Here is a 60,948-nt window from a genome sequence, read left to right as displayed (position 1 = left end):
TCAAATGGCTACCTAGACTATTTGCATTGCCCACCCCCCTCCCTCTCTCCACACCACTGTTACTCTCTGTTGTCACGTATGCAGAACTTTAATAACTCCACCTACATGTACATAGTACCTCAACTAACCGGCACCCCCCCTGTATATATTGTTATTTTACTGCTGCTCTTTAATTACTTGTTACTTTTATCTCTAATTCTTTTTCATATTTTTTTGAAAGTGTACTGTTGGTTAGGGGCTCGTAAGTAAGCATTTCACCTGTTGTACTCGGTGCATGTGACTAATACGATTAGATTGTGTTGATGAGGATGTAGACATTGATACACTAAAATGTAAAAATCTGCAGTAAGATTTTTATTTCATTTTTCGCAACGTTCAAATGAAGTAACATGATAATGTACTGTAGCCCTACAAGTGGTATTGTTGATTTGTTGTATCTGAAAGACGAAGGCCATTCAGTCTTAACTTTGACGATCAGAGTCCTGGGGATCTGTACTGGTGATCTCTACTGGTGACCTGTCCTGGGGATCTCTACTGGTGACCTGTCCTATGGATCTCTACTGGTGACCTGTCCTGGGGATCTCTACTGGTGACCTGTCCTGGGGATCTCTAATGGTGACCTGTCCTGGGGATCTCTACTGAGGACCTGTCCTGGGGATCTCTACTGGTGACCTGTCCTGGGGATCTCTACTGGGGATCTGTCCTGGGGATCTCTCCTGGGGATCTCTACTGGTGACCTGTCCTGGGGATCTGTCTTGGTGACCTGTCCTGGGGATCTGTCCTGGGGATCTCTACTGGTGACCTGTCCTGGGAATCTCTACTGGTGACCTGTCCTGGGGATCTCTACTGGTGACCTGTCCTGGGGATCTCTACTGGGGATCTCTACTGGGGATCTCTACTGGTGACCTGTCCTGGGGATCTCTACTGGGGATCTCTACTGGTGACCTGTCCTGGGGATCTCTACTGGTGACCTGTCCTGGGGATCTCTACTTGGGATCTGTCCTGGGGATCTCTACTGGTGACCTGTCCTGGGGATCTCTACTGGGGATCTCTACTGGGGACCTGTCCTGGTGACCTGTCCTGGGGATCTGTCCTGGTGACCTGTCCTGGGGATCTGTCCGGGGGATTTCTACTGGTGACCTGTCCTGGGGATCTGTCCTGGGGATCTCTACTGGTGACCTGTCCTGGGGATCTCTACTGGTGACCTGTCCTATGGATCTCTACTGGTGACTTGTCCTGGGGATCTCTACTGGTGACCTGTCCTGGGGATCTCTACTGGGGATCTGTCCTGGGGATCTCTACTGGGGATCTCTACTGGTGACCTGTCCTGGGGATCTCTACTGGTGACCTGTCCTGGGGATCTCTACTGGGGATCTGTCCTGGGGACCTGTCCTGGGGATCTGTCCTGGGGATCTGTCCTGGTGACCTGTCCTGGGGATCTGTCCTGGGGATCTCTACTGGTGACCTGTCCTGGGGATCTCTACTGGTGACCTGTCCTGGGGATCTCTACTGGGGATCTGTCCTGGGGATCTCTACTGGGGATCTCTACTGGTGACCTGTCCTGGGGATCTCTACTGGTGACCTGTCCTGGGGATCTCTACTGGTGACCTGTCCTGGGGATCTCTACTGGGGACCTGTCCTGGGGATCTCTACTGGTGACCTGTCCTGGGGATCTCTACTGGTGACCTGTCCTGGGGATCTCTACTGGGGACCTGTCCTGGGGATCTCTACTGGAGATCTGTCCTGGCGACCTGTCCTGGGGATCTGTCCTGGTGACCTGTCCTGGGGATCTGTCCTGGGGATCTCTACTGGGGACCTGTCCTGGGGATCTCTACTGGGGACCTGTCCTGGGGATCTCTACTGGTGACCTGTCCTGGGGATCTCTACTGGTGACCTGTCCTGGGGATCTTTACTGGGGATCTGTCCTGGCGACCTGTCCTGGGGATCTGTCCTGGTGACATGTCCTGGGGATCTGTCCTGGGGATCTCTACTGGTGACCTGTCCTGGGGATCTCTACTTGCGACCTGTCCTGGGGATCTCTACTGGTGACCTGTCCTGGGGACCTGTCATGGGGATCTGTCCTGGGGATCTCTACTGGGCATCTGTTGATCCTTCTTCTTCAGACTGGTGTCTGATCACCTGTAATATGTAGAAGGATCAACTCAACTGAATGCAGTGCTTTACCTTCAGCACAGATTTATATCCCATGTTCAATATGCAGTCTCATTCTTACCTTCCCCTTCTTTGCTTGTGACACTAGGTGTGTCTGACGTGGATGTGGCCCGCTCAACATGCTCTTGATGGCTCTCTGGGCTTCCTGGCTCAACATGCTCTTGATGGCTCTCTGGACTTCCTGGCTCAACATGCTCTTGATGGCTCTCTGGACTTCCTGGCTCAACATGCTCTGTCATTTCTGCAGTTGTACAACCTGATTTGTCTGAAGCCATGAGATCTGCAAAACTGTCCTGCTGTTTTCCTGAAAGAAAACATTGGACAGCTTTACTGTTGAAAAGGCTGTTTCTTGTTTATCAGTCTTGACTTGGTTTATCGAGCCAGATAGACCTGTTGGGGATTCAACTATACACTGGCACCTAACTGCTCTCCACTAGCGACCCTGTTTTTCATGGTCCGTCTAGTCGGATATACTGAACAAATATAAACACAACATGCAACAATTTCAAAGATTTAGTTGAGTTACAGTTCATAAGGAAATCAGTCAATTGAAATAAATAAATTAGGCCATAATCTATGGATTTCACATGACTGGGCATTGGCGCTGCCATTGGTGGGCCTGGGAGGGCATAGGCCCAGCCAATCAGAAGGAGCTATATTACAGACAGAAATGCTCCTCTGGCAAAGGAGAAATGCTCACTAACAGTAATGTCAACAAATTTGTGCACAGAATTTGAGAGAAATACGTTTTCTGTGCATATGGAACATTTCTGGGATGTTTTATTTCAGCTCATGAAACACGGAACCTTGCATTTCTATTTTTTGTTCAGTGTCGTAACTGAAGTGTGATTGGTTACCTCGCGTTGTGGGATCCAGTTCCCCATTGCTGGTCAGGTCTCTGTCTGAGGTGATGATATCACCAAACAGGAAGTGTATCTTCTCCTGAGCATGCTCCTGATTGGAGGAGCCGTGAAGGGAGTTGTGGAGGATGTCTAAGGCGAAGCGGGCCCTCAGGGACCCCGGGGCCGTAACCTGGGCCAGGCCAGGGTCTGTGGGGCCCATCATGGACCGCCACTCCTCCACAGCATTTTCCTTGGTCAGCACCAGCAGCATACAGGGGCCGCTACAGAGACAGGGTTTCAGATGTACTCTTCTACCCTGAACATTAACTGTCTCTTATTCCCTGAACATTATTAACTGTCTCTTATTCCCTGAGCATTATTAACTGTCTCTTCTACCCTGAACATTAACTGTCTCTTATTCCCTGAGCATTATCAACTGTCTCTTCCACCCTGAGCATTATTAACTGTCTCTTCCACCCTGAACATTATTAACTGTCTCTTATTCCCTGAACATTATTAACTGTCTCTTATTCCCTGAGCATTATTAACTGTCTCTTCTACCCTGAGCATTATTAACTGTCTCTTCTACCCTGAACATTAACTGTCTCTTATTCCCTGAGCATTATCAACTGTCTCTTCCACCCTGAGCATTATTAACTGTCTCTTCTACCCTGAGCATTATTAACTGTCTCTTCTACCCTGAGCATTATTAACTGTCTCTTCTACCCTGAGCATTATTAACTGTCTCTTCTACCCTGAGCATTATTAACTGTCTCTTCTACCCTGAGCATTATTAACTGTCTCTTCTACCCTGAGCATTATTAACTGTCTTTTCTACCCTGAACATTATTAACTGTCTCTTCCACCCTGAACATTATTAACTGTCTCTTGTTCCCTGAACATTATTAACTGTCTCCACTACCCTGAGCATGATTAACTGTCTCGTCTACCCTGAGCATTATTAACTGTCTCTTCTACCCTGAGCATTATTAACTCTCCTCTACCCTGAGCATTATTAACTGTCTTTTCTACCCTGAACATTATTAACTGTCTCTTCTACCCTGAGCATTATTAACTGTCTCTTCTACCCTGAGCATTATTAACTGTCTCTTCTACCCTGAGCATTATTAACTGTCTTTTCTACCCTGAACATTATTAACTGTCTCTTCTACCCTGAGCATTATTAACTGTCTCTTCTTCCCTGAGCATTATTAACTGTCTCTTCTACCCTGAGCATTATTAACTGTCTTTTCTACCCTGAACATTATTAACTGTCTCTTGTTCCCTGAACATTATTAACTGTCTCTTCTATCCTGAGCATTATTAACTGTCTCTTCTATCCTGAGCATTATTAACTGTCTCTTCTATCCTGAGCATCATTAACTGTCTCTTCTACCCTGAGCATTATTAACTGTCTCTTCTACCCTGAGCATTATTAACTCTCCTCTACCCTGAGCATTATTAACTCTCCCCTACCCTGAGCATTATTAACTGTCTCTTATTCCCTGAGCATTATCAACTGTCTCTTCTACCCTGAACATTATTAACTGTCTCTTATTCCCTGAGCATTATTAACTGTCTCTTATTCTCTGAGCATTATTAATTCTCTTCTACCCTGAACATTATTAACTGTCTTCTACCCTGACCATTATTAACTGTCTCTTATTCCCTGAGCATTATTAACTGTCTTCTACCCTGAACATTATTAACTGTCTCTTCTACCCTGAACATTATTAACTGTCTCTTCTACCCTGAACATTATTAACTGTCTCTTATTCCCTGAGCATTATTAACTGTCTCTTATTCCCTGAGCATTATTAACTGTCTCTTCTACCCTGAACATTATTAACTGTCTCTTCTACCCTGAACATTATTAACTGTCTCTTATTCCCTGAGCATTATTAACTGTCTCTTATTCTCTGAGCATTATTAATTATCTTCCACCCTGAACATTATTAACTGTCTCTTATTCCCTGAGCATTATTAACTGTCTATTCTTCCCTGAGCATTATTAACTGTCTCTTCTACTCTGAGCATTATTAACTCTCCTCTACCCTGAGCATTATTAACTGTCTTTTCTACCCTGAGCATTATTAACTGTCTCCTCTACCCTGAGCATTATTAACTCTCCTCTACCCTGAGCATTATTAACTCTCCTCTACCCTGAGCATTATTAACTGTCTATTCTTCCCTGAGCATTATTTACTGTCTCCTCTACCCTGAGCATTATTAACTGTCTCTTCTACCCTGAGCATGAACTTTTCTATGTGACAATTACAATAGAAGCACATGTTCAGATGATGCTGCATGAGACTGACAGCACACCTTCAACACTAACCCAGAGCTGAACACTAACCCAGAGCTGACCTTCAACACTAACCCAGAGCTGACTTCCAACACTAACCCAGACCTGTCCTCCAACACTAACCCAGAGCTGTCCTCCAACCCAGAGCTGTCCTCCAACACTAACCCAGAGCTGTCCTCCAACACTAACCCAGAGCTGTCCTCCAACACTAACCCAGAGCTGTCCTCCAACACTTACCCAGAGCTGACCTCCAACACTAACCCAGAGCTGAACTCCAACCCAGAGCTGTCCTCCAACACTAACCCAGAGCTGTCCTCCAACACTAACCCAGAGCTGTCCTCCAACACTAACCCAGAGCTGTCCTCCAACACTTACCCAGAGCTGACCTCCAACACTAACCCAGAGCTGTCCTCCAACCCAGAGCTGTCCTCCAACACTAACCCAGAGCTGACCTCCAACACTAACCCAGAGCTGACCTCCAACACTAACCCAGAGCTGACCTCCAACACTAACCCAGAGCTGACCAACACTAACCCAGAGCTGACCTCCAACACTAACCCAGAGCTGACCTCCAACACTAACCCAGAGCTGACCTCCAACACTAACCCAGAGCTGTCCTCCAACACTAACCCAGAGCTGACCTTCAACACTAACCCAGAGCTGACCTTCAACACTAACCAAGAGCTGATCTCCAACACTAACCCAGGGCTGAACTACAACACTAACCCAGAGCTGATCTCCAACACTAACCCAGAGCTGATCTCCAACACTAACCCAGAGCTGAACTACAACACTAACCCAGAACTGACCTTCAACACTAACCCAGAGCTAACCTCCAACACTAACCAAGAGCTGAACTCCAACACTAACCCAGAGCTGACCTCCAACACTAACCCAGAGCTGTCCTCCAACACTAACCCAGAGCTGACCTCCAACACTAACCCAGAGCTGATCTCCAACACTAACCCAGAGCTGACCTTCAACACTAACCCAGAGCTGACCTTCAACACTAACCAAGAGCTGATCTCCAACACTAACCCAGGGCTGAACTACAACACTAACCCTGAGCTGATCTCCAACACTAACCCATAGCTGATCTCCAACACTAACCCAGAGCTGAACTACAACACTAACCCAGAACTGACCTTCAACACTAACCCAGAGCTAACCTCCAACACTAACCAAGAGCTGAACTCTAACACTAACCCAGAGCTGACCTCCAACACTAACCCAGAGCTGTCCTCCAACACTAACCCAGAGCTAACCTCCAACACTAACCCAGAGCTGTCCTCCAACCCAGAGCTGTCCTCCAACACTAACCCAGAGCTGACCTCCAACACTAACCCAGAGCTGACCTCCCACACTAACCCTGAGCTGTCCTCCAACACTAACCCAGAGCTGTCCTCCAACACTTACCCAGAGCTGACCTTCAACACTAACCCAGAGCTGATCTCCAACACTAACCCAGAGCTGAACTACAACACTAACCCAGAACTGACCTTCAACACTAACCCAGAGCTAACCTCCAACACTAACCAAGAGCTGAACTCCAACACTAACCCAGAGCTGACCTCCAACACTAACCCAGAGCTGACCTCCAACACTAACCCAGAGCTGTCCTCCAACACTAACCCAGAGCTAACCTCCAACACTAACCCAGAGCTGTCCTCCAACCCAGAGCTGTCCTCCAACACTAACCCAGAGCTGACCTCCAACACTAACCCAGAGCTGACCTCCAACACTAACCCTGAGCTGTCCTCCAACACTAACCCAGAGCTGTCCTCCAACACTTACCCAGAGCTGACCTTCAACACTAACCCAGAGCTGATCTCCAACACTAACCCAGAGCTGACCTCCAACACTAACCCAGAGCTGACCTTCAACACTAACCCAGAGCTGACCTCCAACACTAACCCAGAACTGACTTTCAACACTAACCCAGAGCTGACCTCTAACCCAGAGCTGACCTCCAACACTAACCCAGAGCTAACCTCCAACACTAACCCAGAGCTGACCTCCAACACTAACCCAGAGCTAACCTCCAACACTAACCCTGAGCTGTCCTCCAACACTAACCCAGAGCTAACTTCCAACACTAACCCAGAGCTGACCTCTAACCCAGAGCTAACCTCCAACACTAACCCAGAGCTGTCCTCCAACACTAACCCAGAGCTGTTCTCCAACACTAACCCAGAGCTGTTCTCCAACACTAACCCAGAGCTGTCCTCCAACACTAACCCAGAGCTGTCCTCCAACCCAGAGCTGTCCTCTAACACTAACCCAGAGCTGACCTCTAACCCATAGCTGACCTCCAACACTAAATTATCAATGGATATCAAATTTATCAACCCAGGGAGGTCTGGATTTGGAGTCACACTCAGAATTAAAGTGGAAAACCACACTACAGGCTGATCCAACTTTGATGTAATGTCCTTAAAACAAGTCAAAAAGAGGCTCAGTAGTGTGTGGCCTCCACGTGCCTGTATGACCTCCCTACAACGCCTGGGCATGCTCCTGAGGGATCTTCTCCCAGACCTGGACTAAAGCATCCGCCAACTCCTGGACAGTCTGTGGTGCAACGTGGCGTTGGTGGATGGAGCGAGACATGATGTCCCAGATGTGCTCAATTGGATTCAGGTCTGGGGAACGGGCGGGCCAGTCCATAGCATCAATGCCTCCTCTTGCAGGAACTGCTGACACACTCCAGCCACATAAGGTTGTCTTGCATTAGGAGGAACCCAGGGCCAACCGCACTAGCATATGGTCCCACAAGCGGTCTGAGGATCTCCTCTCGGTACATAATGGCAGTCAGGCTACCTCTGGCGAGCACATGGAGGGCTGTGCGGCCACCCAAAGAAATGCTACCCCATGACTGACCCACCGCCAAACCGGTCATGCTGGAGGATGTTGCAGGCAGCAGAATGTTCTCCACGGCGTCTCCAGACTCTGTCACGTCTGTCACATGTGCTCAGTGTGAACCTGCTTTCATCTGTGAAGAGCACAGGGCGCCAGTGGCGAATTTGCCAATCTTCGTGATCTCTGGCAAATGTTGGGCTGTAAGCACAACCCCCACCTGTGGACGTCGGGCCCTCATACCACCCTCATGGAGTCTGTTTCTGACCGTTTGAGCAGACACATGCACATTTGTGCCCTGCTGGAGGTCATTTTGCAGGGCTCTGGCAGTGCTCCTCCTGCTCATCCTTGCACAAAGACGGAGGTAGCGGTCCTGCTGCTGGGTTGTTGCCCTCCTACAGCCTCCTCCACGTCTCCTGATGTACTGGCCTGTCTCCTGGTAGCGCCTCCATGCTCTGGACACTACGCTGACAGACACATCAAACCTTCTTGCCACAGCTCGCATTGATGTGCCATCCTGGATGTGCTGCACTACCTGAGCCACTTGTGTGGGTTGTAGACTCCGTCTCATGCTACCACTAGAGTGAAAGCACCGCCAGCATTCAAAAGTGACCAAAACATCAGCCAGGAAGCATAGGAACTGAGAAGTGGTCTGTGATCACCCCCTGCAGAACCACTCCTTTATTGGGGGTGTCTTGCTAATTGCCTATAATTTCCACCTGTTGTCTATTCCATTTGCACAACAGCATGTGACATTTATTGTCAATCAGTGTTGCTTCCTAAGTGGACAGTTTGATTTCACAGAAGTGTGATTGACTTGGAGTTACATTGTGTTGTTTAAGTGTTCCTTTTTTTTTGAGCAGTGTATATAGGATTCTGTAGCACAGTACTAACCTGCACATGAAGTCAACCAGCTGGCTGAAGAACGGTTTGTCTCTGTGTTCCCTGTAGAACTCCTCAGCCGTGTCTCTAGACAACACTGTCTCCTTCATCCGAGATATAGAGAAACCTCCAGCACGGATCTCCCCCAGGATCTCCTCTGAAAGGGGGAGGAAGGGGAGGAAAGGAGGTTGAGTAGAGAGTGCATGTGGTCACTTTATACGCTGCTGTACAACTGACTAAGGACTGGTTTGGATAACTGGTACATGGTTAATAAACTTAGTGTATTGACTGATTTAGTGAATGTACCTCTATGTTCGTCCATGGAGTCAGGCTTAATGATGGCCAGAGTCTGCTGTTTAGGGAAGAAGAAGTCAATCTCCTCCTCTGCCTCCTCCCTGCTGGCACTGCCATGGAGCTGGTTCAGCTGGTTCTGGGGCTCACTGTCCTCCTCACTGGCCACCATGAACTGGGCCCTGAGGCTGAGGGGACAGTCACAGAGCACAGTGAGAGGCACGACAAAGGAGAGGACAGTCACAGAGCACAATGAGAGAGGCACTACAAAGGAGAGAGGACAGTCACAGAGCACAGTGAGAGAGGCACGACAAAGGAGAGGACAGTCACAGAGCACAATGAGAGAGGCACTACAAAGGAGAGAGGACAGTCACAGAGCACAGTGAGAGAGGCACGACAAAGGAGAGGGGGCAGTCACAGAGCACAGTGAGAGAGGCACGACAAAGGAGAGGGGACAGTCACAGAGCACAGTGAGAGAGGCACTACAAAGGAGAGAGGACAGTCACAGATCACAATGGGAGAGGCACTACAAAGGAGAGGGGACAGTCACAGAGCACAATGAGAGAGGCACGACAAAGGAGAGGGGACAGTCACAGAGCACAGTGAGAGAGGCACTACAAAGGAGAGGGGACAGTCACAGAGCACAGTGAGAGAGGCACTACAAAGGAGAGGGGACAGTCACAGAGCACAGTGATAGGCACTACAAAGGAGAGGGGACAGTCACAGAGGTTTTCAATACAGTATCAAACTTAGGGGAACACGATTATTTCGTGTTGTGGATATGTGGTGGTATTGAACATGTTGTGGTATTGAACATGTTGTGGTATTGAACATGTGGAGATGTGGGGGTATTGAACATGTTGTGGATATGTGGAGGTATTGAACATGTTGTGTTGTGGATATGTGGAGGTAATGAACATGTTGTGTTGTGGATATGTGGGGGTATTGAACATGTTGTGGATATGTGGTAGTATTGAACATGTTGTGGATATGTGGTGGTATTGAACATGTTGTGGATATGTGGAGGTATTGAACATGTTGTGGATATGTGGAGGTATTGAACATGTTGTAGATATGTGGAGGTATTGAACATGTTGTGGTATTGAGCATGTTGTGGATATGTGGAGGTATTGAACATGTTGTGGATATGTGGGGGTATTGAACATATTGTGGTTTTGAACATGTTGTGGATATGTGGTGGTATTGAACATGTTGTGGATATGTGGAGGTATTGAACATGTTGTAGATATGTGGTGGTATTGAACATGTTGTGGATATGTGGAGGTATTGAACATGTTGTGGATATGTGGAGGTATTGAACATGTTGTGGATATGTGGAGGTATTGAACATGTTGTGGTATTGAACATGTTGTGGATATGATGGAGTTATTGAACATGTTGTGGATATGTGGTGGTATTGAACATGTTGTGGATATGTGGTGGTATTGAACATGTTGTGGATATGTGGTAGTATTGAACATGTTGTGTTGTGGATATGTGGTGGTATTGAACATGTTGTAGATATGTTGTGGTATTGAACATGTTGTGGATATGATGGAGTTATTGAACATGTTGTGGATATGTGGTGGTATTGAACATGTTGTGGATATGTGGTGGTATTGAACATGTTGTGGATATGTGGTGGTATTGAACATGTTGTGTTGTGGATATGTGGAGGTAATGAACATGTTGTGTTGTGGATATGTGGGGGTATTGAACATGTTGTGGATATGTGGTAGTATTGAACATGTTGTGGATATGTGGTGGTATTGAACATGTTGTGTATATGTGGGGGTGTAGGGATGTTATATGAGGGGACAGTCACAGAGCACAGTGATAGGCACTACAAAGGAGAGGGGACAGTCACAGAGGTTTTCAATACAGTATCAAACTTAGGGGAACACGATTATTTCGTGTTGTGGATATGTGGTGGTATTGAACATGTTGTGGTATTGAACATGTTGTGGTATTGAACATGTGGAGATGTGGGGGTATTGAACATGTTGTGGATATGTGGAGGTATTGAACATGTTGTGTTGTGGATATGTGGAGGTAATGAACATGTTGTGTTGTGGATATGTGGGGGTATTGAACATGTTGTGGATATGTGGTAGTATTGAACATGTTGTGGATATGTGGTGGTATTGAACATGTTGTGGATATGTGGAGGTATTGAACATGTTGTGGATATGTGGAGGTATTGAACATGTTGTAGATATGTGGAGGTATTGAACATGTTGTGGTATTGAGCATGTTGTGGATATGTGGAGGTATTGAACATGTTGTGGATATGTGGGGGTATTGAACATATTGTGGTTTTGAACATGTTGTGGATATGTGGAGGTATTGAACATGTTGTGGATATGTGGAGGTATTGAACATGTTGTGGATATGTGGAGGTATTGAACATGTTGTGGTATTGAACATGTTGTGGATATGATGGAGTTATTGAACATGTTGTGGATATGTGGTGGTATTGAACATGTTGTGGATATGTGGTGGTATTGAACATGTTGTGGATATGTGGTGGTATTGAACATGTTGTGGTATTGAACATGTTGTGGATATGATGGAGGTATTGAACATGTTGTGGATATGTGGTGGTATTGAACATGTTGTGGTATTGAACATGTTGTGGATATGTGGAGGTATTGAACATGTTGTGGATATGTGGTGTTATTGAACATGTTGTGGATATGTGGAGGTATTGAACATGTTGTGTTGTGGATATGTGGTGGTATTGAACATGTTGTGGATATGTGGTAGTATTGAACATGTGGATATGTGGAGGTATTGCACATGTTGTGGATATGTGGAGGTATTGAACATGTTGTGGATATGTGGTGGTATTGAACATGTTGTGGTATTGAACATGTTGTGGATATGTGGTGGTATTGAACATGTTGTGGATATGTGGGGGTATTGAACATGTTGTGATGTGGATATGTCGAGGTATTGAACATGTTGTGTTGTGGATATGTGGAGGTATTGAACATGTTGTGTTGTGGATATGTGGTGGTATTGAACATGTTGTGGATATTGAACATGTTGTGTTGTGGATATGTGGAGGTATTGATCATGTTGTGGATATGTGGTGGTATTGAACATGTTGTGGATATGTGGTGGTATTGAACATGTTGTGGATATGTGGAGGTATTGAACATGTTGTGGATATGTGGAGGTATTGAACATGTTGTGGATATGTGGTGGTATTGAACATGTTGTGGATATGTGGAGGTATTGAACATGTCGTGTTGTGGATATGTGGTGGTATTGAACATGTTGTGGATATGTGGTAGTATTGAACATGTTGTGGATATGTGGAGGTATTGAACATGTTGTGGATATGTGGTGGTATTGAACATGTTGTGGATATGTGGTGGTATTGAACATGTGGTATTGAACATGTTGTGGATATGATGGAGGTATTGAATATGTTGTGGATATGTGGTGGTATTGAACATGTTGTGGATATGTGGTGGTATTGAACATGTTGTGGTATTGAACATGTTGTGGATATGTGGAGGTATTGAACATGTTGTGGATATGTGGAGGTATTGAAGTATTGAACATGTTGTGTTGTGGATATGTGGTGGTATTGAACATGTTGTGGATATGTGGAGGTATTGAACATGTTGTGGATATGTGGAGGTATTGAACATGTTGTGGATATGTGGAGGTATTGAACATGTTGTGGATATGTGGAGGTATTGAACATGTTGTGGAGGTATTGAACATGTTGTGTTGTGGATATGTGGTGGTATTGGACATGTTGTGGATACGTGGTGGTATTGAACATGTTGTGGATATGTGGTGGTATTGAACATGTGGAGGTATTGAACATGTTGTGTTGTGGATATGTGGAGGTATTGAACATGTTGTGGATATGTGGAGGTATTGAACATGTTGTGGATATGTGGAGGTATTGAACATGTTGTGGATATGTGGAGGTATTGAACATGTTGTGGATATGTGGAGGTATTGAACATGTTGTGTTGTGGATATGTGGTGGTATTGGACATGTTGTGGATACGTGGTGGTATTGAACATGTTGTGGATATGTGGAGGTATTGAACATGTTGTGGATATGTGGAGGTATTGAACATGTTGTGGATATGTGGAGGTATTGAACATGTTGTGGATATGTGGAGGTATTGAACATGTTGTGTTGTGGATATGTGGAGGTATTGAACATGTTGTGGATATGTGGTGGTATTGAACATGTTGTGTTGTGAATATGTGGTGATATTGAACATGTTGTGGATATGTTGTGGTATTGAACATGTTGTGGATATGTGGTGGTATTGAACATGTTTCGATGTGGATATGTGGTGGTATTGAATATGTTGTGGATATGTGGGGGTATTGAACATGTTGTGTTGTGGATATGTGCTGGTATTGAACATGTTGTGGATATGTGGTGGTATTGAACATGTTGTGGATATGTGGTGGTATTGAACATGTTGTGGATATGTGGGGGTATTGAACATGTTGTGTATATGTGGGGGTGTAGGGATGTTATATGATGTACCATTTTATCTTTAGCTCATTCAGTACAAACAGTTCACTGTTTTATAGCTAATGGGGATCCCTAATAAACCCTAGGAAGAGAAGCTAATGGGGATCCCTAATAAACCCCAGGAAGAGTAGCTAATGGGGATGCGCCTGGCACATACATATACAGTGGGGCAAAAAAGTATTTAGTCAGCCACCAATTGTGCAAGTTCTCCCACTTAAAAAGATGAGAGGCCTGTAATATTCATCATAGGTACACTTCAACTATGACAGACAAAATGAGAAAGAAAAATCCAGAAAATCGCATTGTAGGATTTTTAATGAATTTATTTGGAAATTATGGTGGAAAATAAGTAGTTGGTCAACAACAAAAGTTTATCTCAATACTTTGTTATATACCCTTTCTTGGCAATGACAGAGGTCAAATGTTTTCTGTAAGTAAACCTGTAAGGTTTTCACACACTGTTGCTGGTATTTTGGCCCATTCCTCCATGCAGATCTCCTCTAGAGCAGTGATGTTTTGGGGCTGTTGCTGGGCAATACGGACTTTCAACTCCCTCCAAAGATTTTCTATGGGGTTGAGATCTGGAGACTGGCTAGGCCACTCCAGGACCTTGAAATGCTTCTTACGAAGCCACTCCTTCGTTGCCTGGGCAGTGTGTTTGGGATCATTGTCATGCTGAAAGACCCAGCCACGTTTCATCTTCAATGCCCTTGCTGATGGAAGGAGGTTTTCACTCAATCTCACGATACATGGCCCCATTCATTCTTTCCTTTACACGGATCAGTCGTCCTGGTCCCTTTGCAGAAAAACAGCCCCAAAGCATGATGTTTCCACCCCCATGCGCCACAGTAGGTATGGTGTTCTTTGGATGCAACTCAGCATTCTTTGTCCTCCAAACACGACGAGTTGAGTTTTTACCAAAAAGTTAGATTTTGGTTTCATCTGACCATATGACATTCTCCCAATCTTCTTCTGGGTCATCCAAATTCTCTCTAGCAAACTTCAGACGGGCCTGGACATATACTGGCTTAAGCAGTGGGACACGTCTGGCACTGAAGGATTTGAGTCCCTGGCGGCGTAGTGTGTTACTGATGGTAGGCTTCGTTACTTTAGTCCCAGCTCTCTGCATGTCATTCACTAGGTCCCCCCGTGTGGTTCTGGGATTTTTTCTCACCGTTCTTATGATCATTTTGACCCCACGGGGTGAGATCTTGCGTGGGGGCCCCAGATCGAGGGAGATTATCAGTGGTCTTGTATGTCTTCCATTTCCTAATAATTGCTCCCACAGTTGATTTCTTCAAACCAAGCTGCTTACCTATTGCAGATTCAGTCTTCCCAGCCTGATGCAGGTCTACAATTTTGTTTCTGGTGTCCTTTGACAGCTCTTTGGTCTTGGCCATAGAGGAGTTTGGAGTGTGACTGTTTGAGGTTGTGGACAGGTGTCTTTTATACTGATAACAAGTTCAAACAGGTGCCATTAATACAGGTAACGAGTGGAGGACAGAGGAGCCTCTTAAAGAAAAAGTTACAGGTCTGTAAGAGCCAGAAATCTTGCTTGCTAGGTGACCAAATACTTATTTTCCAACATAATTTGCAAATAAATTCATAAAAAATCCTACAATGAGATTTTCTGGATTTTTTTCCTCATTTTGTCTGTCATATTTGAAGTGTACCTATGATAAATTACAGGCCTCTCTCATATTTTTAAGTGGGAGAACTTGCACAATTGGTGGCTGACTAAATACTTTTTTGCCCCACTGTATACTTTCAAAGGCAAATAAATGTTGTCTTGCCCATTCACCCTCTGAATGGCACACATACACAATCAATGTCTTAAACATGCTTGGTTCAAGTCACCAGCGACAAAGAATGTTCTTAATGGTTTGTCTACTCAGTGTATATACACATTACTTTTGAGCAGAGTCCTATGGGACCTGGTAATAAACAGTCCTACTGGACCTGGTAATAAACAGTCCTACTGGACCTGGTAATAAACAGTCCTACTGGACCTGGTAATAAACAATCCTACTGGACCCGGTCCTGGTAATAAACAGTCCTACTGGACCTGGTAATAAACAGTCCTACTGGACCTGGTAATAAACAGTCCTACTGGACCTGGTAATAAACAGTCCTACTGGTCCTGGTAATAAACAGTCCTACTGGACCTGGTAATAAACAGTCCTACTGGACCTGGTAATAAACAGTCCTACTGGACCTGGTCCTGGTAATAAACAGTCCTACGGGACCTGGTAATAAACAGTCCTACTGGTCCTGGTAATAAACAGTCCTACTGGACCTGGTAATAAACAGTCCTACTGGACCTGGTAATAAACAGTCCTACTGGACCTGGTAATAAACAATCCTACTGGACCTGGTCCTGGTAATAAACAGTCCTACTGGACCTGGTAATAAACAGTCCTACTGGACCTGGACCTGGTAATAAACAGTCCTACTGGACCTGGTAATAAACAGTCCTACTGGACCTGGTAATAAACAGTCCTACTGGTCCTGGTAATAAACAGTCCTACTGGTCCTGGTAATAAACAGTCCTACTGGACCTGGTAATAAACAGTCCTACTGGACCTGGTAATAAACAGTCCTACTGGACCTGGTAATAAACAATCCTACTGGACCTGGTCCTGGTAATAAACAATCCTACTGGACCTGGTCCTGGTAATAAACAGTCCTACTGGACCTGGTAATAAACAATCCTACTGGACCTGGACCTGGTAATAAAAAGTCCTACTGGACCTGGTAATAAACAATCCTACTGGACCTGGTCCTGGTAATAAACAATCCTACTGGACCTGGACCTGGTAATAAACAGTTCTACTGGACCTGGTAATAAACAGTCCTACTGGACCTGGTAATAAACAGTCCTACTGGACCTGGTAATAAACAGTCCTACTGGACCTGGTAATAAACAGTCCTACTGGACCTGGTAATAAACAGTCCTACTGGACCTGGTAATAAACAGTCCTACTGGACCTGGTAATAAACAGTCCTATGGTACCTGGTAAGAAACAGTCCTACTGGACCTGGTAATAAACAGTCCTACTGGACCTGGTAATAAACAAAGTCCTACTGGACCTGGTAATAAACAGTCCTACTGGACCTGGTAATAAACAGTCCTATGGTACCTGGTAATAAACAGTCCTACTGGACCTGGTAATAAACAGCCCTACTGGACCTGGTAATAAACAGTCCTATGGGACCTGGTAATAAACAATCCTACTGGAACTGGTAATAAACAGTCCTATGGGACCTGGTAATAAACAGTCCTACTGGACCTGGTAATAAACAGTCCTACTGGACCTGGTAATAAACAGTCCTATGGTACCTGGTAATTAACAGTCCTACTGGACCTGGTAATAAACAGTCCTACTGGACCTGGTAATAAACAGTCCTATGGGACCTGGTAATAAACAGTCCTACTGGACCTGGTAATAAACAGTCCTATGGGACCTGGTAATAAGTCTCTTTATGAGAGCAAGTCGTACCAGGTAATAAACAGCCCTACTGGACCTGGTAATAAACAGTCCTATGGGACCTGGTAATAAACAATCCTACTGGAACTGGTAATAAACAGTCCTATGGGACCTGGTAATAAACAGTCCTACTGGACCTGGTAATAAACAGTCCTACTGGACCTGGTAATAAACAGTCCTATGGTACCTGGTAATTAACAGTCCTACTGGACCTGGTAATAAACAGTCCTACTGGACCTGGTAATAAACAGTCCTATGGGACCTGGTAATAAGTCTCTTTATGAGAGCAAGTCGTACCAGTCGGGCTGCTCCTTCCTGGCCTTGTTGACATCTTTAGGGCCAAGAAGGTTCCTCCAGTGGTCCACAGCTCCCGTCCTGGCCAGGGCCAGAGCCAACACAGGACCGCTGTAACAGAAATACAGTCAACAGAGCCAACACAGGACCGCTGTAACAGAAATACAGTCAACAGAGCCAACACAGGACCGCTGTAACAGAAATACAGTCAACAGAGCCAACACAGAGCCAACACAGAGCCACTGTAACAGAAATACAGTCAACAGAGCCAACACAGGACCACTGTAACAGAAATACAGTCAACAGAGCCAACACAGGACCGCTGTAACAGACATACAGTCAACAGAGCCAACACAGGACCGCTGTAACAGAAATACAGTCAACAGAGCCAACACAGGACCGCTGTAACAGAAATACAGTCAACAGAGCCAACACAGGACTGCTGTAACAGAAATATAGTCAACAGAGCCAACACAGGACCGCTGTAACAGAAATACAGTCAACAGAGCCAACACAGGACCGCTGTAACAGAAACAGTCAACAGAGCCAACACAGGACCGCTGTAACAGAAATACAGTCAACAGAGCCAACACAGGACCGCTGTAACATAAATACAGTCAACAGAGCCAACACAGGACCGCTGTAACAGAAATACAGTCAACAGAGCCAACACAGGACCGCTGTAACATAAATACAGTCAACAGAGCCAACACAGGACCGCTGTAACAGAAATACAGTCAACAGAGCCAACACAGGACCGCTGTAACAGAAATACAGTCAACAGAGCCAACACAGAGCCAACACAGGACCACTGTAACAGAAATACAGTCAACAGAGCCAACACAGGACCACTGTAACAGAAATACAGTCAACAGAGCCAACACAGGACCGCTGTAACAGACATACAGTCAACAGAGCCAACACAGGACCGCTGTAACAGAAATACAGTCAACAGAGCCAACACAGGACCGCTGTAACAGAAATACAGTTAACAGAGCCAACACAGGACCGCTGTAACAGAAATACAGTCAACAGAGCCAACACAGAGCCAACACAGGACCACTGTAACAGAAATACAGTCAACAGAGCCAACACAGGACCACTGTAACAGAAATACAGTCAACAGAGCCAACACAGGACCGCTGTAACAGACATACAGTCAACAGAGCCAACACAGGACCGCTGTAACAGAAATACAGTCAACAGAGCCAACACAGGACCGCTGTAACAGAAATACAGTCAACAGAGCCAACACAGGACTGCTGTAACAGAAATATAGTCAACAGAGCCAACACAGGACCGCTGTAACAGAAATACAGTCAACAGAACCAACACAGGACCGCTGTAACAGAAACAGTCAACAGAGCCAACACAGGACCGCTGTAACAGAAATACAGTCAACAGAGCCAACACAGGACCGCTGTAACATAAATACAGTCAACAGAGCCAACACAGGACCGCTGTAACAGAAATACAGTCAACAGAGCCAACACAGGACCGCTGTAACAGAAATACAGTCAACAGAGCCAACACAGGACCGCTGTAACAGAAATACAGTCAACAGAGCCAACACAGGACCGCTGTAACAGAAATACAGTCAACAGAGCCAACACAGGACCGCTGTAACATAAATACAGTCAACAGAGCCAACACAGGACCGCTGTAACAGAAATACAGTCAATAGGAATAACATAATCGAGACGAGTTAGACTAGGGGGGAATATTAGACTAAGGGGGAATATTAGACTAGGGGGAATAATAGACTAGGGGGGAATAATAGACCAGGGGGAATAATAGACTAGAGAATAATAGACTAGGGGGAATACTAGACTAGAGAATAATAGACTAGGGGGGAATAATAGACTAGGGAGAATAAAAGACTAGAGAATATTAGACTAGGGGGAATACTATACTAGGGGGAATACTAGACTAGGGGGAATAATATACCAGGGGGGAATAATATACCAGGGGGGAATAATAGACTAGGGGGGGATATTAGACTAGGGGGAATAATATACCAGGGGGGAATAATATACCAGGGGGAAATAATAGACTAGGGGGAATAATAGACTAGGGGGAATAATAGACTAGGGGGGAATACTAGACTAGGGGGAATAATAGACTAGGGGGAATAATAGACTAGGGGGAATACTAGACTAGGGGGAATAATAGACTAGAGAATAATAGACTAGGGGGGAATAATAGACTAGAGAATATTAGACTAGGGGGGAATAATAGACTAGAGAATACTAGACTAGGGGGAATACTAGACTAGAAAATACTAGACTAGGGGCAATACTAGACTAGAGAATACTAGACTAGGGGGAATACTAGACTAGAGAATACTAGACTAGGGGGAATACTAGACTAGAGAATAATAGACTAGGGGGGAATAATAGACTAGATAATATTAGACTAGGGGGAATAATAGACTAGGGGGAATACTAGACTAGAGAATAATAGACTAGGGGGGAATACTAGACTAGATAACATTAGACTAGGGGGAATAATAGACTAGGGGGGAATACTAGACTAGATAATATTAGACTAGGGGGAATAATAGACTAGGGGGGAATAATAGACTAGATAATATTAGACTAGGGGGAATACTAGACTAGATAATATTAGACTAGGGGGAATAATAGACTAGGGGGAATGATAGACTAGGGGGGAATACTAGACTAGATAATATTAGACTAGGGGGAATAATAGACTAGGGGGGAATACTAGACTAAATAATATTAGACTAGGGGGGAATACTAGACTAGATAATATTAGACTAGGGGGGAATACTAGACTAGATAATATTAGACTAGGGGGGAATACTAGACTAGATAATATTAGACTAGGGGGAATAATAGACTAGGGGGAATAATAGACTAGGGGGGAATAATAGACTAGGGGGGAATAATAGACTAGATCATAATAGACTAGGGGGGAATACTAGACTAGATAATATTAGACTAGGGGGAATAATAGACTAGGGGGAATAATAGACTAGGGGGAATAATAGACTAGGGGGAATGATAGACTAGGGGGGAATACTAGACTAGATAATATTAGACTAGGGGGAATAATAGACTAGGGGGGAATAATAGACTAGGGGGAATAATAGACTAGGGGGGAATAATAGACTAGGGGGAATAATAGACTAGGGGGGAATACTAGACTAGATAATATTAGACTAGGGGGAATAATAGACTAGGGGGGAATAATAGACTAGATCATAATAGACTAGGGGGAATAATAGACTAGGGGGAATAATAGACTAGGGGGGAATAATAGACTAGGGGGAATAATAGACTAGGGGGAATAATAGACTAGGGGGAATAATAGACTAGGGGGAATGATAGACTAGAGAATATTAGACTAGGGGGAATAATAGACTAGGGGGAATAATAGACTAGGGGGAATAATAGACTAGGGGGAATGATAGACTAGGGGGGAATACTAGACTAGATAATATTAGACTAGGGGGAATAATAGACTAGGGGGGAATACTAGACTAGATAATATTAGACTAGGGGGAATAATAGACTAGGGGGGAATAATAGACTAGATCATAATAGACTAGGGGGAATAATAGACTAGGGGGAATAATAGACATGGGGGAATAATAGACTAGGGGGGAATACTAGACTAGAGAATAATAGACTAGGGGGAATAATAGACTAGGGGGAATACTATACTAGGGGGGAATAATAGACTAGAGAATATTAGACTAGGGGGAATACTATACTAGGGGGAATAATAGACTAGGGGGAATAATAGACTAGGGGGGAATAATAGACTAGGGGGGAATAATAGACTAGATAATATTAGACTAGGGGGAATAATAGACTAGATAATATTAGACTAGGGGGAATACTATACTAGGGGGGAATACTATACTAGGGGGGAATACTATACTAGGGGGAATAATAGACTAGATAATATTAGACTAGGGGGAATAATAGACTAGATAATATTAGACTAGGGGGAATAATAGACTAGGGGGGAATACTAGACTAGATCATAATAGACTAGGGGGAATACTATACTAGGGGGGAATACTATACTAGGGGGAATAATAGACTAGGGGGGAATAATAGACTAGATAATATTAGACTAGGGGGAATACTATACTAGGGGGGAATACTATACTAGGGGGAATAATAGACTAGGGGGGAATAATAGACTAGATCATAATAGACTAGGGGGAATAATAGACTAGGGGGAATGATAGACTAGGGGGGAATACTAGACTAGGGGGGAATAATAGACTAGGGGGGAATAATAGACTAGGGGGGAATAATAGACTAGGGGGAATAATAGACTAGATAATATTAGACTAGGGGGAATAATAGACTAGGGGGGAATAATAGACTAGATCATAATAGACTAGGGGGGAATAATAGACTAGGGGGGAATAATAGACTAGGGGGGAATAATAGACTAGATCATAATAGACTAGGGGGAAATACTATACTAGGGGGAATAATAGACTAGGGGGAATAATAGACTAGATCATAATAGACTAGGGGGAAATACTATACTAGGGGGAATAATAGACTAGGGGGAATAATAGACTAGATAATATTAGACTAGGGGGAATAATAGACTAGGGGGGAATAATAGACTAGATCATAATAGACTAGGGGGAAATACTATACTAGGGGGAATAATAGACTAGGGGGAAATACTATACTAGGGGGAATACTAGACTAGGGGGAATAATAGACTAGGGGGAAATACTATACTAGGGGGAATAATAGACTAGGGGGAATAATAGACTAGATAATACTATACTAGGGGGAATAATAGACTAGGGGGAAATACTATACTAGGGGGAATAATAGACTAGGGGGAATAATAGACTAGGGGGAAATACTATACTAGGGGGAATAATAGACTAGGGGGAATAATAGACTAGATCATAATAGACTAGGGGGAAATACTATACTAGGGGGAATAATAGACTAGGGGGAAATACTATACTAGGGGGAATAATAGACTAGGGGGAATAATAGACTAGATCATAATAGACTAGGGGGAAATACTATACTAGGGGGAATAATAGACTAGGGGGAAATACTATACTAGGGGGAATAATAGACTAGGGGGAAATACTATACTAGGGGGAATAATAGACTAGGGGGAATAATAGACTAGATAATACTATACTAGGGGGAATAATAGACTAGATAACATTAGACTAGGGGGGAATAATAGACTAGGGGGAATAATAGACTAGGGGGAATAATAGACTAGGGGGAATAATAGACTAGGGGGAATAATAGACTAGGGGGAATAATAGACTAGATAATATTAGACTAGGGGGAATAATAGGGATGAGATCTTATAAAGACCACTGATTTTGTGTGAGTGCCAAATTGTTTTTTGATTTGTCTTCTTGCTTTGATATTGTAGTTCTCTTGTGCTTCATTTGTCAGATGGTTACCTGGTCATGTTGTGCAGTAGGGCAGGGAAGTAGTCCTGGTCAACATGTCGTTTGTAGAACCGTCTGGCCTGTTCCTCTGTTAATATCACCTCTCTCTGGAGAGACACAGTGAAGCCAGCCTCATGGATACGAGACCAGATCTCATCTGGAACAGAAACCCATACTGAACCATCCTCATGGAGACCAGATCAGATCTCATCTGGAACAGAAACCCATACTGAACCAGCCTCATGGACACGAGACCAGATCTCATCTGGAACAGAAACCCATACTGAACCAGCCTCATGGAGACCAGACCAGATCTAGAATAGAAAACCATACTGCACCAGCCTCATGGAGACCAGACCAGATCTAGAATAGAAAACCATACTGAACCAGCCTCAAGGAGACCAGACCAGATCTCATCTGGAACAGAAACCCATACTGAACCAGCCTCAAGGAGACCAGACCAGATCTCATCTAGAACAGAAACCCATACTGAACCAGCCTCAAGGAGACCAGACCAGATCTAGAATAGAAAACCATACTGAACCAGCCTCAAGGAGACCAGACCAGATCTCATCTGGAACAGAAACCCATACTGAACCAGCCTCAAGGAGACCAGACCAGATCTCATCTGGAACAGAAACCCATACTGAACCAGCCTCAAGGAGACCAGACCAGATCTCATCTAGAACAGAAACCCATACTGAACCAGCCTCAAGGAGACCAGACCAGATCTAGAATAGAAACCCATACTGAACCAGCCTCAAGGAGACCAGACCAGATCTAGAATAGAAAACCATACTGCACCAGCCTCATGGAGACCAGACCAGATCTAGAATAGAAAACCCATACTGAACCAGCCTCATGGAGACCAGACCAGATCTAGAATAGAAAACCATACTGAACCAGCCTCATGGAGACCAGACCAGATCTAGAATAGAAAACCATACTGAACCAGCCTCATGGAGACCAGACCAGATCTAGAATAGAAAACCATACGGAACCAGCCTCAGAACAGAATACTTTAGAAAAGGTCATCAAAATGATGCTTGACTAATGACTATTTCTGATATTTCTTTCAGTTGTCAGAAAAACATTTTGAGGGATCGCTAATAAATGACTAAACGGTGTGAGGATGAAACCGTGAAAATCTCAGAACGCAAATGACTTCTTCACTGCATACAGCCCTGTGATGCTGTTAAGCTGATTTTAGAAACAGACGTGTGTTGTGTACAGTAATTGGCACGCGCCCACCTTTGCTCTCCCTGGAGAGGTTGGGTCGGATGAGAGCCAGTGTCCTCTCCACTTGCCCTTCCTCCTCGTGCTGCTCTGCCCGGGAAGAAGTCCTGAAGCTGGGGAAGAAGAAGGCCAGCTCCCTCCTAGCCTGATGGCTGTCGTCACTACCGTGGAGCGAGTTGAACAGGGTTTCACTGCCATACTGGGCACGTAGGCTAGGGGAGGGAGGAGGGAGGAGGAGAGGAGGGGAAGGAGTGAGAGGAGACAGAGGAGGTGAGAGGAAGGTATGGAGGAAGGGAGAGAAGAGAGAGATGGAGAGGATGGGAAGGGAGAGGTTTAAAGAGGGGAGAGAAAAGGGAGGAGGAGAGAAGAGGGAGGAGGAGAGGGTAGAGGAAGGGAAGGGAAGGAAAATAGGAGGACAGATGGTTACTCTGCTGGTGACCAGTGAGGATAGTTAGGAGAGGAACGTTGCCTTGGGTGTGTCTGTTCTGTTGGAGCAACAATCTGTGTAGATACATGCTATCTTCATTCAGTCAAGTGAATGTCCACACAGCCCTCAAACTAAGCATGTATGTGTTGTACACAGATACATACCACTATTAGAAATTAAAAACCCTCAAATGTTTGTACTGAAAATATGTTACTTTAATATTATGATCATTGAGTATTGTGCCCGTGTCCTGTTCCTGTATAAATACTGTGTTTCTGGATTAGGACTGTGTTTCTGGATTAGGGCCGTGTTTCTGGATTAGGACCGTGTTTCTGGATTAGGGCCGTGTTTCTGGATTAGGACCGTGTTTCTGGATTAGGACCGTGTTTCTGGATTAGGACCGTGTTTCTGGATTAGGGCCGTGTTTCTGGATTAGAACCGTGTTTCTGGATTAGGACCGTGTTTCTGGATTAGGGCCGTGTTTCTGGATTAGGACCGTGTTTCTGGATTAGGGCCGTGTTTCTGGATTAGGGCCGTGTTTCTGGATTAGGACCGTGTTTCTGGATTAGGACCGTGTTTCTGGATTAGGGCCGTGTTTCTGGATTAGGGCCGTGTTTCTGGATTAGGGCCGTGTTTCTGGATTAGGGCCGTGTTTCTGGGATTAGGGCCGTGTTTCTGGATTAGGGCCGTGTTTCTGGATTAGGGCCATGTTTCTGGATTAGGGCCGTGTTTCTGGATTAGGACCGTGTTTCTGGATTAGGGCCGTGTTTCTGGATTAGGACCGTGTTTCTGGATTAGGACCGTGTTTCTGGATTAGGGCCGTGTTTCTGGATTAGGGCCGTGTTTCTGGATTAGGGCCGTGTTTCTGGATTAGGACCGTGTTTCTGGATTAGGACCGTGTTTCTGGATTAGGAGTCTGTTTCTGGATTAGGAGTCTGTTTCTGGATTAGGAGTCATATTTTTAACTGTACCTCTCAGGTTTATCCCTCCTGGCTTCCTCTGTGTCTGCTGGACCAATGAACTCCCTCCATGCTGGCACCACATTACCTGACCCGTCCCTCTGAGAGACCACCAGGATGTGAGAGGGGCCACTGGACATGAACTGGATCAGGTCTTCAAAACAGGCCTAGGAACACACAGGTAAGAGTGATGGGCATTCCCAGTATTTTCAGTGAGACAGATCTTTTAGCTCCTTTCACCTAAAAGAGACGTTTGGCTCCCAAAAGACTCTCTGTTCAATTCTGGTAGAAATCTACTGACCTCTCCTACTTAGTTCTGGTAGAAATCTACTGACCTCTCCTACTTAGTTCTGGTAGAAATCTACTGACCTCTCCTACTTTGTTCTGGTAGAAATCTCGTGCTTCAGAGTCGCTCAGCATTCTCTCCTCGTGGGCTAGGATCTCAAACCCGGCATCCTGAATCTTCATGATAATCTCACTAGTTTTGCCATGAGCCACAGCGTTTGGTTTGATGATGGCCACCGTGTATGATTTACTGTCTGGAACGACAGACAGAGAGTCACTGTAAAACACTGGTTAAAGTTGACGGAAAATTAACAAATGACACATGTAAGGTGAATGAGTAGCTACAGTACCAAGCGTATCTTCATCACTTTGATCCTCCTCCTCGTCTTCATCTATCAAACCTTCATCTTTCACCTGAACAACACAGAATAGCAAAGAGTGTATCCTACAGGTCAGTCCTTTTTAAACTCTCAAGCAATCAGCATGTATGAATATTTGAGTGTACCTTGCTGTTTGTAAGTGCATGTGTGTGTTTGTGTGTGTATGTTTGTGTGTGTGTGTGTGTGTCGGTTTTGACTCACCACTCTGCGTTCCCCTCCCTCCTCCAGGACAGTCTTCTCTCTGGCCAGTTCCTCCAACACCATCCTCTGGAGGACAGGAGCGTTAGCCCCCCGCAGCACTGAGACCATCTCCCCCCCCTGAGCCAGATACAGAGGTTTGGGTCACCATCCTCTAGAGGATAGGAGCATAAGCCAGCCCCCCCCCCCCCCCCCCCCCCCGAGACATTTCAAGCCGTGGTTGAGTTTATAGCTGAACAGGTCTTGATATGATAAAAATGAATGAATGGTGAAAGTAACACAGAGATGCATCCACCGACACACAGAACATCTACAGACCTGCACAATTCCAGATCAACACTTTTGGGGAAAGAAAGAAAGAAAGAAAGAAAGAAAGAAAGAAAGAAAGAAAGAAAGAAAGAAAGAAAGAAAGAAAGAAAGAAAGAAAGAAAGAGAAGAGAGAGAGAGAGAGAGAGAGAGAGAGAGAGAGAGAGAGAGAGAGAGAGAGAGAGAGAGAGAGAGAGAGAGAGAGAGAGAGAGAGAGAGAGAGAGAGAGAGAGAGAGATAGATAGATAGATAGATAGATAGATAGATAGATAGATAGATAGATAGATCAGGACTTACCCCATAGAACAGGAAGGTGGGCTCACACTTCCCCCTGTACCTTTCTAGAGCATCGATACTGTCAGCTTTTGCCTGCAAGAAAAACCAGTTCAATTTAAACAAAAGCCTTTTTTTTTATATAATGTTTTCAGAAATGTAATTCTAGATTGAAGGATATTTGTCTGTTGTATTTACTGTGGCAAAATGTAACAAGTCATCTCCCAGTTCATTTTTGATCTTCCTCAGTAAGCTGACAACAGCTCGGCATGGACCACACCACTGCTGGTACACATCTACAACTGAAGGGGACAGAGACACAGGACAGGAAGTAAACGCTATGTCGGCACATCCTGCAGTAAGCAGCATGAACACATGGGGGCAGCAGCATGCAGTGGATGTGAATGATTCATTCCTCTATGAATAAACCGAGTAAGACGTACGTTTTCAATGCAATAATGAAACAAGTCACAACATACAGCCAGAGTGAATCGGCTACACGTAAGTAAGAAAACGTAATATGCAACAAAACACATAATTCTTGCAACAAAACACATCATTCTTACCTGTTAAACCTTTAGTTGCAAGCATCTCATCCCATTGCTCTTGGTTTGCGACAGACGCCTGGAGAAAGTAGTACCAGAACAGCAGTGTTAGCAAACGTCACAGTCTGATCGCACTGCCTTTCACACCCAACTTGGATCTCTGATATAAAAAGGTATGTTTGACCGACTGACCTGCAAGCTGACTTCTTTCTTTTTGCCAGCCATCTTATTAATGTACCATCTGAGAACACGATTCTTTTTAAAACAAAAAATCTCCAAACGTCATTTGCAAGCAAAAACACAAAAAAAGTATTTGGAAGTTGAGTTGAGAGGGGTAACTTCCCAGACTATTGAACGAGTTAACTCTACCAGCTCTAGTGCCACAGCTTGTTTGCCTTCTCGTTGCTGAGCAACGCTCTTCTTCAAGGCATCTATGGACTCGCCACCGAGCGGCGCCACAACCTGCTATCAGAGGATTTTGGTTTGAGTTACAAGATTTAATTTTATAAGAAACAACTATTAATGTTCATTTGAACGACTGATATTGTGTTTTATTTTGAACCAAATGATTTGGACCCTGATTTAACTTTCATTGTTCATTTGTTTATCTTTCATGGAAGATTCTTTGTCCATAAAATGAAGTGGGCGCAGAACAAACCCATCTTCACATTATTTAATATAATTGAAATATTATTTTGAAATGATCAGTAAATGTAAAAACTAAAAAGAAATACACACCATAAAAGTATTTAACAAATAGAAAATGAATCTTGATATGTAAAACCCCTGTCTGTTAGGTTTATGTACTCTTGTTTGTAGATTTCTGTTTTTTTGTATTTGTTGTGTTCATAATAAAAATAAAATAAAAATAAAATACAAAATCAATACAACAATCTATTTTTAAAAACCCTGCTATTATCTCTGTGTGTCTCTGCAGCCAATACAATTTAGCTAGTTTTCACAGTTCATGGTGGACAATTTCAGTGGAAACTGGTCAGGGAGAGGTTTGGGTTCTATTCGTAATTATATTTTTTGACTGCTAAACCTTGTGCAGTCATTTCCCATACATCTACTGTTATACTAGTCTCTGTTCTGTCAACGTGGGTTGTGCTGCTCAGCACTGACAACTGTGTTGACCTGGATTAGGGCCGTGTTTCTGGATTAGGACCGTGTTTCTGGATTAGGACCGTGTTTCTGGATTAGGACCGTGTTTCTGGATTAGGACCGTGTTTCTGGATTAGGGCTGTGTTTCTGGATTAGGACCGTGTTTCTGGATTAGGACCGTGTTTCTGGATTAGGACCGTGTTTCTGGATTAGGGCTGTGTTTCTGGATTAGGGCCGTGTTTCTGGATTAGGACCGTGTTTCTGGATTAGGACCGTGTTTCTGGATTAGGGCCGTGTTTCTGGATTAGGGCCGTGTTTCTGGATTAGGGCCGTGTTTCTGGGATTAGGGCCGTGTTTCTGGATTAGGGCCGTGTTTCTGGATTAGGGCCGTGTTTCTGGATTAGGGCCGTGTTTCTGGATTAGGGCCGTGTTTCTGGATTAGGACCGTGTTTCTGGATTAGGGCCGTGTTTCTGGATTAGGACCGTGTTTCTGGATTAGGACCGTGTTTCTGGATTAGGACCGTGTTTCTGGATTAGGGCCGTGTTTCTGGATTAGGGCCGTGTTTCTGGATTAGGACCGTGTTTCTGAATTAGGACCGTGTTTCTGGATTAGGAGTCTGTTTCTGGATTAGGAGTCTGTTTCTGGATTAGGAGTCTGTTTCTGGATTAGGAGTCATATTTTTAACTGTACCTCTCAGGTTTATCCCTCCTGGCTTCCTCTGTGTCTGCTGGACCAATGAACTCCCTCCATGCTGGCACCACATTACCTGACCCCTCCCTCTGAGAGACCACCAGGATGTGAGAGGGGCCACTGGACATGAACTGGATCAGGTCTTCAAAACAGGCCTAGGAACACACAGGTAAGAGTGATGGGCATTCCCAGTATTTTCAGTGAGACAGATCTTTTAGCTCCTTTCACCTAAAAGAGACGTTTGGCTCCCAAAAGACTCTCTGTTCAATTCTGGTAGAAATCTACTGACCTCTCCTACTTAGTTCTGGTAGAAATCTACTGACCTCTCCTACTTTGTTCTGGTAGAAATCTCGTGCTTCAGAGTCGCTCAGCGTTCTCTCCTCGTGGGCTAGGATCTCAAACCCGGCATCCTGAATCTTCATGATAATCTCACTAGTTTTGCCATGAGCCACAGCGTTTGGTTTGATTATGGCCACCGTGTATGATTTACTGTCTGGAACGACAGACAGAGAGTCACTGTAAAACACTGGTTAAAGTTGACGGAAAATTAACACATGACACATGTAAGGTGAATGAGTAGCTACCAAGCGTATCTTCATCACTTTGATCCTCCTCCTCGTCTTCATCTATCAAACCTTCATCTTTCACCTGAACAACACCGAATAGCAAAGAGTGTATCCTACAGGTCAGTCCTTTTTAAACTCTCAAGCAATCAGCATGTATGAATATTTGAGTGTACCTTGCAATTTGTAAGTGCATGTGTGTGTTTGTGTGTGTATGTTTGTGTGTGTGTGTGTGTGTGTGTCGGTTTTGACTCACCACTCTGCGTTCCCCTCCCTCCTCCAGGACAGTCTTCTCTCTGGCCAGTTCCTCCAACACCATCCTCTGGAGGACAGGAGCGTTAGCCCCCCGCAGCACTGAGACCATCTCCCCCCCTGAGCCAGATACAGAGGTTTGGGTCACCATCCTCTAGAGGATAGGAGCGTAAGCCAGCCCCCCCCTCCCCCCCAGATACATTTCAAGCTGTGGTTGAGTTTATCTTAATCTGCTTCAGACAGAACACTACTTGTATATTTGTATAGACTGTAGCTGAACAGGTCTTGATAAAAATGAATGAATGGTGAAAGTAACACAGAGATGCATCCACCGACACACAGAACATCTACAGACCTGCACAATTCCAGATCAACACTTTTGGGGAAAGAAGTAGAGAGAGAAATAGATAAATAAATAAAGAGAGAGAGAGAGTGAGAGAGAGAGACAGAGAGAGAGAGAGAGAGAGAGAGAGAGAGAGAGACAGAGAGAGAGAGAGAGAGAGAGAGAGAGAGAGAGAGAGAGAGACAGAGAGAGAGAGAGAGAGAGAGAGAGAGAGAGAGAGAGACAGAGACAGAGAGAGAGAGAGAGAGACAGAGAGAGAGAGAGACAGAGAGAGAGAGAGAGAGAGAGAGAGACAGAGAGAGAGAGAGAGAGAGAGAGAGATCAGGACTTACCCCATAGAACAGGAAGGTGGGCTCACACTTCCCCCTGTACCTTTCTAGAGCATCGATACTGTCAGCTTTTGCCTGCAAGAAAAACCAGTTCAATTTAAACAAAAGCCTTTTTTTTTTATATAATGTTTTCAGAAATGTAATTCTAGATTGAAGGATATTTGTCTGTTGTATTTACTGTGGCAAAATGTAACAAGTCATCTCCCAGTTCATTTTTGATCTTCCTCAGTAAGCTGACAACAGCTCGGCATGGACCACACCACTGCTGGTACACATCTACAACTGAAGGGGACAGAGACACAGGACAGGAAGTAAACGCTATGTCGGCACATCCTGCAGTAAGCAGCATGAACACATGGGGGCAGCAGCATGCAGTGGATGTGAATGATTCATTCCTCTATGAATAAACCGAGTAAGACGTACGTTTTCAATGCAATAATGAAACAAGTCACAACATACAGCCAGAGTGAATCGGCTACATGTAAGTAAGAAAACGTAATATGCAACAAAACACATAATTCTTGCAACAAAACGCATCATTCTTACCTGTTAAACCTTTAGTTGCAAGCATCTCATCCCATTGCTCTTGGTTTGCGACAGACGCCTGGAGAAAGTAGTACCAGAACAGCAGTGTTAGCAAACGTTACAGTCTGATCGCACTGCCTTTCACACCCAACTTGGATCTCTGATATAAAAAGGTATGTTTGACCGACTGACCTGCAAGCTGACTTCTTTCTTTTTGCCAGCCATCTTATTAATGTACCATCTGAGAACACGATTCTTTTTAAAACAAAAAATCTCCAAACGTCATTTGCAAGCAAAAACACAAAAAAAGTATTTGGAAGTTGAGTTGAGAGGGGTAACTTCCCAGACTATTGAACGAGTTAACTCTACCAGCTCTAGTGCCACAGCTTGTTTGCCTTCTCGTTGCTGAGCAACGCTCTTCTTCAAGGCATCTATGGACTCGCCACCGAGCGGCGCCACAACCTGCTATCAGAGGATTTTGGTTTGAGTTACAAGATTTAATTTTATAAGAAACAACTATTAATGTTCATTTGAACGACTGATATTGTGTTTTATTTTGAACCAAATGATTTGGACCCTGATTTAACTTTCATTGTTCATTTGTTTATCTTTCATGGAAGATTCTTTGTCCATAAAATGAAGTGGGCGCAGAACAAACCCATCTTCACATTATTTAATATAATTGAAATATTATTTTGAAATGATCAGTAAATGTAAAAACTAAAAAGAAATACACACCATAAAAGTATTTAACAAATAGAAAATGAATCTTGATATGTAAAACCCCTGTCTGTTAGGTTTATGTACTCTTGTTTGTAGATTTCTGTTTTTTTGTATTTGTTGTGTTCATAATAAAAATAAAATAAAAATAAAATACAAAATCAATACAACAATCTATTTTTAAAAACCCTGCTATTATCTCTGTGTGTCTCTGCAGCCAATACAATTTAGCTAGTTTTCACAGTTCATGGTGGACAATTTCAGTGGAAACTGGTCAGGGAGAGGTTTGGGTTCTATTCGTAATTATATTTTTTGACTGCTAAACCTTGTGCAGTCATTTCCCATACATCTACTGTTATACTAGTCTCTGTTCTGTCAACGTGGGTTGTGCTGCTCAGCACTGACAACTGTGTTGACCTGACAACTGTGTTGACCTGACAGCTGTGTTGACCTGACAGCTGGGTTGACCTGACAACTGTGTTGACCTGACAGCTGTGTTGACCTGACAGCTGTGTTGACCTGACAGCTGTGTTGACCTGACAGCTGTGTTGACCTGACAGCTGTGTTGACCTGACAACTGTGTTGACCTGACAACTGTGTTGACCTGACAACTGTGTTGACCTGACAACTGTGTTGACCTGACAACTGTGTTGACCTGACAGCTGTGTTGACCTGACAGCTGGGTTGACCTGACAACTGGGTTGACCTGACAGCTGTGTTGACCTGACAGCTGTGTTGACCTGACAGCTGGGTTGACCTGACAGCTGGGTTGAACTCTGAACCTGGATCTTTTAAAATTGTTATTTAATATTTATTTTTATAATGAACACAACAAATACAAATATGTAGAAGAGTACATAAACCTAACAGAGTATTACATATCAAGATTAGAATGGATCATGTAACACAGGTGTTTGTTTTGTTGCTTGCAGCTCTGATTGCATGAAGTTGAAACGTGTCAACTGGATGCAAGCGAGTTGCAAGTGGGTGTTTCACGAAGCGACTAAACGTAGAGAGGTGTGTGTGTGTGTGTTTCACGAAGCGTCTAAACGTGGGGAGGTGTGTGTGTGTGTTTCACCAAGCGTCTAAACGTGGGGAGGTGTGTGTGTGTGTGTGTTTCACGAAGCGTCTAAACGTGGGGAGGTGTGTGTGTGTGTGTGTTTCACGAAGCGACTAAACGTGGGGAGGTGTGTGTGTGTGTTTCACGAAGCGACTAAACGTGGGGAGGTGTGTGTGTGTGTTTCACGAAGCGACTAAACGTGGGGAGGTGTGTGTGTGTGTGTGTTTCACGAAGCGACTAAACGTGGGGAGGTGTGTGTGTGTGTGTGTGTGTTTCACGAAGCGACTAAACGTAGGGAGGTGTGTGTGTGTGTTTCACGAAGCGACTAAACGTGGGGAGGTGTGTGTGTGTGTTTCACGCAGCGACTAAACGTGGGGAGGTGTGTGTGTGTGTTTCACGAAGCGACTAAACGTAGGGAGGTGTGTGTGTGTGTGTGTTTCACGAAGCGACTAAACGTAGGGAGGTGTGTGTGTGTGTGTTTCACGAAGCGACTAAACGTGGGGAGGTGTGTGTGTGTGTTTCACGCAGCGACTAAACGTGGGGAGGTGTGTGTGTGTGTGTGTTTCACGAAGCGACTAAACATAGGGAGGTGTGTGTGTGTGTGTGTTTCACGAAGCGACTAAACGTAGGGAGGTGTGTGTGTGTGTGTGTTTCACAAAGCGACTAAACGTGGGGAGGTGTGTGTGTGTGTTTCACGAAGCGACTAAATGTAGGGAGGTGTGTGTGTGTGTGTGTTTCACGAAGCGACTAAACGTGGGGAGGTGTGTGTGTGTGTTTCACGAAGCGACTAAACGTAGGGAGGTGTGTGTGTGTGTGTGTGTGTGTGTGTGTGTGTGTGTGTGTGTGTGTGTGTTTCACGAAGCAACTAAACATACACACAAGTTGCGTCGTATAATGGCAGCCTTAAACTGATGCCGTACGAAACAATCTGGACCAATTTATATTGCATCTGGGTGGCTACGTGTGTCACCGCCAACAAATTGCCTGCAACGTAATTGCATTGCATCTCAAGACATAGGGCAGTGTTGCCATGTTCTAGGTTTTACATACAAATTGGGATACTTTGAAAACGGATGTCGCTGGTGAACATGTACTGGTTGCAAATTTTGAGGCTATTTCAAAGTTGTTTCTTACAATATATATATATATATATATATACATATCACTGTGACCTGCTGCTGACGGTCAGGCAGTGAACAGGCTGTGTGTGTGTGTGTGTTGAGAGCACTACTGTTATTGGCTAGAGCAGCACCTGTGCACGTTGTGACAACTTTTCACCAGTTGTAGCTAGGCTATTTAGATTGTCATTATGGAGATACCAATTTCCAAACCTTTTTCCATAATAATACACTAGAACTGATGCACATCAAGAAATAATACAGACGAAGGACTGGAAAACGGTTACATTAATCCACCTGGAGGTGGTTTAAACTGCATTATAAACTGGGTGGTTCGAGCACTGAATGCTGATTGGCTGACAGCCGTGGTATATCGGACCATATACCATGGATATGACAAGAAATATATATTTTTACTGCTCTAGTTACATTGGTAACCAGTAATAGCAATAAGGCTCCTCGGCGGGTTGTGGTATATTGGCAAAATACCGCTAACCCACGGCTACTGGCTGTACTCCGCGTTGCGCCGTGCGGAGAACAGCACTTAACCGTGGTATACAGACCATATACCACACCATATCGTGCCTTATTGCTCAATTCTAATGTTGGGGGGGGATTTGAAATGGAGGTCATGAAACTCCCTCGCGTGGTTCTTTTTATGGGAAAAGTCCTCAATGAAACAGACATTAGGCTAAAAGTGCCTCTGTTGGCCTATTAATGTATATGCCATTGTCGGTTACCATTTGATACAATAAATATGTTGGAATGACTATATAACTGGAGTCCTTGCAAATCTATTTGTGCCACTTGTGTAGTTTACCTGGACCTGTCAAAACACATTGAATATATAGCCTGTAACTTCAGTTTATTGTTGTTGTAACCTTGTGTTATTGTTGTTGTTGTAACCTTATGTTATTGTTGTTGTTGTAACCTTGTGTTATTGTTGTTGTTGTAACCTTGTGTTATTGTTGTTGTTGTAACCTTATGTTATTGTTGTTGTTGTAACCTTGTGTTATTGTTGTTGTTGTAACCTTATGTTATTGTTGTTGTTGTAACCTTATGTTATTGTTGTTGTTGTAACCTTGTGTTGTTGTTGTTGTTGTAACCTTGTGTTATTGTTGTTGTTGTAACCTTGTGTTATTGTTGTTGTTGTAACCTTGTGTTATTGTTGTTGTTGTAACCTTGTGTTATTGTTGTTGTTGTAACCTTGTGTTATTGTTGTTGTTGTAACCTTATGTTATTGTTGTTGTTGTAACCTTGTGTTATTGTTGTTGTTGTAACCTTATGTTATTGTTGTTGTTGTAACCTTGTGTTATTGTTGTTGTTGTAACCTTGTGTTATTGTTGTTGTTGTAACCTTGTGTTATTGTTGTTGTTGTAACCTTGTGTTATTGTTGTTGTTGTAACCTTGTGTTATTGTTGTTGTTGTAACCTTGTGTTATTGTTGTTGTTGTAACCTTGTGTTATTGTTGTTGTTGTAACCTTGTGTTATTGTTGTTGTTGTAACCTTGTGTTATTGTTGTTGTTGTAACCTTGTGTTATTGTTGTTGTTGTAACCTTGTGTTATTGTTGTTGTTGTAACCTTGTGTTATTGTTGTTGTTGTAACCTTGTGTTGTTGTTGTTGTTGTAACCTTGTGTTATTGTTGTTGTTGTAACCTTGTGTTATTGTTGTTGTTGTAACCTTGTGTTATTGTTGTTGTTGTAACCTTGTGTTATTGTTGTTGTTGTAACCTTGTGTTATTGTTGTTGTTGTAACCTTGTGTTGTTGTTGTTGTTGTAACCTTGTGTTATTGTTGTTGTTGTAACCTTGTGTTATTGTTGTTGTTGTAACCTTGTGTTGTTGTTGTTGTTGTAACCTTGTGTTATTGTTGTTGTTGTAACCTTGTGTTATTGTTGTTGTTGTAACCTTGTGTTGTTGTTGTTGTTGTAACCTTGTGTTATTGTTGTTGTTGTAACCTTGTGTTATTGTTGTTGTTGTAACCTTATGTTATTGTTGTTGTTGTAACCTTGTGTTATTGTTGTTGTTGTAACCTTGTGTTATTGTTGTTGTTGTAACCTTATGTTATTGTTGTTGTTGTAACCTTGTGTTATTGTTGTTGTTGTAACCTTATGTTATTGTTGTTGTTGTAACCTTATGTTATTGTTGTTGTTGTAACCTTATGTTATTGTTGTTGTTGTAACCTTGTGTTATTGTTGTTGTTGTAACCTTATGTTATTGTTGTTGTTGTAACCTTGTGTTATTGTTGTTGTTGTAACCTTATGTTATTGTTGTTGTAGTCTTGTGTTATTATGAACGCATTAGATTGACAGCAGTCAGATTAGACTGCAGGTAAAACTTATTCTAAAAAATAAACACTGGCTGTTGTTGATAAGCATATTCAGTTCATATACGTATTGTTCATATTTAATTCAGTGATTGAAGTGATGACTCAGTAGCCTATTCCAGCAGGAAACACAAGCACTTCTTTCTTATTGTAATTATTATATTATATATATATATTTAACAAGTCAGTTAAGAACACATTCTTATTCACAATGACGGCCTACCAGAAGGCCTCCTGCGGGGACGGGGGCTGGGATTAAAAATAAAACTATAGGACAATACACACAAGAGAGACACCACTACATAAAGACCTAAGACAACAACATAGCATGGCAGCAACACATAAAAATATAGGACAAAACACACATCACGACAAGAGAGACAACACAACATAAAGACAACAACATAGCACGGTAGCAACACATAAAAATATAGGACAATACACACATCACGACAAGAGAGACACCACTACATAAAGACCTAAGACAGCAACATAGCATGGCAGCAACACATACAAATATAGGACTATACATATAGTAAGACAAGAGAGACAACACAACACTACATAGAGACCTAAGACAACAACATAAAAGTCAAGGGGTCTGAATACTTTCTGAATGCAGGGCTGAAAACAGCCGAATGGGTTACGACTAACAGTTTAGGGTATATATTCCATGTTGACTTTTCAATTACACTTATCTCAACATATTAAACCCCAGAGTTTGCCAAGTCAGCTGGTCCTCGTACATACAATACAGATATCTACTGCAGCCCTCATCCTCCACATACAACACCCGTTCTGCCAGTCACATTCTGTTAAAGGTCCCCAAAGCACAAACATCCCTGGGTTGCTGCTCTTTTCAGTTTGCTGCAGATAGCGACTGGAACGACCTGCAACAAACACTCAAACTGGACAGTTTTATCTCAATCTCTTCATTCAAAGACTCAATCATGGACACTCTTACTGTCATGTGGTGTTGCTACCGTGCTGTTGTTGTCTTTGGTCTCTCTTTATGTAGTGTTGTCTCTCTTGTCGTGATGTGTTTGTGACCCTATATTTTTATTTAATTCACTTGTTATTTTTAAATCCGAGCCCCCGTCCCTGCAGGAGGCCTTCTGGTAGGCCGTCATTGTAAACAGGAATTAGTTCTGAACTGACTTGCAGCGTTAAATAAAGGTTAAATAAATCAAATGAAACAAAATATGGTGGTGAATAACATTTAAAAACACTATTCTTGAGTGAATAACATTAAATCCCACTTTTGAATGTGCAATAGGTTATGAAGAGTATCAACAATTTAACGTGACATAAAATGGATTGAACTCCCCCCCCCCCCCCATATGACTGAAGAAAAGACCGATGGACGGGTGAACCCCCCCATATGACTGAAGAAAAGACCGATGGACGGGTGAACCCCCCCATATGACTGAAGAAAAGACCGATGGACGGGTGAACCCCCCCATATGACTGAAGAAAAGACCGATGGACGGGTGAACCCCCCCATATGACTGAAGAAAAGACCGATGGACGGGTGATCCCCCCCATATGACTGAAGAAAAGACCGATGGACGGGTGAACCCCCCCATATGACTGAAGAAAAGACCGATGGACGGGTGATCCCCCCCCCATATGACTGAAGAAAAGACCGATGGACGGGTGAACCCCCCCATATGCCTGAAGAAAAGACCGATGGACGGGTGAACCCCCCCATATGACTGAAGAAAAGACCGATGGACGGGTGAACCCCCCCATATGACTGAAGAAAAGACCGATGGACGGGTGATCCCCCCCCCATATGACTGAAGAAAAGACCGATGGACGGGTGAACCCCCCCATATGACTGAAGAAAAGACCGATGGACGGGTGATCCCCCCCCCATATGACTGAAGAAAAGACCGATGGACGGGTGAACCCCCCCATATGCCTGAAGAAAAGACCGATGGACGGGTGAACCCCCCCATATGACTGAAGAAAAGACCGATGGACGGGTGAACCCCCCCATATGACTGAAGAAAAGACCGATGGACGGGTGATCCCCCCCCCATATGACTGAAGAAAAGACCGATGGACGGGTGAACCCCCCCATATGACTGAAGAAAAGACCGATGGACGGGTGAACCCCCCCATATGCCTGAAGAAAAGACCGATGGACGGGTGAACCCCCCCATATGACTGAAGAAAAGACCGATGGACGGGTGAACCCCCCCATATGACTGAAGAAAAGACCGATGGACGGGTGATCCCCCCCATATGTCTGAAGAAAAGACCGATGGACGGGTGAACCCCCCCATATGCCTGAAGAAAAGACCGATGGACGGGTGAACCCCCCCATATGACTGAAGAAAAGACCGATGGACGGGTGATCCCCCCCATATGACTGAAGAAAAGACCGATGGACGGGTGATCCCCCCCATATGACTGAAGAAAAGACCGATGGACGGGTGAACCCCCCCATATGCCTGAAGAAAAGACCGATGGACGGGTGATCCCCCCCATATGACTGAAGAAAAGACCGATGGACGGGTGAACCCCCCCATATGACTGAAGAAAAGACCGATGGACGGGTGAACCCCCCCATATGCCTGAAGAAAAGACCGATGGACGGGTGATCCCCCCCATATGACTGAAGAAAAGACCGATGGACGGGTGAACCCCCCCATATGACTGAAGAAAAGACCGATGGACGGGTGAACCCCCCCATATGACTGAAGAAAAGACCGATGGACGGGTGATCCCCCCCATATGACTGAAGAAAAGACCGATGGACGGGTGAACCCCCCCATATGACTGAAGAAAAGACCGATGGACGGGTGATCCCCCCCATATGACTGAAGAAAAGACCGATGGACGGGTGAACCCCCCCATATGACTGAAGAAAAGACCGATGGACGGGTGAACCCCCCCATATGACTGAAGAAAAGACCGATGGACGGGTGATCCCCCCCATATGACTGAAGAAAAGACCGATGGACGGGTGAACCCCCCCATATGCCTGAAGAAAAGACCGATGGACGGGTGAACCCCCCCATATGACTGAAGAAAAGACCGATGGACGGGTGATCCCCCCCATATGCCTGAAGAAAAGACCGATGGACGGGTGAACCCCCCCATATGCCTGAAGAAAAGACCGATGGACGGGTGATCCCCCCCATATGACTGAAGAAAAGACCGATGGACGGGTGATCCCCCCCATATGACTGAAGAAAAGACCGATGGACGGGTGAACCCCCCCATATGCCTGAAGAAAAGACCGATGGACGGGTGAACCCCCCCATATGCCTGAAGAAAAGACCGATGGACGGGTGAACCCCCCCATATGCCTGAAGAAAAGACCGATGGACGGGTGAACCCCCCCATATGCCTGAAGAAAAGACCGATGGACGGGTGAACCCCCCCATATGCCTGAAGAAAAGACCGATGGACGGGTGAACCCCCCCATATGACTGAAGAAAAGACCGATGGACGGGTGAACCCCCCCATATGACTGAAGAAAAGACCGATGGACGGGTGATCCCCCCCATATGCCTGAAGAAAAGACCGATGGACGGGTGAACCCCCCCATATGCCTGAAGAAAAGACCGATGGACGGGTGAACCCCCCCATATGCCTGAAGAAAAGACCGATGGACGGGTGAACCCCCCCATATGCCTGAAGAAAAGACCGATGGACGGGTGAACCCCCCCATATGACTGAAGAAAAGACCGATGGACGGGTGAACCCCCCCATATGCCTGAAGAAAAGACCGATGGACGGGTGAACCCCCCCATATGACTGAAGAAAAGACCGATGGACGGGTGATCCCCCCCATATGACTGAAGAAAAGACCGATGGACGGGTGAACCCCCCCATATGCCTGAAGAAAAGACCGATGGACGGGTGATCCCCCCCATATGACTGAAGAAAAGACCGATGGACGGGTGAACCCCCCCATATGACTGAAGAAAAGACCGATGGACGGGTGAACCCCCCCATATGACTGAAGAAAAGACCGATGGACGGGTGAACCCCCCCATATGCCTGAAGAAAAGACCGATGGACGGGTGATCCCCCCCCATATGACTGAAGAAAAGACCAAGAAAAGACCGATGGTATCCTTGGGTCTTTCTCTATCAGGTGGACTAGAAAGTCTTCAGCTAAAAAACACCACAGGGAAGCACACAACCATTTATGTCTCTCATCTGAGAGTGGAGGAATACTGAGTCGAAGACATGGTAGAGAAAAGGTCTGGAGAGAGAGGAACATTTGAAATAATGATAAACGAACATACTTAAAAACCTCTTAAGTCTACCCCCTCCTTTTTCGAACATTCTGTTAAAAATCGCGCAACATTTCAGCGTCCTGCTACTCATGCCAGGAATATAGTATATGCATATGATTAGTATGTGTGGATAGAAAACACTCTGAAGTTTCTAAAACTGGTTAAATCACGGCTGTGACTATGACAGAGCGTGTGTTTCATCGAAAAGCACAAGAAAAACTGGTCACTGAAAGCTGAAAATAATATCCATGCGCCACTTGCATGTAATGTTTAAAGGACACCAAATTAAATAGGGCCTCAGATGCAATACCTACAGATTCCACACGATGTCGCCATTGTCGTCATTTTCCTGAGAGTTATTTCTTAGTCAAACAAAGGAAAGACATTCCATTTCTTCCGGTCTCCGACAGGATGTTTTGGAGGAGAGATTTTCGACCATGATTTGAATCAAATCAAATCAAATCAAATGTATTTATATAGCCCTTCGTACATCAGTTGATATCTCAAAGTGCTGTACAGAAACCCAGCCTAAAACCCCAAACAGCAAGCAATGCAGGTGTAGAAGCACGGTGGCTAGGAAAAACTCCCTAGAAAGGCCAAAACCTAGGAAGAAACCTAGAGAGGAACCAGGCTATGTGGGGTGGCCAGTCCTCTTCTGGCTGTGCCGAGTGGAGATTATAACAAAACATGGTCAAGATGTTCAAATGTTCATAAATGACCAGCATGGTCGAATAATAATAAGGCAGAATAGTTGAAACTGGAGCAGCAGCACAGTCAGGTGGACTGGGGACAGCAAGGAGTCATCATGTCAGGTTTGAAGACGTGGAGCTATTGAATACACATCGCCCCGTGATCAATTTGATAGATTATAAACGTTTACTAATACCTAAAGTTGGATTACAAAAGTATTTCGAAGTGTTTTGTGAAAGTTTATCGTCAACTTTTTTCATTTAAAAAAATGACGCAGCGTTTTGAAACAATGTTTTTTCTGAATTACACAGTTTCCATAGATGGCTATTTTGGGTATATATGGACCGATTTAATTGAAAAAAAGACCCAATAGTGATGTTTATGGGGCATATAGGAGTGCCAAGAAAGATGCTCGTCAAAGGTAATGAATGTTTTATATTTTATTTCTGCTTCTTTGTGTAGCGCCGGCTACGCTAATTATTTTGTTTACGTCCCCTTCAGGTATATTGGGGTGTTGCATGCTATCAGATAATAGCTTCTCATGCTTTCGCCGAAAAGCATTTTAAAAATCTGACTTGTTGGCTAGATTCACAACGAGTGTAGCTTTAATTCAATACCCTGAATGTGTGTTTTAATGAACGTTTGAGTTTTAACGAGTACATTTAGCATTTAGCGTAGCGCATTTGCATTTCCAGGTGCCTACTTGAGACGTCTGCGTCTCAAGTAGGATCAACAGGTTAAACCAGAAGTAGTGATGGAGGGAAGAGCCATCGTTACATATTAGGATATTATTTCTGAAATTATATCTTATCGCATCATTTTGGAAATATAATTTTTGCGCTGGTTAGCTGTATCTGCACCAAAACTCCAGTATTTTTCCTTCATAGCTTGTTCTCCATCTTGTTTTTAGATAGTGAGACAACATTTTTTCAGCACTTTATTTCCCTGACTGATCGAGTGAGAGTGAGAGAGAGAGTGAGTGTAACCCTGACACTATATTCCACACCAGTCTCCTGACCCCTCGAGAGAGAGCTGGGTTTCTATCCCTAGAGGTAAAGCTGGGCTTGCAACTCGGCTATCCTCACCGTAAGGCGATCGTTCTCCTGTATATTATGAGCACAGTGACTGCAATTAGAAGTCATCATGTTAATGTTACTACTGGTTGGCTGGTGGAGGTCCTGTAGAACCATGTCCAGATAAAGCATCATGTTAATGTTACTACTTATCTTCGGCTGGTGGAGGTCCTGATGAACTACGTCCAGATGAAGCATCATGTTAATGTTACTACTGGTTGGCTGGTGGAGGTCCTGTAGAACCATGTCCAGATAAAGCATCATGTTAATGTTACTACTGGTTGGCTGGTGGAGGTCCTGTAGAACCACGTCCAGATAAAGCATCATGTTAATGTTACTACTGGTTGGCTGGTGGAGGTCCTGTAGAACCACGTCCAGATAAAGCATCATGTTAATGTTACTACTTAGCTTCGACTGGTGGAGGTCCTGTAGAACCACGTCCAGATAAAGCATCATGTTAATGTTACTACTTAGCTTCGACTGGTGGAGGTCCTGACGAACCATGTCCAGATAAAGCATCATGTTAATGTTACTACTGGTTGGCTGGTGGAGGTCCTGTAGAACCACGTCCAGATAAAGCATCATGTTAATGTTACTACTGGTTGGCTGGTGGAGGTCCTGTAGAACCATGTCCAGATAAAGCGCCCGGAGTAAAAAAGTTGAGCGAGGACAAAACTAAGACGTTGGTAAATATGCTAAATGCAGAGTTTTGATTGGATGGTTATTCAAAGTAAGAAATGAAATGTTTGGCAGGTAGCCAAGTAGCAACAAACAGCACAGCAGTACAGAGACTACGTGGAAGTGGAAACTCACTCAATGAGAAGATTTTTATTCACCCATCAGCATCACCACTGTCAGAGTAACAGAACCATGGAGGACTGGACCGCTGTCAGAGTAACAGAACCATGGAGGACTAGACCACTGTCAGAGTAACAGAACCATGGAGGACTGGACTACTGTCAGAGTAACAGAACCATGGAGGACTGGACTACTGTCAGAGTAACAGAACCATGGAGGACTGGACTACTGTCAGAGTAACAGAACCATGGAGGACTGGACTACTGTCAGAGTAACAGAACCATGGAGGACTGGACCACTGTCAGAGTAACAGAACCATGGAGGACTGGACCACTGTCAGAGTAACAGAACCATGGAGGACTGGACCACTGTCAGAGTAACAGAACCATGGAGGACTGGACCACTGTCAGAGTAACAGAACCATGGAGGACTGGACTACTGTCAGAGTAACAGAACCATGGAGGACTGGACTACTGTCAGATTAACAGAACCATGGAGGACTGGACTACTGTCAGAGTAACAGAACCATGGAGGACTACTGTCAGATTAACAGAACCATGGAGGACTGGACTACTGTCAGAGTAACAGAACCATGGAGAACTACTGTCAGAGTAACAGAACCATGGAGGACTGGACTACTGTCAGAGTAACAGAACCATGGAGGACTACTGTCAGAGTAACAGAACCATGGAGGACTGGACCACTGTCAGAGTAACAGAACCATGGAGGACTGGACCACTGTCAGAGTAACAGAACCATGGAGGACTGGACTACTGTCAGAGTAACAGAACCATGGAGGACTGGACTACTGTCAGATTAACAGAACCATGGAGGACTGGACTACTGTCAGAGTAACAGAACCATGGAGGACTACTGTCAGATTAACAGAACCATGGAGGACTGGACTACTGTCAGAGTAACAGAACCATGGAGAACTACTGTCAGAGTAACAGAACCATGGAGGACTGGACTACTGTCAGAGTAACAGAACCATGGAGAACTACTGTCAGAGTAACAGAACCATGGAGGACTGGACTACTGTCAGAGTAACAGAACCATGGAGGACTACTGTCAGAGTAACAGAACCATGGAGGACTGGACTACTGTCAGAGTAACAGAACCATGGAGGACTGGACCACTGTCAGAGTAACAGAACCATGGAGGACTGGACTACTGTCAGAGTAACAGAACCATTGAGGACTACTGTCAGATTAACAGAACCATGGAGGACTGGACTACTGTCAGAGTAACAGAACAATGGAGGACTACTGTCAGAGTAACAGAACCATGGAGGACTGGACCACTGTCAGAGTAACAGAACCACGGAGGACTACTGTCAGAGTAACAGAACCATGGAGGACTGGACCACTGTCAGAGTAACAGAACCATGGAGGACTGGACCACTGTCAGAGTAACAGAACCACGGAGGACTGGACCATTGTCAGAGTAACAGAACCACGGAGGACTGGACTACTGTCAGAGTAACAGAACCATGGAGGACTGGACCACTGTCAGAGTAACAGAACCAACTTTGGAAGGCCCATTTGCGACCAAGCTTGAGATGTTGCTTCAATATATCCACATAATTTTCCATCCTCATGAAGCCATCTATTTTGTGAAGTGCACCAGTCCCTCCTGCAGCAAAGCACCCCCACAACATGATGCTGCCACCCCCACAACATGATGCTGCCACCCCCGTGCTTCAATTATGGCCAAACAGTTCTATTTTTGTTTCATCAGATCAGAGGACATTTCTCCAAAAAGTACGATCTCTGTCCCCATGTGCAGTTAGAAACCGTAGTCTGGCTTTTTTTATGGTGGTTTTGGAGCAGTGGCTTCTTCCTTGCTGAGCAGCCTTTCAGGTTATGTCGATATAGGGCTCGTTTTACTGTGGATATAGATACTTTTGTACCTGTTTCTGCCAGCATCTTCACAAGGTCCTTTGCTGTTGTTCTGGGATTGATTTGCCCCTATCGCGCCAAAGTACGTTCATGTCTAGGAGACAGAACGCGTCTCCTTCCTGAGCAGTATGATGGCTGCATAGTCCCATGGTGTTTATACTTGTGTACTATTGTTTGTACAGATGAACGTGTTACCTTCGGGCGTTTGGAAATTGCTCCCAAGGATGAACCAGACTTGTGGAGGTCTACCAATTTTTCTGATATCTTGGCTGATTTCTTTTGATTTTCTCATGATGTCAAGCATAGAGTCACTGAGTTGGAAGGTAGGCCTTGAAATACATCCACAGGTACACCTCCAATTGACTCAGATGGTGTCAATTAGCCTATCAGAAGCTTCTAAAGCCATGACATCATTTTCTGTAATTTTCCAAGCTGTTTAAAGGCACAGTCAACTTAGTGTATGTAAACTTCTGACCCACTGGAATTGTGATACAGTGAATTATAATTGAAATAATCTGTCTGTAAACAACTGTTGTAAAAATGACTTGTGTCATGCACAAAGTAGATGTCCTAACTTGCCAAAACTTTAGTTAGTTATAAATACATTTGTGGAGCTGTTGAAAAACGAGTTTTGATGACTCCAACCTAGGTGAACGTAAACTTCTGACTTCAACTGTATGTACAGTGCCTTGCGAAAGTATTCGGCCCCCTTGAACTTTGCGACCTTTTGCCACATTTCAGGCTTCAAACATAAAGATATAAAATTGTATTTTTTTGTGAAGAATCAACAACAAGTGGGACACAATCATGAAGTGGAACGACATTTATTGGATATTTCAAACTTTTTTAACAGATCAAAAACTGAAAAATTGGGCGTGCAAAATTATTCAGCCCCCTTAAGTTAAGACTTTGTAGCGCCACCTTTTGCTGCGATTTGTTGCGAGGAAGTCGCTTGGGGTATGTCTCTATCAGTTTTGCACATCGAGAGACTGAATTTTTTTCCCATTCCTCCTTGCAAAACAGCTCGAGCTCAGTGAGGTTGGATGGAGAGCATTTGTGAACAGCAGTTTTCAGTTCTTTCCACTGATTCTCGATTGGATTCAGGTCTGGACTTTGACTTGGCCATTCTAACACCTGGATATGTTTATTTTTGAACCATTCCATTGTAGATTTTGATTTATGTTTTGGATCATTGTCTTGTTGGAAGACAAATCTCCGTCCCAGTCTCAGGTCTTTTGCAGACTCCATCAGGTTTTCTTCCAGAATGGTCCTGTATTTGGCTCCATCCATCTTCCCATCAATTTTAACCATCTTCCCTGTCCCTGCTGAAGAAAAGCAGGCCCAAACCATGATGCTGCCACCACCGTGTTTGACAGTGGGGATGGTGTGTTCAGGCTGATGAGCTGTGTTGCTTTTACGCCAAACATAACGTTTTGCATTGTTGCCAAAAAGTTCAATTTTGGTTTCATCTGACCAGAGCACCTTCTTCCACATGTTTGGTGTGTCTCCCAGGTGGCTTGTGGCAAACTTTAAACAACACTTTTTATGGATATCTTTAAGAAATGGCTTTCTTCTTGCCACTCTTCCATAAAGGCCAGATTTGTGCAATATTTGACTGATTGTTGTCCTATGGACAGAGTCTCCCACCTCAGCTTTAGATCTCTGCAGTTCATCCAGAGTGATCATGGGCCTCTTGGCTTCATCTCTGATCAGTCTTCTCCTTGTATGAGCTGAAAGTTTAGAGGGACGGCCAGGACTTGGTAGATTTGCAGTGGTCTGATACTCCTTCCATTTCAATATTATCTCTTGCACAGTGCTCCTTGGGATGTTTAAAGCTTGGGAAATCTTTTTGTATCCAAATCCGGCTTTAAACTTCTTCACAACAGTATCTCGGACCTGCCTGGTGTGTTCCTTGTTCTTCATGATGCTCTCTGCGCTTTTGACGGACCTCTGAGACTATCACAGTGCAGGTGCATTTATACGGAGACTTGATTACACACAGGTGGATTGTATTTATCATCATTAGTCATTTAGGTCAACATTGGATCATTCAGAGATCCTCACTGAACTTCTGGAGAGAGTTTGCTGCACTGAAAGTAAAGGGGCTGAATAATTTTGCACGCCCAATTTTTCTGTTTTTGATTTGTTAAAAAAGTTTGAAACATCCAATAAATGTCGTTCCACTTCATGATTGTGTCCCACTTGTTGTTGATTCTTCACAAAATTACAGTTTTATATCTTTATGTTTGAAGCCTGAAATGTGGCAAAAGGTCGCAAAGTTCAAGGGGGCCGAATACTTTCGCAGGGCACTGTACAATAGATTGTATGTACACATACCAAATGTTACTGTCCACTACGCTAGTGTGACTGTAACAAGCCTTACAATAGATCCCCTCTCCCATGCTGAGGAGCATGAACAGCCCCGTGTTCTAGCAGCATATACTGCCTCTCCTACAGAGCTCACATCTCCATAATATTAATCATAGTTTATCATAGCTTATCCCAAACAGAGAGATAATATGTCTTGCTGTTAGCCACGGTTCATTATGTGAAACTGTAGTTACCATGTTAATCACAGTGTTGCTATAGGAACAGACCCTCTATCCATCTGTTTTCTCAGGGAATTAGCATAAAAAATACATCTGTCAGTTTAAGCTGAAGAGATGTTTTTTATCTTGCATATGGGCTGCGTCTCAATCCACCACATCCACACATGGTGGAAGGTGGCAGAGTCATCTAGGCTGATAAGAAACATCAGTATTTAGTCATCTAGGCTGAGAGGTAACATCAGTGTTTAGTAATCTAGGCTGAGAGGTAACATCCGTATTTAGTCATCTAGGCTGATAGGAAACATCAGTATTTAGTCATCTAGGCTGAGAGGGAACATCAGTATTTAGTCATCTAGGCTGAGAGGGAACATCAGTATTTAGTCATATAGAGTCATCTAGGCTGAGATGGAACATCAGTATTTAGTCATCTAGGCTGAGATGGAACATCAGTATTTAGTCATATAAAGTCATCTAGGCTGAGAGGTAACATCAGTATTTAGTCATCTAGGCTGAGAGGTAACATCAGTGTTTAGTCATCTAGGCTGATAGGAAACATCAGTATTTAGTCATCTAGAGTCATCTAGGCTGAGAGGTAACATCAGTATTTAGTCATCTAGAGTCATCTAGGCTGAGAGGTAACATCAGTATTTAGTCATCTAGGCTGAGAGGTAAAATCAGTGTTTAGTCATCTAGGCTGAGAGGTAACATCAGTATTTAGTCATCTAGGCTGAGAGGTAACATCAGTATTTAGTCATCTAGAGTCATCTAGGCTGAGAGGTAACATCAGTGTTTAGTCATCTAGGCTGAGAGGTAACATCAGTATTTAGTCATCTAGAGTCATCTAGGCTGAGAGGTAACATCAGTATTTAGTCATCTAGGCTGAGAGGTAACATCAGTATTTAGTCATCTAGAGTCATCTAGGCTGAGAGGTAACATCAGTATTTAGTCATCTAGGCTGAGAGGTAACATCAGTGTTTAGTCATCTAGGCTGAGAGGTAACATCAGTATTTAGTCATCTAGGCTGAGAGGTAACATCAGTATTTAGTCATCTAGAGTCATCTAGGCTGAGAGGTAACATCAGTGTTTAGTCATCTAGGCTGAGAGGTAACATCAGTATTTAGTCATCTAGGCTGAGAGGTAACATCAGTGTTTAGTCATCTAGAGTCATCTAGGCTGAGAGGTAACATCAGTGTTTAGTCATATAGAGTCATCTAGGCTGAGAGGTAACATCAGTGTTTAGTCATATAGAGTCATCTAGGCTGAGAGGTAACATCAGTGTTTAGTCATCTAGGCTGAGAGGTAACATCAGTATTTAGTCATCTAGGCTGAGAGGTAACATCAGTGTTTAGTCATCTAGGCTGAGAGGGAACATCAGTATTTAGTCATCTAGGCTGAGAGGGAACATCAGTATTTAGTCATCTAGGCTGAGAGGTAACATCAGTGTTTAGTCATCTAGGCTGAGATGGAACATCAGTATTTAGTCATCTAGGCTGAGAGGGAACATCAGTATTTAGTCATCTAGGCTGAGAGGGAACATCAGTATTTAGTCATCTAGGCTGAGAGGTAACATCAGTATTTAGTCATCTAGGCTGAGAGGTAACATCAGTATTTAGTCATCTAGGCTGAGAGGTAACATCAGTGTTTAGTCATCTAGGCTGAGAGGTAACATCAGTATTTAGTCATCTAGGCTGAGAGGTAACATCAGTATTTAGTCATATAGAGTCATCTAGGCTGAGAGGTAACATCAGTGTTTAGTCATCTAGGCTGAGAGGGAACATCAGTATTTAGTCATCTAGGCTGAGAGGGAACATCAGTATTTAGTCATCTAGGCTGAGAGGGAACATCAGTATTTAGTCATCTAGAGTCATCTAGGCTGAGAGGGAACATCAGTATTTAGTCATCTAGAGTCATCTAGGCTGAGAGGGAACATCAGTATTTAGTCATCTAGAGTCATCTAGGCTGAGAGGTAACATCAGTGTTTAGTCATCTAGGCTGAGAGGTAACATCAGTATTTAGTCATCTAGAGTCATCTAGGCTGAGAGGGAACATCAGTATTTAGTCATCTAGAGTCATCTAGGCTGAGAGGTAACATCAGTGTTTAGTCATCTAGGCTGAGAGGTAACATCAGTATTTAGTCATCTAGGCTGAGAGGTAACATCAGTGTTTAGTCATCTAGGCTGAGAGGTAACATCAGTATTTAGTCATCTAGGCTGAGATGGAACATCAGTATTTAGTCATCTAGGCTGAGAGGTAACATCAGTGTTTAGTCATCTAGGCTGATAGGTAACATCAGTATTTAGTCATCTAGGCTGAGAGGTAACATCAGTATTTAGTCATCTAGGCTGATAGGTAACATCAGTATTTAGTCATCTAGAGTCATCTAGGCTGAGAGGTAACATCAGTATTTAGTCATCTAGGCTGAGAGGTAACATCAGTGTTTAGTCATCTAGGCTGAGAGGTAACATCAGTATTTAGTCATCTAGGCTGAGAGGGAACATCAGTATTTAGTCATCTAGGCTGAGAGGTAACATCAGTATTTAGTCATCTAGGCTGAGAGGGAACATCAGTATTTAGTCATCTAGGCTGAGAGGGAACATCAGTATTTAGTCATCTAGGCTGAGAGGTAACATCAGTGTTTAGTCATCTAGGCTGAGAGGTAACATCAGTATTTAGTCATCTAGGCTGAGAGGTAACATCAGTATTTAGTCATCTAGGCTGATAGGTAACATCAGTATTTAGTCATCTAGAGTCATCTAGGCTGAGAGGTAACATCAGTATTTAGTCATCTAGGCTGAGAGGTAACATCAGTGTTTAGTCATCTAGGCTGAGAGGTAACATCAGTATTTAGTCATCTAGGCTGAGAGGGAACATCAGTATTTAGTCATCTAGGCTGAGAGGTAACATCAGTATTTAGTCATCTAGAGTCATCTAGGCTGAGAGGGAACATCAGTATTTAGTCATCTAGAGTCATCTAGGCTGAGAGGTAACATCAGTGTTTAGTCATCTAGGCTGAGAGGTAACATCAGTATTTAGTCATCTAGGCTGAGAGGTAACATCAGTGTTTAGTCATCTAGGCTGAGAGGTAACATCAGTATTTAGTCATCTAGGCTGAGATGGAACATCAGTATTTAGTCATCTAGGCTGAGAGGTAACATCAGTGTTTAGTCATCTAGGCTGATAGGTAACATCAGTATTTAGTCATCTAGGCTGAGAGGTAACATCAGTATTTAGTCATCTAGGCTGATAGGTAACATCAGTATTTAGTCATCTAGAGTCATCTAGGCTGAGAGGTAACATCAGTATTTAGTCATCTAGAGTCATCTAGGCTGAGAGGGAACATCAGTATTTAGTCATCTAGAGTCATCTAGGCTGAGAGGTAACATCAGTGTTTAGTCATCTAGGCTGAGAGGTAACATCAGTATTTAGTCATCTAGGCTGAGAGGTAACATCAGTGTTTAGTCATCTAGGCTGAGAGGTAACATCAGTATTTAGTCATCTAGGCTGAGAGGTAACATCAGTGTTTAGTCATCTAGGCTGAGAGGTAACATCAGTATTTAGTCATCTAGGCTGAGATGGAACATCAGTATTTAGTCATCTAGGCTGAGAGGTAACATCAGTGTTTAGTCATCTAGGCTGATAGGTAACATCAGTATTTAGTCATCTAGGCTGAGAGGTAACATCAGTATTTAGTCATCTAGGCTGATAGGTAACATCAGTATTTAGTCATCTAGAGTCATCTAGGCTGAGAGGTAACATCAGTATTTAGTCATCTAGGCTGAGAGGTAACATCAGTGTTTAGTCATCTAGGCTGAGAGGTAACATCAGTATTTAGTCATCTAGGCTGAGAGGGAACATCAGTATTTAGTCATCTAGGCTGAGAGGTAACATCAGTATTTAGTCATCTAGGCTGAGAGGGAACATCAGTATTTAGTCATCTAGGCTGAGAGGGAACATCAGTATTTAGTCATCTAGGCTGAGAGGTAACATCAGTGTTTAGTCATCTAGGCTGAGAGGTAACATCAGTATTTAGTCATCTAGGCTGAGAGGGAACATCAGTATTTAGTCATCTAGGCTGAGATGGAACATCAGTATTTAGTCATCTAGGCTGAGAGGGAACATCAGTATTTAGTCATCTAGGCTGAGAGGTAACATCAGTGTTTAGTCATCTAGGCTGAGAGGTAACATCAGTGTTTAGTCATCTAGGCTGAGAGGGAACATCAGTATTTAGTCATATAGAGTCATCTAGGCTGAGAGGTAACATCAGTATTTAGTCATCTAGGCTGAGAGGTAACATCAGTGTTTAGTCATCTAGGCTGAGAGGTAACATCAGTATTTAGTCATCTAGGCTGAGAGGGAACATCAGTATTTAGTCATCTAGGCTGAGAGGTAACATCAGTGTTTAGTCATCTAGGCTGAGAGGGAACATCAGTATTTAGTCATCTAGGCTGAGAGGTAACATCAGTATTTAGTCATCTAGAGTCATCTAGGCTGAGAGGGAACATCAGTATTTAGTCATCTAGGCTCAGAGGTAACATCAGTATTTAGTCATAAAAAGTAATCTAGGCTGATAGGTAACATCAGTATTTAGTCATATAGAGTCATCTAGGCTGAGAGGTAACATCAGTATTTAGTCATCTAGGCTGATAGGTAACATCAGTATTTAGTCATCTAGAGTCATCTAGGCTGAGAGGTAACATCAGTGTTTAGTCATCTAGGCTGAGAGGGAACATCAGTATTTAGTCATCTAGGCTGAGAGGGAACATCAGTATTTAGTCATATAGAGTCATCTAGGCTGAGAGGGTACATCAGTGTTTAGTCATCTAGGCTGAGAGGTAACATCAGTATTTAGTCATCTAGGCTGATAGGAAACATCAGTATTTAGTCATATAGAGTCATCTAGGCTGAGAGGTAACATCAGTATTTAGTCATCTAGGCTGAGAGGTAACATCAGTGTTTAGTCATCTAGGCTGAGAGGGAACATCAGTATTTAGTCATCTAGGCTGAGAGGTAACATCAGTATTTAGTCATATAGAGTCATCTAGGCTGAGAGGTAACATCAGTATTTAGTCATCTAGGCTGAGAGGTAACATCAGTGTTTAGTCATCTAGGCTGAGAGGTAACATCAGTATTTAGTCATCTAGGCTGAGAGGTAACATCAGTGTTTAGTCATCTAGGCTGAGAGGTAACATCAGTGTTTAGTCATCTAGGCTGAGAGGGAACATCAGTATTTAGTCATCTAGGCTGAGAGGTAACATCAGTGTTTAGTCATCTAGGCTGAGAGGTAACATCAGTATTTAGTCATCTAGGCTGATAGGTAACATCAGTGTTTAGTCATCTAGAGTCATCTAGGCTGAGAGGTAACATCAGTATTTAGTCATCTAGAGTCATCTAGGCTGAGAGGTAACATCAGTATTTAGTCATCTAGAGTCATCTAGGCTGAGAGGTAACATCAGTATTTAGTCATCTAGAGTCATCTAGGCTGAGAGGTAACATCAGTATTTAGTCATCTTGAGTCATCTAGGCTGATAGGTAACATCAGTATTTAGTCATCTAGAGTCATCTAGGCTGAGAGGTAACATCAGTATTTAGTCATCTAGGCTGAGAGGTAACATCAGTGTTTAGTCATCTAGGCTGAGATGGAACATCAGTATTTAGTCATCTAGGCTGAGAGGTAACATCAGTATTTAGTCATCTAGGCTGAGAGGTAACATCAGTGTTTAGTAATCTAGGCTGAGAGGTAACATCCGTATTTAGTCATCTAGGCTGATAGGAAACATCAGTATTTAGTCATCTAGGCTGAGAGGGAACATCAGTATTTAGTCATCTAGGCTGAGAGGGAACATCAGTATTTAGTCATATAGAGTCATCTAGGCTGAGATGGAACATCAGTATTTAGTCATCTAGGCTGAGATGGAACATCAGTATTTAGTCATATAAAGTCATCTAGGCTGAGAGGTAACATCAGTATTTAGTCATCTAGGCTGAGAGGTAACATCAGTGTTTAGTCATCTAGGCTGATAGGAAACATCAGTATTTAGTCATCTAGAGTCATCTAGGCTGAGAGGTAACATCAGTATTTAGTCATCTAGAGTCATCTAGGCTGAGAGGTAACATCAGTATTTAGTCATCTAGGCTGAGAGGTAAAATCAGTGTTTAGTCATCTAGGCTGAGAGGTAACATCAGTATTTAGTCATCTAGGCTGAGAGGTAACATCAGTATTTAGTCATCTAGAGTCATCTAGGCTGAGAGGTAACATCAGTGTTTAGTCATCTAGGCTGAGAGGTAACATCAGTATTTAGTCATCTAGAGTCATCTAGGCTGAGAGGTAACATCAGTATTTAGTCATCTAGGCTGAGAGGTAACATCAGTATTTAGTCATCTAGAGTCATCTAGGCTGAGAGGTAACATCAGTATTTAGTCATCTAGGCTGAGAGGTAACATCAGTGTTTAGTCATCTAGGCTGAGAGGTAACATCAGTATTTAGTCATCTAGGCTGAGAGGTAACATCAGTATTTAGTCATCTAGAGTCATCTAGGCTGAGAGGTAACATCAGTGTTTAGTCATCTAGGCTGAGAGGTAACATCAGTATTTAGTCATCTAGGCTGAGAGGTAACATCAGTGTTTAGTCATCTAGAGTCATCTAGGCTGAGAGGTAACATCAGTGTTTAGTCATATAGAGTCATCTAGGCTGAGAGGTAACATCAGTGTTTAGTCATATAGAGTCATCTAGGCTGAGAGGTAACATCAGTGTTTAGTCATCTAGGCTGAGAGGTAACATCAGTATTTAGTCATCTAGGCTGAGAGGTAACATCAGTGTTTAGTCATCTAGGCTGAGAGGGAACATCAGTATTTAGTCATCTAGGCTGAGAGGGAACATCAGTATTTAGTCATCTAGGCTGAGAGGTAACATCAGTGTTTAGTCATCTAGGCTGAGATGGAACATCAGTATTTAGTCATCTAGGCTGAGAGGGAACATCAGTATTTAGTCATCTAGGCTGAGAGGGAACATCAGTATTTAGTCATCTAGGCTGAGAGGTAACATCAGTATTTAGTCATCTAGGCTGAGAGGTAACATCAGTATTTAGTCATCTAGGCTGAGAGGTAACATCAGTGTTTAGTCATCTAGGCTGAGAGGTAACATCAGTATTTAGTCATCTAGGCTGAGAGGTAACATCAGTATTTAGTCATATAGAGTCATCTAGGCTGAGAGGTAACATCAGTGTTTAGTCATCTAGGCTGAGAGGGAACATCAGTATTTAGTCATCTAGGCTGAGAGGGAACATCAGTATTTAGTCATCTAGGCTGAGAGGGAACATCAGTATTTAGTCATCTAGAGTCATCTAGGCTGAGAGGGAACATCAGTATTTAGTCATCTAGAGTCATCTAGGCTGAGAGGGAACATCAGTATTTAGTCATCTAGAGTCATCTAGGCTGAGAGGTAACATCAGTGTTTAGTCATCTAGGCTGAGAGGTAACATCAGTATTTAGTCATCTAGAGTCATCTAGGCTGAGAGGGAACATCAGTATTTAGTCATCTAGAGTCATCTAGGCTGAGAGGTAACATCAGTGTTTAGTCATCTAGGCTGAGAGGTAACATCAGTATTTAGTCATCTAGGCTGAGAGGTAACATCAGTGTTTAGTCATCTAGGCTGAGAGGTAACATCAGTATTTAGTCATCTAGGCTGAGATGGAACATCAGTATTTAGTCATCTAGGCTGAGAGGTAACATCAGTGTTTAGTCATCTAGGCTGATAGGTAACATCAGTATTTAGTCATCTAGGCTGAGAGGTAACATCAGTATTTAGTCATCTAGGCTGATAGGTAACATCAGTATTTAGTCATCTAGAGTCATCTAGGCTGAGAGGTAACATCAGTATTTAGTCATCTAGGCTGAGAGGTAACATCAGTGTTTAGTCATCTAGGCTGAGAGGTAACATCAGTATTTAGTCATCTAGGCTGAGAGGGAACATCAGTATTTAGTCATCTAGGCTGAGAGGTAACATCAGTATTTAGTCATCTAGGCTGAGAGGGAACATCAGTATTTAGTCATCTAGGCTGAGAGGGAACATCAGTATTTAGTCATCTAGGCTGAGAGGTAACATCAGTGTTTAGTCATCTAGGCTGAGAGGTAACATCAGTATTTAGTCATCTAGGCTGAGAGGTAACATCAGTATTTAGTCATCTAGGCTGATAGGTAACATCAGTATTTAGTCATCTAGAGTCATCTAGGCTGAGAGGTAACATCAGTATTTAGTCATCTAGGCTGAGAGGTAACATCAGTGTTTAGTCATCTAGGCTGAGAGGTAACATCAGTATTTAGTCATCTAGGCTGAGAGGGAACATCAGTATTTAGTCATCTAGGCTGAGAGGTAACATCAGTATTTAGTCATCTAGAGTCATCTAGGCTGAGAGGGAACATCAGTATTTAGTCATCTAGAGTCATCTAGGCTGAGAGGTAACATCAGTGTTTAGTCATCTAGGCTGAGAGGTAACATCAGTATTTAGTCATCTAGGCTGAGAGGTAACATCAGTGTTTAGTCATCTAGGCTGAGAGGTAACATCAGTATTTAGTCATCTAGGCTGAGATGGAACATCAGTATTTAGTCATCTAGGCTGAGAGGTAACATCAGTGTTTAGTCATCTAGGCTGATAGGTAACATCAGTATTTAGTCATCTAGGCTGAGAGGTAACATCAGTATTTAGTCATCTAGGCTGATAGGTAACATCAGTATTTAGTCATCTAGAGTCATCTAGGCTGAGAGGTAACATCAGTATTTAGTCATCTAGAGTCATCTAGGCTGAGAGGGAACATCAGTATTTAGTCATCTAGAGTCATCTAGGCTGAGAGGTAACATCAGTGTTTAGTCATCTAGGCTGAGAGGTAACATCAGTATTTAGTCATCTAGGCTGAGAGGTAACATCAGTGTTTAGTCATCTAGGCTGAGAGGTAACATCAGTATTTAGTCATCTAGGCTGAGAGGTAACATCAGTGTTTAGTCATCTAGGCTGAGAGGTAACATCAGTATTTAGTCATCTAGGCTGAGATGGAACATCAGTATTTAGTCATCTAGGCTGAGAGGTAACATCAGTGTTTAGTCATCTAGGCTGATAGGTAACATCAGTATTTAGTCATCTAGGCTGAGAGGTAACATCAGTATTTAGTCATCTAGGCTGATAGGTAACATCAGTATTTAGTCATCTAGAGTCATCTAGGCTGAGAGGTAACATCAGTATTTAGTCATCTAGGCTGAGAGGTAACATCAGTGTTTAGTCATCTAGGCTGAGAGGTAACATCAGTATTTAGTCATCTAGGCTGAGAGGGAACATCAGTATTTAGTCATCTAGGCTGAGAGGTAACATCAGTATTTAGTCATCTAGGCTGAGAGGGAACATCAGTATTTAGTCATCTAGGCTGAGAGGGAACATCAGTATTTAGTCATCTAGGCTGAGAGGTAACATCAGTGTTTAGTCATCTAGGCTGAGAGGTAACATCAGTATTTAGTCATCTAGGCTGAGAGGGAACATCAGTATTTAGTCATCTAGGCTGAGATGGAACATCAGTATTTAGTCATCTAGGCTGAGAGGGAACATCAGTATTTAGTCATCTAGGCTGAGAGGTAACATCAGTGTTTAGTCATCTAGGCTGAGAGGTAACATCAGTGTTTAGTCATCTAGGCTGAGAGGGAACATCAGTATTTAGTCATATAGAGTCATCTAGGCTGAGAGGTAACATCAGTATTTAGTCATCTAGGCTGAGAGGTAACATCAGTGTTTAGTCATCTAGGCTGAGAGGTAACATCAGTATTTAGTCATCTAGGCTGAGAGGGAACATCAGTATTTAGTCATCTAGGCTGAGAGGTAACATCAGTGTTTAGTCATCTAGGCTGAGAGGGAACATCAGTATTTAGTCATCTAGGCTGAGAGGTAACATCAGTATTTAGTCATCTAGAGTCATCTAGGCTGAGAGGGAACATCAGTATTTAGTCATCTAGGCTCAGAGGTAACATCAGTATTTAGTCATAAAAAGTAATCTAGGCTGATAGGTAACATCAGTATTTAGTCATATAGAGTCATCTAGGCTGAGAGGTAACATCAGTATTTAGTCATCTAGGCTGATAGGTAACATCAGTATTTAGTCATCTAGAGTCATCTAGGCTGAGAGGTAACATCAGTGTTTAGTCATCTAGGCTGAGAGGGAACATCAGTATTTAGTCATCTAGGCTGAGAGGGAACATCAGTATTTAGTCATATAGAGTCATCTAGGCTGAGAGGGTACATCAGTGTTTAGTCATCTAGGCTGAGAGGTAACATCAGTATTTAGTCATCTAGGCTGATAGGAAACATCAGTATTTAGTCATATAGAGTCATCTAGGCTGAGAGGTAACATCAGTATTTAGTCATCTAGGCTGAGAGGTAACATCAGTGTTTAGTCATCTAGGCTGAGAGGGAACATCAGTATTTAGTCATCTAGGCTGAGAGGTAACATCAGTATTTAGTCATATAGAGTCATCTAGGCTGAGAGGTAACATCAGTATTTAGTCATCTAGGCTGAGAGGTAACATCAGTGTTTAGTCATCTAGGCTGAGAGGTAACATCAGTATTTAGTCATCTAGGCTGAGAGGTAACATCAGTGTTTAGTCATCTAGGCTGAGAGGTAACATCAGTGTTTAGTCATCTAGGCTGAGAGGGAACATCAGTATTTAGTCATCTAGGCTGAGAGGTAACATCAGTGTTTAGTCATCTAGGCTGAGAGGTAACATCAGTATTTAGTCATCTAGGCTGATAGGTAACATCAGTGTTTAGTCATCTAGAGTCATCTAGGCTGAGAGGTAACATCAGTATTTAGTCATCTAGAGTCATCTAGGCTGAGAGGTAACATCAGTATTTAGTCATCTAGAGTCATCTAGGCTGAGAGGTAACATCAGTATTTAGTCATCTAGAGTCATCTAGGCTGAGAGGTAACATCAGTATTTAGTCATCTTGAGTCATCTAGGCTGATAGGTAACATCAGTATTTAGTCATCTAGAGTCATCTAGGCTGAGAGGTAACATCAGTATTTAGTCATCTAGGCTGAGAGGTAACATCAGTGTTTAGTCATCTAGGCTGAGATGGAACATCAGTATTTAGTCATCTAGGCTGAGAGGTAACATCAGTATTTAGTCATCTAGGCTGAGAGGTAACATCAGTGTTTAGTCATCTAGGCTGAGAGGTAACATCAGTATTTAGTCATCTAGGCTGAGAGGTAACATCAGTGTTTAGTCATCTAGGCTGAGAGGTAACATCAGTATTTAGTCATCTAGGCTGAGATGGAACATCAGTATTTAGTCATCTAGGCTGAGAGGGAACATCAGTATTTAGTCATATAGAGTCATCTAGGCTGAGAGGTAACATCAGTATTTAGTCATCTAGAGTCATCTAGGCTGAGAGGTAACATCAGTATTTAGTCATCTAGAGTCATCTAGGCTGAGAGGTAACATCAGTATTTAGTCATCTAGGCTGAGATGGAACATCAGTATTTAGTCATCTAGGCTGAGAGGTAACATCAGTGTTTAGTCATCTAGGCTGAGAGGGAACATCAGTATTTAGTCATCTAGGCTGATAGGTAACATCAGTATTTAGTCATATAGAGTCATCTAGGCTGATAGGTAACATCAGTATTTAGTCATATAAAGTCATCTAGGCTGATAGGTAACATCAGTATTTAGTCATATAAAGTCATCTAGGCTGAGAGGGAACATCAGTATTTAGTCATATAAAGTCATCTAGGCTGATAGGTAACATCAGTATTTAGTCATATAAAGTCATCTAGGCAGATAGGTAACATCAGTATTTAGTCATATAAAGTCATCTAGGCTGATAGGTAACATCAGTATTTAGTCATCTAGGCTGAGAGGTAACATCAGTGTTTAGTCATCTAGGCTGAGAGGTAACATCAGTATTTAGTCATCTAGGCTGAGAGGTAACATCAGTATTTAGTCATCTAGAGTCATCTAGGCTGAGATGGAACATCAGTATTTAGTCATCTAGGCTGAGAGGTAACATAAGTATTTAGTCATCTAGAGTCATCTAGGCTGAGAGGGAACATCAGTATTTAGTCATCTAGGCTGAGAGGTAACATCAGTATTTAGTCATCTAGAGTCATCTAGGCTGAGATGGAACATCAGTATTTAGTCATCTAGGCTGAGAGGGTACATCAGTGTTTAGTCATCTAGGCTGAGAGGTAACATCAGTATTTAGTCATCTAGGCTGAGAGGGAACATCAGTATTTAGTCATCTAGGCTGAGAGGTAACATCAGTGTTTAGTCATCTAGGCTGAGAGGTAACATCAGTATTTAGTCATCTAGGCTGAGAGGTAACATCAGTGTTTAGTCATCTAGGCTGAGAGGTAACATCAGTATTTAGTCATCTAGGCTGAGAGGGAACATCAGTATTTAGTCATCTAGGCTGAGAGGGAACATCAGTATTTAGTCATCTAGGCTGAGAGGTAACATCAGTATTTAGTCATCTAGAGTCATCTAGGCTGAGATGGAACATCAGTATTTAGTCATCTAGGCTGAGAGGTAACATCAGTATTTAGTCATCTAGAGTCATCTAGGCTGAGAGGGAACATCAGTATTTAGTCATCTAGGCTGAGAGGTAACATCAGTATTTAGTCATCTAGAGTCATCTAGGCTGAGATGGAACATCAGTATTTAGTCATCTAGGCTGAGAGGGTACATCAGTGTTTAGTCATCTAGGCTGAGAGGTAACATCAGTATTTAGTCATCTAGGCTGAGAGGGAACATCAGTATTTAGTCATCTAGGCTGAGAGGTAACATCAGTGTTTAGTCATCTAGGCTGAGAGGTAACATCAGTATTTAGTCATCTAGGCTGAGAGGTAACATCAGTGTTTAGTCATCTAGGCTGAGAGGTAACATCAGTATTTAGTCATCTAGAGTCATCTAGGCTGAGAGGTAACATCAGTATT

The 60,948-nt window shown here is 43.3% G+C and overlaps 2 protein-coding genes and 1 long non-coding RNA gene across 3 annotated transcripts; all 3 read right to left on the bottom strand.

Moving 5' to 3' along the window:
- Positions 1-333: 333 nt before the first annotated feature.
- nme9 (NME/NM23 family member 9) lies at positions 334-28,107 on the bottom strand. Its single transcript, XM_036959526.2, has 16 exons — positions 27,876-28,107; positions 27,705-27,762; positions 27,337-27,440; positions 27,163-27,234; positions 26,563-26,679; positions 26,332-26,395; positions 26,066-26,235; positions 25,709-25,863; positions 24,326-24,522; positions 23,087-23,231; positions 17,650-17,757; positions 9,361-9,533; positions 9,067-9,211; positions 3,030-3,295; positions 2,234-2,476; positions 334-2,139 (listed from the first exon to the last, which is right to left on the bottom strand). Exons 1-16 carry the CDS (start codon positions 27,906-27,908, stop codon positions 2,120-2,122), a joined length of 2,070 nt encoding a protein of 689 aa, XP_036815421.2. The 5' UTR covers positions 27,909-28,107; the 3' UTR covers positions 334-2,119.
- Positions 28,108-29,404: 1,297 nt separating this feature from the next.
- LOC149972921 (thioredoxin domain-containing protein 6-like) lies at positions 29,405-30,441 on the bottom strand. The gene is made up of 4 exons (XM_090216366.1): positions 30,298-30,441; positions 30,063-30,126; positions 29,802-29,971; positions 29,405-29,633 (listed from the first exon to the last, which is right to left on the bottom strand). The coding sequence occupies exons 1-4, from the start codon at positions 30,403-30,405 to the stop codon at positions 29,469-29,471; spliced, it is 507 nt and encodes a 168-aa protein (XP_090072492.1). The 5' UTR covers positions 30,406-30,441; the 3' UTR covers positions 29,405-29,468.
- A 505-nt stretch (positions 30,442-30,946) lies between these two features.
- LOC149972920 (uncharacterized) lies at positions 30,947-31,897 on the bottom strand. Its single transcript, XR_016490712.1, has 4 exons — positions 31,683-31,897; positions 31,512-31,569; positions 31,144-31,247; positions 30,947-31,040 (listed from the first exon to the last, which is right to left on the bottom strand). It is a non-coding gene; the product is annotated as an uncharacterized LOC149972920 (long non-coding RNA).
- Positions 31,898-60,948: the final 29,051 nt, after the last annotated feature.

Source organism: Oncorhynchus mykiss, chromosome 22, assembly GCF_057628025.1.
Source record: "Oncorhynchus mykiss isolate SJ-2025 chromosome 22, ASM5762802v1, whole genome shotgun sequence".
NCBI classification, from domain to species: Eukaryota; Metazoa; Chordata; class Actinopteri; order Salmoniformes; family Salmonidae; genus Oncorhynchus; species Oncorhynchus mykiss.
This window is presented reverse-complemented; position numbering and strand designations above follow the sequence as displayed.

Bases quoted from the DNA above. Each gene is read 5' to 3' on its own strand.
- LOC149972921 (XM_090216366.1), bottom strand. From the start codon at position 30,405: ATGGTCTCAGTGCTGCGGGGGGCTAACGCTCCTGTCCTCCAGAGGATG. The intron at 30,127-30,297 runs GTGAGTCAAAAC...GGTGTTGTTCAG, and splicing joins AGGGAGGGGAACGCAGAGTG to GTGAAAGATGAAGGTTTGAT. The intron at 29,972-30,062 runs GTAGCTACTCAT...CTGTCGTTCCAG, and splicing joins AAGTGATGAAGATACGCTTG to ACAGTAAATCATACACGGTG.
- nme9 (XM_036959526.2), bottom strand. From the start codon at position 27,908: ATGGCTGGCAAAAAGAAAGAAGTCAGCTTGCAG. The intron at 25,864-26,065 runs GTCAGTAGATTT...GTGTGTTCCTAG, and splicing joins ACCAGAACAAAGTAGGAGAG to GCCTGTTTTGAAGACCTGAT. The intron at 23,232-24,325 runs GTGGGCGCGTGC...TTTCTGTTCCAG, and splicing joins CCTCTCCAGGGAGAGCAAAG to ATGAGATCTGGTCTCGTATC.